A 60,948-nucleotide genomic window follows, 5' to 3' on the forward strand; every position below is an offset into this window, starting at 1 on the left:
TTATACTACTACCTATTAATGCTTAATGCAGGGGGCTTTTTTCAGCACAAGTCCTTGTTGCTGTTTGCAGTATAGGAGACCACAAACTGGAAACCCACATTTCCAAGGTTTGTATTTCCAAACACCAGATTTTTGCCTCATGGAATGCATTTTCACATAGTAATTTCTCTCTGTTTATGGAAATGGAAGTATGTATACAAAGAAAGTAACTTTTAGTGTAACATAACCTTTTCTTTTTTTTTCCCTTAAGTAGCAAAGATGCAAATGGTCTAAATATGCTGTTATAACTGTTTTGGCAAAGTTTCAGAGGAACTTACAGAGAAACCAAGCTCAAAATTATTAATTTCATGCATTTTCACTGTTTTGTGGAGTTTGTACTATTTCTATCAGTGGTCTCATTTAAATTGTGAAACTTTCTAAAATAATAGTTATTCATCATCTGTACCATCAGTGGAAATTGATCTTTGGTGTGGAAATCCTTCATTTTAGGCTTTTATAGAGACTACTGAATAAGCTGTCTGTAAATCAGTTTTTATTACAAAGAAATCTCAACAGGGAGAGATTTCTTTATAAATGAGGTTCTGTGTTCAGTCAGTTTAGTTTATGCACATTAGTTTACAGACAATTTTGAAAATAAATGGCACTTTTATACTTGATGAAGTAGACAGGTACTCTTTTCAGAAAATATAAATTAACTAAAAAGGAGTCTCTGCAGTGGCTCTGCCTCTAAGTATATGTAATAATTCAGAGTGCTATTTATTTAATAGATGTGTCTACCTAGTGATAGAGGCAATTGTTTTCAATTATTAAATCTTGAAGATGAAAAAATTGTAAAAGCGAATATGCGTGTACAGTCACCTTCATGAGCTGTAAGGGAAGCCTTTTCTTCCCTAAGGCAGGTGCAGAATTTAAACCTACTTTTGTCATTAAGTGTGGCATGACAGCTACACAAAAAAGCTCCTGCCAGTCTTTACATATATTTTGTTAATACTGTTTTACCATAAACACGTTCTCTACAGAAACATTAATTCTTCCTGTTAGTAAGTTCTGAGTGAAGTTCCAGGTTAGACTACTTGATAAAGAGACAAGATTTGTAGAAAGCAGTAGTAATGTTCCTAATTAGTTGTGTAGAATCAAGTGTTGGCAGAATCAAGCACAATCCTTCACCTAGTTGAAGAACAGCAGGCTCCAGACAAAGTGTTACAGTGATACCAACACACAAACAAGGAAAGTGTAGTCTGTGAGTGTGCTAAGCATGAGCAGTCATGCTTCATTACTTGCTGAGAGGTCATTGAAGACATAGCAAGCTCATCATCATAAACCATATATTCCTTGTTCATCTGCTACAGAATGCAGATGGCTGTAATAAAAAAACTCATGTATTGTCACTGTATGAATTGAATCTTGACAGAGAGACTGTCCTTTTTCCCCTTCCATTTGTTGTAGTGTGCTAAGTAGAACATATTAGCATACATTGGCTTATATAAATGATATCAGGAAAGTATAGATTTAATTTGGCTGTATTTTAATTAATCTCTTCACTTGACAAAAAAATAGCCTGTGTAAGATTTTAGAAGTCATTTTCTGTGACAGCATAGTGATTCACCAGTCCAAAAGCTGATTCTAATTGACTGTTTTGGTACTATATTTTGCCATGAGGGAGAATAAAATGTGTCATTATTTTGTGTGGCAAAAGTTCTGTAATAATCAAAATCCATTTGGCTCACTGCTCCTCTGCTATACAAAGAAACCTATCAAGTTCAATGTACATACATCAGTTTCACTGAGGGAGGTGTGTACTGATGCTTTAGGAAAAAGGAAATTGTGTATAAATCAATGGGAATTTTGCCATTATTTTTGCCATGCTTGGAGTTGAGCCCTGTGTTTTCCAACCCATAGATAAGTATACAGATACAAAGCCCTTTATTCTTATAGAACCTTCTTTAATTTATTACATGTAAGTATCCACTCCAATGACCACTGCATGATAATGTACCTGGTAACTTTTCAAGTATGTTAGGAAAAAAAAATTCTATTTTGTTAACTTCTCTATTTGCTCTTAAAAGATTTTTTTCTTCCTCTTGCCAATTTGCTCTGAAAGTGTTTCTTTAGGTGTATGCCAAAGCAAGAGATGTGGTTGAAGTACTGAACCTCAATTCTACTGTGTATCATCTTAGGCAGAACAACTTTTGCTTCTCTTATGTGATTATTTATTTCTAATTTGTTACTTGTATTTCAGTTTTCTATGTTTGGAAATATTTCTCAGATCTGAGACTAACAGCAAGTGTTGTCAGTTTGTACTGTGATCATTTGGGACCTTTGCATCTAACTATTTTGAGTAAGTCAAAATCTGATAGGCTGGAAATAAAGAAGCTAAATGTTTTAAAATCAGTGGAGGTCAGCTGTCAAAAAAATTCAAATAAGTGTTGTAAAATAGTCTTTAAATCTGCCAGGAACAGTTTTCTTGTCATTGTATGCAACTTCAAGAAGATTTGATTTCTTCAAGGAATTGATTCAAAAACATCCTTATTGTATGAAGAAATGCCAGGCCATCGCATATATACAGCAATGTGTGTACATTTTAAATGTATAAGCTGGGGGGTGTGACAACAGTAACGCAGTCAGAGTAAAATTCAGGTAAGAAATAACTATGAATCCTTTAGTACCAGTCCCCATTCTACCACAAAGAGAATGATTTGACCTCTTTATTTAGAGCCCCTCTTCAGTTCCCTCCAAACCGAGTGTGCTTGAAAAGCCTTTTTCATCCAGCCTGTCCTGATGCAGTGGGCCTTGAGTGTTCACCTCACCTTTGGAACACAGCTCGGTGTTGCTGCATAGGCAGACAGTACTGTATATGAAAAATTACATTTGGTATAGTTGGCATTACATGGCTGTTCAATTTAGCAGAGTGATACAGAAATCAGTTTAAATCACAGCACAAGCATAATATAGCAGTTGTGATACTTGGCTGTAGTTGAATCTCTGTTGTAGTGTGATTGTCATTACTGGTCCCTCTATGCTCACTGTCATTACATTGGGCATCCCCAGTGACCTGGAAAGAATAAATGGATGAAAGCCAGCTTAAGCCTGTTGATCTCTTCAAAATGTATCATTTGTCCAATTTTTCTGCTTTACGTTGTGCCAAGCTACCTATGCACTACCCCACCACCCCCATCCCCACCAGTGGGTCTGGCTGGCTCACAAAGGCATTGCTCTTTATTAATAATTTTGGAACGTGATGATTCACTGATGTAGTTGTCTGTAACTAAAAGCAAGGTTACCATCCAGTTTACCTGATATTGAAGTAAGTTCAGCTTCCTTTATATTACATTATTCCCTGACCTCACTGGGGTTTGCCCTTCTTTGACCTCTCCTCCACTGTAGGTGTGTCTGGGTTGGTTGCACAGCTGAACTGCCAAAACCCCTACTGAGTCCAGCATTTAGTGCACATTGGTATCATGTGTGGCTTTGCTTCCTTGAGCAACAAAAATAGACTTACAGAAGTCCTTGCTGAATCATGTCACTACACAGCTCAGGATGCTACCAGCAGCCTGATCTTCTTGTGAATAGCAAGGGATATCAGAAGCTATTGCTCTGTGAGCAGCAGCTCCTGCCTCACATTTCTGCTGAGCTTGTAACTTAAACTTTTAGCCTAAAGCTTGTAACCTAAGCTTTTTAACAATTTCAATTTAACTGCATAAACATTTCCCATTTATTTCAAACATGCATATAAATGGGGTTATAGCTGTCTATAAACAAATAGGCTCTAAATTGTTTTTTTTTTTCTCCTACTTGTGATATGCTTTTAACATTGTCATATAATCATTTGAGAAATTGCTGTAGTAATTAGTGGTCACTATAGAGGCATCTGGCATCTGGGTGATATGGTTTAGTGGTTTAGGGAGTACAATGATAGTGCTGGGTTTATAAATGTTGGTTTAGTGGTTTAGGGAGTACAATGATAGTGCTGGGTTTACAATTGAACTTCATTATCTTAAAGGTTTCTTCCAGCCTTGACAATTCTATGATTCTATAGTATATTAACATGTTGTCAACTACAAGGGGATTATTAGCGCTTCAAAATCTTTTATGAGTTCACAAGTCACTTCAATACCTCATTTTCCTTAGTGTTTATTCTGCTAATTCTTGGCTAATTGCTCCTTTTTCTCTGAGTTTTTGCTTATTCCTTTTACTTCACTTTCCCTGAGGCAACACTCCCCTTTCAGCCAATTTCTACTCTTCTGGCATAGCTTGCACTCCACTTTTCCCCACAACTTTGTTTGAGGCAGAGGCCCCTCAGATTTTGTCTCTTTCAGAAAGAAGCTCTTTTTAAATTGCACTTACTGACAGGTGATTTCCATACCTACCAGTACTACCAGTATCTAGTAAATTTGTAACATTCTTATCTTCTGTCAACTCACAGTCCTGATGATGTTTGAAAGAACCTTGTTGTAAACAACCTTTTCCAGCAAAGCAACAGTTCCTATTCCATGTGGACACAGTTACTGCCCCTAGTTCACTTACACAACTTCTTAAATAGCTGGTGCTTAGCAGATCACTGAATAGGTCAAATTAACAGAATGGAAGCAAAGTGAATGTAAGTAACAGAGATAGGTACATAAATAGAATCTTACTCTAAGAAAAAAAATGTATATGGTTTGATATTTATTGTGGAAAAAGTGGATTTTGGTGGGGTATGTCTTGTAAAGAAAGTTATTTCTATTGGTAAAAATTTGCACGATAAATTGCTTAGGAGGAGATTGTCTTAGTTACTAAGATAAACATCTCTCACCCAGACTAGAGAAGGATAATTTTGCAGTAATTGATTTTAACTAGTTAAAGTTGGAGTTTACCCTGACTGATCATTTGTTGAAAAGACACACACATGGTATTAGCAGTGTTCACATCACTAAGAAAACCAGTGTCTAGATACTAGGACTTAACATTCTAAATCGGGAGGAAAAAATACTTCAAAGACACATTTCCTAAAGATTACAGCATTTATGAATGCAGGTCCCTTTAGGAAATTTGCAAAATTTATGCACTTAGATCCCAAAGAACACATTTGAAAATTCCAGCTCTCAGAGGAGACAAAATCCTGTCCCATGCATCTGATGTGATGTGAGCTACACTTGACCCATTGGGGAGGCAGGAAGGAATTCAAGGGTTCTTGACACAGCAGTCCTTTATCCTATGCTGAGCAAGCACCCTGCTGAAGATCACAGTAACACCAGGATTTATAGCTGATCATGATGGGAGTAGGTGACCTATCAAGATATTTATATAGTATGCATACCCTTCAAGAATGCTAAAATCTTGATAGTCAGTTTATTAGTTTCAGACTCAGTTATTAGTTTCAGTAATACCTGTCTGACCTTTCTGCCTCTTAAAGGAAAAACAAGCAACTGTGCTGCTACCACTGATGCTTGTCTACTCCACAAATGTACTGATAGTCTTGCTTTGTTTGCTGTGGCTGGAATTCTGGCTGAAATTGTTCCCTCCCATCCATAGAGGATGAGTCCATCCTCTGTCCATGAGCCCTTCCTTCATTCTGGATTCTCACTCACTGCACAATGACTTTGCAGCCTAATCATTGAACTCTGGTCTTGAGACTATTGTTATTAGTCACTGGAGTAGGAAATCAAAACCAGTTCCAGCCATCAGCCACAAACTTAGGACACTCTTCCTGCTGCAGTGTTACAGGTTGAACCACCAAGCTTCCTCACACATGCTGTATTACTGGCTTCATTTCCCTGTGTAAATGCCTATGAGGAAATATTTTTGCACTAGGAAAAATGGAGACAGTGACATCCTCAGTTAGTTTTATAAGCTGACAGTCAGAATTGTCTGTTGAGAAAAGGGTTTGGACTTAGGCTGTGAAGGAAGTTGAACACAGAGCTTGAACTCTCTGGATGAGTGCTCTGACTAGTAGAGTTGTACTGCCAACAACCAGCACACCCAGCAACAGCTGGTTTTGGAAAACTAAAATAGTTGCACACACATTTTAAAACTGAAGAGGGGCACCTAGGATTCCTTTTACCTAACTCCATGTGCCAACAAAACAGATCTCCTTAGGAAATTGATGTGCCACTCCACTTACATTTGGATCCTTATTAACTTACATGGGAGCTGGGAGGTTCCTTGCATAAGCCACAGCAGCCTTGGTAATGCTCAGACAAAGGTTGAAAAAACACAATGGCAAAGGCAATGGTCACAAAAGGAAGCACAGGAAATTCCATCCAAACGTTAGAAAAAACTACTTCACTGGGAGGATGCTTAAATACCACTTGGGGACTCTCCAAGGTTAGGAGATATTCAAAACCTAACTGGACAAGATGCAGAGCAGCCCTTTCTAGTGGATTCTGTTTTGTGCAGGGGATTTAGACCAGACAGCCTCCAGAAGTCCCTTCCAACTTCAATTATTCTGTGTTTCTGTGAACACTGAGAATTTGAAGGCCAAACAGAAAGGCAAACTCTGACCCCAGACTCAGATTTTTGTTCTTGAAACTCAGATAAATCCTATTTTTAGTACTCAGATCCTCACTGACATCAAAGCAAAGAAAACCAGCTGTGAGAATTTCCTTTACACTTGCATGTATTTTCTTTCATGCATTAACATGGTTAAACTTAAAAAGAAATGTGTGTGGTGTGGGGGTGGATGGGTGTGTGGGTGGATGGGTGTGTGTGTGTGTGTGTGTGTGTGTATGTTAAAAAAGAAACAACAAAAAGAGGGAGGGAGCTGCCTTGTAAAAAGAATTAAACCCAAGGGCTGGAAAGCTCAGAACAGTTGAAGTCAGAAAGGAAACTTTCAAATCTACACTTTGGACAGATTTTAAAGCGTGAAATAAGTGGAGATGGAAGGGCTACAGATGAAAAAAAAATGTTAAATATCCTTCCACAGTTACTTTCATTTCCTTGGCTACAGTACAATAAAGGACTAGTTAGCCAGCCAGCCAAACTGGCAAAGAAGCAATAACTGGTGTTGTGGAGGGAGAAGGCACACTTATGATGAAGAAATTTTCCATATCCCATTCACATAGCTTTGAATAGAAGTGAGTTCTAAAGTTTGAATTCTTTTTTTTTTTCCTTTCCTTGGGATTTGCTTAAACTACGGAATACTAAATACATATCTTTGCTGTCTTGCTCAATTTCACAGCTTATTTAATGCTTCCAGTGTGTTTAAAAAACCTTGTTGTTGGCAATCAATCACGACTGGAAGTGAATGCAAAAGAGGACTGGGATTAAATGGATAGCTAGACACTGGAATTCTCTGTTTGCAGCAAAATCATTACATTTACAAAATGCATCCATTACAAGCCATTAAGGGAGAAAAAATTAATTCTGATCAATAGCTTTGCTTTCACATTTTTTTTATTCTGAATGGTTGTTCAAATACAAATTTTATTCTGAATAGTTTTGGGAAATGGGAGAGCTATGTTTAGACTGAGTCAAAAAAAGTAATTGTTTATTTTACGTAGTGTAAAAGATAGTTATATAAAATTTTACCAAAATTCCTTTTTCAGTAAGGAAATTCATCTTTTCTCAGTCCTTGGATAATATATTAATATATGTCAACAAAGCATTCCTCTACATAATGAAAACTGTTCCAAAAATGTTATTCTTTATGAAATTTCAGGTAAAGGAAATGTCCCTCTTCTGGTTTTGGTTCAATCCTGTTAATTTATTATTTCTTATACTCCTTCATATCATCCTCCAAATAGTCAGTTTCTTTCTGGTCTTTCTGTTTGATTCCATGGAAATGTGCATTTAATTACAAATATCTCATGAGATAGTTCAAAAGGATTGAAGGAAATCAAACTATAGACATTGAGTGAGATCAATCTTTGTAAGAATGCCTTTTGATGGAATGGAATGACTGATACAGAAGGGAAATCGTAGATGGGTAGTGAGACATTTCAAGAACTGAAAAATAATCTGAGAACTCTCTTATGCTGATTTGTCATAAGGAAAGGTTGTCAAATTAATCAGTTAAAGAAATAGTAAATTACTGCCAGGGCATGGAAAAGTCATTCAAGAATTTTAAACATTAAATTCCTCACTTGAAAACTGTGGTGTTTAACCCAACATTTCAATCAACCAGGAGAACAGAAGATGACAGACATGTCATCTTCTTCATTTTTTAAAACTACTAATCTCAGGGGTTATCTGAGAAACAACAATAGCCAAATCTGACTTTCGTGGGTGGCAAACTAATTGAAATTATTGTAAAATAGAACAAGTAGATATTTGAGTAAATTAAAATATGAAGGAGTAATCAATATGGTGTTTGAGAATGGAATTTGCTAGCAAATGTTGTAATCATGAGGTTAAGCTGGTGATTTTTATGCACTTGGATTTGTAAAATACTTCTTTGAGAAAGGCATCTCACTGAGAACTTTTAAAGAAATTAACTTCTCATGTAATGGGAGCAAAGATAATCCATGGGCAAACAACTGGATGGGACATCCAAAAAAATTATAATTTTCCTCAAATAACAAAGAAAATAGGGTTCCACTAGATCTACAGCTGTCCAGATCCTGCTGTACAAGCTATTCACAAATGACAACAGAAAGCTGAATACTGAAGCAGGGAAGATTGCAAAGATAACATGTTGTGCATCAAAGTCACAACTAAAGCAGACAGCAAGGAGTTGAAGAAAATTTTAACCAGTGCTGACCAGCCAGACAGTAAAACCTCTCATACAATGGATGCTTATCAAATTCAAACACAGGCACTTGAAAGAAAAATACAAAACAAAGAGCTCTTAGCTGTAACTACTCATGAAAGGGATTTGGGAGTTATTTGAATAGGCAACACCATGCCCTGTGGCAAGAAGAGACAAACTTACACTTATTTCCTTTTGAAAAGAATAGAGAACAAACCAGAAAAACATTGTGATGCTGTTGTACCAACCCTGAATCTCAAATATATGCACTTCTGGTTATTGATCTCCAAGACCAATGTAGTAACACTAGATAAGATACAGGTAAGTTAAGCAGTATGGATCAGAAATAATGAATAGGTTCTATTCAAGGGAAAACAAATAGCATATTTCTTCATGGAAAAGAGATGATTAAAGGTGGAGGGAGCATAAAATCAGTCCTATAACTGTAGTGATTCATTGTTTCTCAGAAGCACAAAAGCTGTATAGTGATTTGAAAGAAACAAAAAGGAACACTTTCTTTTAAACATCACCTAGTTGTACAGAATGCTGAAACAGATGGACCTTTGATCTGACCAGTGGGGCAGGCCTTACAGTCCTGTGACTGACACTTCTTCCCTGACTGTGTTCAGTGTCATGTTGAGGCAACATCAGTTGAGCAATATGAGAAGCTCCGTATAAAAATAACATCCTTTTCAAAGTATTCTTTCCATTTGTATCTACCACCCCTCTCTACTGTGACAGGCATTGCCAATAGCTAAAAATATGCAAGCACATAAATAACATCAGCACCTATCATGTGGCTGTGATCTGCTTGTACCATACTTGTCCACGTCATTTCTGTTACCACTTTTACCAATTCATAATTGGCAACTGCTCCTCCCAAGTACTCTGGTAAAAGCATGGCCTTGCCACATACACTGAAAACTAACAAAATCAGGCTTTTATTACATTAATTGTAGAACTATGAACTCTTCAAAGACAGAGGAATCAAAGAAATGGTCTTGAGATCATTAGTGTAGGAGCATTACAGAAGGAGAAAGCAAGTTTTGAAGTGAGTGGTTCCAAGATAAATTCAAGCAAGTCTCTTTATACCTTTGCACTAGATTAATGGGCAGGAGGAGCAAATTTTGCAATGCAGATGAATCTGTCAGTGCAAACATGGTATTTACTGCATTCTTTTAAATGGCTATCTTTTCTTTGGAAGTTACTAATTTATTTTAACAACACAGCTCTCTGTTGGGTAGATCTATACTAACTGTGATTATCCCAAAAACCTTGTGTATTTGGGATATGGTAGCGTGTATTATAACACAGAAGAGTGGCAGCATATGTAGGAAATCAATTAATTGCATTCCTCCAGTTCCAGTAACTGCTGAACTGTGGCTACAGAAAGATACAAAAGATGAAAATGGTTTTCCTCTCCTCAAAGAAATGCTGTTAAGAAAGCTAAGACAGCATTAGGTGGTGCCTAGGGATTGATGTAGAAAGAGAAGAACTTCCTCGTGCATTCATTTTTGCAAAAGAACCATAAGCCTGTCTATCCTTACGTGTATGTTTATCTGAAGAAATTGTCAACAACAGCCTACAAATTTCTTTAAGGAGAATGCACTGTGCAGAAATAAATCAACTGCAAAATCAGACACTAGACTGAAAATGTGCATAAAATGAATCTAGTTTTAATATATGGTAAAATATGCCTTTTGCTGTTTAGGATGAATAAATTAAACTACTATTTTCCATGTAACCCTATGACCTCCTTGGGGGTTATTTTCAGTACAGTGTTTTGGAGGGGGAAAAAAATCCCTCAGGATCTCTAAGTTCTTCTGCTATGAAAGATCTGAACTGAGATAGCTGGAGGCAAGAAAGAGCACAGTTCCCATTCTGATACCATTCAGTGTACTACTATTAGAAAAGTGCTATTTAATTGCCATTCCAAAAACATCTCCTCTTTAAATGGCTGAAGTCTTGTTTTGCTAACAAGTTTTTGTTTCATTTTGTGAAATGTGTGGATTTGAGTTTAAACTTCTATGAAATTGTGTAATTTGTCCTGTGCTTAAAATGCAATTGATTAACAAAACTTGTATCTCCTCTTAAACTAATATTTCTGATTTTTCCCCATACTGTTACTTTTTCCCATGTCCATGCCTTTATCATATTTTGTGGCTACAGTGGATTCCCTATACAGTTATTTTGCAATATTGTCAGGGATCTTCTTTCCCCCTTGCCACTCCTCAGGCCTATACTGAACTAAATGACAAGCTTGTGTGCTGGAATGACCAAAAAATCACTTCCTGGGAAAACTGAGAACAATATTTGAAATGTGAAGAAGAAGAGCATGGTATATAGGATAAACCAGAGGCTGATACATGCCAATTCATAGGGGAAGGCTTTCAAGGCAAGTATAAAACAGGAAAGAGAAGGATAGGAAAAAACATCTGAAAATGTATTTGGCTTGAGGGGGAGCCAAGTTGTGCAGGACCTTGCAAGCACAGAGAATATGTGTTCCATGTTCCTGTAGCAGGGAACATGGTACAGCAGAGATTTCAAACAAGTGATAGCTATCAGCAGGATGGCAGTTGAGAAGACAACCTAAGCACAAGTCATTTGGGTGTGCTGAAAAGAATTGGGAGGAACATAGTAGAGATATAAAGAGGGCAGCTATATGAGTAAAAGAGGGAGATGAGCTTGATTGGATCCATGGTTTCCTCAGTGAGAAGGTCAGGGAAGGGATTTAGGGCTGGTCCATGTCATACATAAAAGGTAACAGGAAAGTATAAATCATAATCTCAATGATTTGGGATTATGAGAAGTGAGAAGCACAGAGGAAAACAGGAAGGGATCAAGGTTTCAGCTTTACTGACTGGAATTAGTCTTGTTTTCCTGTATCTCTAGTTGCTTTGTCATGGCTGCAAAGCACTGTAAGATCTTTAGGTGATCAAGACTCTAGGGTGGCTGTTTCAGGGGACCTCAACAAATGCCAGCTGGCAATTCTGTTGTCCACATACAAGTACATTAAATTGAATGGCCATATTATACCACATATCTGAAATTGTAGGGAATGTCTTGACATCAGGGAACGTCAAACACCTATCTACCAGAGAATAGATGTTTACAAGATTTTTTTAATGCAGAAGATTTCAGAAAATTTAAAGAATTCTCACCATATTCTTTTAGTCAGTATTAAACACAAATAAACACATAGAACTGTGATATATTCTTACAGATTATATGTTCTCTCATTATTATTTTCTCAGGTTCTGTCACTAATGAAAGCCATAAACATCACAAATAAATCCTGCATGTTAATTAGTTTAGACAATTGTTAGTGAATATTTAATATCTACAATTCTAATAATATAACTAATTTCTATATAGTGACAAGCTGCAGTGATGATTAATGAAATGGTATGCGCTTACACTGTCTTTTGTAGTAATGTCCATTTGTGGTCCTAGTTGTATTTATTTCGGTCATTTATTTATGTATTTATGTATGTTATTTATTCATTCTCCCTGTGGATTTAGCCCCACTGTCCTGCACCAGCCAGTGCACAGCAGAGCCGTGTCACTGCCATCACCCCACACTTCAACACCCTGGGGCGTAAAAGCTGCCAGAGCCCCTTTGCACCTCAGTGCTCCAGCCCCTCCTGGCACACACACCATTCCCAACCTTCTTCCTCCTGCACATCCGCTGATAATCCCCACATGCCTCTAATGCCTTTGCCCATTAGTCACACGAGTGACTTGAGACCTCTGCTTCGGGCCACCCGTGCTCTGCAAGAGACACTCCTAGTAGATTAGTACATTGAACTACTAAGTTTGACTTCAGCATCAATGTTTCCTTGCAGCAGAGCCTTCCATCACTTTCTTCAATGAACTGTGAAAAAAGAGCAATTATTCTTGATTTGACCATCCCACCTACTTGCTGGACTTCTTGCTCCTCAGTTCTCATATTGGAAGGGACATTAAACAAACGACCCTTGAACTTTCTTCATGCTTTTCAAGATCTTGCAGATACTTGCCAAATCCTGTCTGGGGTGTGAGCCCAAATCCTATCTCTGGTGTCAACCAGAAGAGAGGTAACATATATGGGAAAAGGGAAGGCTAGGCTGACAATGTAGAATCAGGGAGTTTCTATGTTGCTACTGAGGCAAACCCATCCCATAGCAATTTAGGTTGTTTTTTTAGGTAACAACAATAACAAACCCCCTAGTTTTGCATTTGGTCTACTTAGCTTTGCTTTTAGCTAGAGCAGGGGTGGAGAGTGAGGACAGTGCACATTTCCCTCTCTAAATGCTTGGCCACTGCTACTGCAGAGCTCATCCACAGAGCCTGGTGTTAGGTTCACACCTCTGCTTTGTTGGCTTCATATGCAAAATGGAAGACACTAGAACGAGCTAAGATAATTAGTAATCTCTCAAGTAATTGGATGTGCTCCCAGTCTATTTATATTACTTAGTTGCAACTTGCACCACAATCATTCCTGTTCTGTGCAAGTCTTGAATTATTTGCATCTCTAAGGCTATCATTGTCACAAATACTGTAGTGACTCATATATTTTAAAATTGTAAAAACCAAACATATTTGAATTGCTGACAGTACAATGGCTGATTCTAAAATACTTTCTAAAAAAAACTTACCTGCCTCCTCTTTTTTTCACATTTATGACATATTTTTACATTTATTACACTTTATTACATACGGACATATTGTCACTTTCACTAGCTTTTGTCCAGGAACCTGATCCTAAATTTACACAGGTCTAGTCCAATTGTCCCAGATGATGGCTCCAATTGAAGTACCAAGCTGCTGAGACTCTGTGTGTGTGTAAGGATGAGTGTCCACCTACCTGTGTCCATGTGCTACTGTCTTGTTCTGGCTCTGACAATGTCTCTTCTCCATCCCTTTTGGCCTTTCTCCCTTTTTACTCTAAACCCACCTATGTACCTATGTAGTTCTTATTTACACAAACTGGAAACACCTTTAACAGTTCCCACACTCACCTCAGCATGTGCCTAAGGTAATGAGGAATTTATTTGAATGAGAGTATTGCAGCAGATAGTAATATTATAGGTGATTAGGTAGAGATTTAATAAAAAAATTCAGGTAGTTTTTACCCTTATGGGTTTCTGATGGACTTTCAAAACTTCCTGGAAACAAAGTTATAATGTGGATCTCATACTTCCTGCCTCTCTGTCCATCGCTTTCTCAAAAGACCATCAAATGTACGAGTCTAAGAGAAGCCCCTTGTAGTCTGGGCTATGGATGAAGTACTGGAAACCTTATTTAAAAAAAAATACATAGGAGCAAAAGTTAGGAAAAGGAAGTCTACCATAGCAAAAGGAAAAAAGGACTCAATAACTCTTACTAAAACTTTACAAACACAGTCAACAGGCAAAATAATACATGTGAAAACATAAATATGTACTGCATAGGGATAGCCAGCACATTCAGATATCTTGGAGTTTCCCTTGCAGAAGGAGGGGAATTTTCACCACTGGATGAATAAATGATGCAGGCACATTCTCTGCATCAGCAGTGCTTTGAAATTCTTCTGGCTGCTGATAATGAGGCCTACATATTTAGATAAAGAGTAGCATTTCCAGAGAGGCATACAGGAATTCAAAACAAATACAGACTTTGCATGACTGTGCAGTTGCAGAGAACTCTTAAAAGGAATCTCTGCTTGGAAGACTAGAGTCTGTTCAGTACTCTGAAAATTAAGATGACAATAGGGGTTGAAAGAAAAGAGATGACATTTCTGTTGAGGGGATTCATATGCACATTATGTAGGAGGAAGTGTCACAGAATCTTAACTGCTGACCTTCACAGGTTCATGTTTGTGATTCAGGTACAAGAACAGAGCTACTTCTTCTTGGGGATCTGTGGCAGGATGTGAAAGTTGAGTGGCAGCATCTGAAACATGATTCAGAGGGTGTGGCTGCAAAAAAGTGCATGCTGCAGGAATCTGAGATTTTGGAGTGTTACAAATGGATCTGCAAAAAACATAAAGCTCTTCAGAGCAGTCCTCTCAGATCTATTTCAATTTCTTAAAATTTGCTAACCATGAGGTCACCAGAATTATAGAATGTGGCATTAAAGCTACTTTTATTCCTGATGTTACATTCTTCCACAGTATGCTAGTTTACAATCTGTCCAAAAGTCATATTATTATAGGATCTTACAGACACAGAGCAGTATCAGAAGTTTGTGTTGGGTTGCTTGTTTACTATGCAGCCTTGCTTCTTTCAGAGCTGCCTTACTATTTATTCCCACAGGCTGTATATTTGGCTGTATCTGAAGGGTCCTGTTAGGAGGTGTAGGTCAGAGCACAACCAGGCCACAACCTGCCTGAGCTGCTGATCCATCAGGTCTTGAACAAACACTGTTTACAGCACAAAATTTTAAGTGAAAGTGTCATTGCTTGCCTTAAATTACTGGTAAGCACTAATGAGCTCACAGGCATTTGTAAAGCTGGAATAAGCCAGAAGCAGCTGCCAGTAACCTTCCCAGCTGCCCCAGGCTAAGCCATTCTTTCTACATCAGCACCTTCGGGAAGTGAACCTTTTTTCCAGGCTCTCTGAGTCATACACAGCTTTTATGCACGGGGATTTTACATTGACTTTCTAAACATTACAAGAAATCCTAAATGGCATCAGTCCTACTCTTGATTTCTTACAATCATCTAGGATCATCTCCACAGATCAATAATTCCTTTTGAGCTATACCAGTCACCTCAAATCTGACCCATGCAATGTGAGCTTTCTTCACAGAATAAAATTCGAACTTTCCAGAAAAATACCTGAGAACTATCCATGTATATTATATCTGCACCATTATCCTATGAGCAACTTTGTAATTTAACAATAAATTAAACATTTTTCTTCCTAAAGCCACATCAGCTGCTACTGCTATATGCCCATCTTGTAATTCTTTATTGCATTCTGTGTGAGCATTTATTGTCTGGCTAATGTCAGATAAATCAGTCTACTATTATCTGGGTTCTCACTTGTCCAGTTTGAATACTTATAGTCAGTCTTCATGTCTTCCAGAATTTCTGCAATAATTTAAGCTTTATTAAAAGTTAATAAGATTTCATGCTTCCTGAGATCACACATGCAAGCCTCTTTAGGACTCTCAAATTCAAGTTTTTTAGGACCTGCATTCTTGAATATGTTTCTCTCTAAGAAAAGTTGTTTAATATCCTTCTAAATAATGACCAGGAAAGCACTTAGCAATCATCATATGATACAAATATATCAAACATTCTTTCAAGTATAAAACAAATTTATTTATTAAACAATTCCTTTTTTTCTTTTGTATCAATATCAACATTTTTAAAATTTTTGATGTAATAGGCCTATAATAGTGTTAAGATTTAATGAAACAGGAGCTGTTCCTAAAGCTACCAACCATGCAGATTTCTTGGCATCCTTATCAATTTTTTCTGTGCTTCATAACTTGTAAGGATTACTAGGTTTGCTTTTCGTCTACTGTATGTATTTATTTCAAACTGCTGTGTTTGCTTCCCCACTAAACTAGAAACATAATTTTTCTGAACCTCCCCTCTTCTCGATCACAACATTCTGACTCCTTTACAGACATCTTCTTTATAGCCTCCCCCTATTATGATAACTTTTCTATTTAATTTTTTCTTTGCACTCAGTCATTCATTTTCCACAGTTTTTGGGGCACAAGTCAGAATACATGCCTTGTGAACAAGAAGACATAGAGAGTATCCATGTATGTGTAGTATGGATTGAAACCTTGTTTGCACATACTGAGTATAGCCATATCTGTATACTCAGGCAACCACAGACTTTCATTCTAGCAATAATCTTCACCACAAGAAAGTCAGAAGTTGTCAGTTTCCCTAACATTTTTTTTTTGTTGTTCAGAAAATAGTTAGCTAGGAGTTTTAGGAGCTCTAATAATGCCTTAAACATAGGACCAAATTTATGTGTGACCTGAAGTTCTTCAAAATAACAATGCAATTTTATTTCCCAAAATTGTTATTAGACACTGAAAGAAAAAGTTATCTTGTTCTTTAGTCTTGACTGCTGTGCAAGAAAGTAGCTCTCTATGGTAAACCCAGTTTAGGCTTTATTCCTATTGCATTGATCTATGCGTAGTTTACTAGGAATATGAAAGTTGAAAACAGTATCCAACACTCTGTGTCTCAATTACTCCATTACTCAATTCCTGGTGGGCAAAAGCTTCTGTCAGGGCTAGGTCCTTTATTATTTACAGGAACTAAAGGGGCCCAAACATTTTAACTCAGTTAATAACAGCCTCTCCTAATGCCTGAAGATATTTCCTTCCGGACACAAACTTTCAAACCAGCAGAAATGGAGAGAAGGAATTGAGGTGTGACCTGACAGACTTGCTTTCTAACTCATTACTCCAAGAAAAATAAACAGAATGTTTCTTTCTTTCCCAACTACTTTCCAGCATGGGACGTTGCTCTCAGTATCTGGCCTTTTTTTCCTGGAATGACTGGGGTAGAAATGTTTGAAAAAATAAAACCCCTTGCCAAACATAATGAGAATTGGGTTAAAACCTGACAAGTAGGCACTATTGTTGGACTGAGCATTGTTCAGACTGCTATCAAAATAACACAAGACCCATTAAAAGAAGCTAAGCCCAACATTTTCATAACGCAAACTATGCAAACTGAAATGTGATTAAGTTCTTGTTTTCAATTTAAGAAAATTAAAAAGACCAAAAAACTACCAACAAAAAACCAATTAAAAACTGCAGTGAGCAGTGTGGTCTCTACTTAATCTGATGGCCACAAGAGGGTACAATTTGTAAATGGTACATGAATATAACGGTTCTACAGAGTTTTCTCTAAGTGATATCAATCTTTTCTGAAGTCACAAAAATCCATCTCCAGGCTGGCCTGAGGGAAATTTTGGCAAGAGCACCTGCCCAGGAACAGCCCCCGGAGAGCTGCCCAGGCTGCCAAGTGGGGGCAATGGGCACCTTTCTCAGCAGTGCTGTGAGATGGCTCCCCTTCAGCCAGGCCCACAATCCACAGCTGCCGACATCCGAATCTCTTCAAACGTGTTGCTCCTTCAGCCAAGAACAGCGTGCTGAGAACAACAAGCACAACGTGCCTTCAGCTATGGCACAGGAACCCAAACAACACTACCAAAGGCTCTTGTACTCTTAGCCAGCCCTTGGGCATCGGAGCAAAGGCCAAATGGCTCTGTCTGGGCACATCAGGAAACACAGAATATTCTGATTTGGAAGGCACCCGTCAGGATCATGGAATCCAACTCCTGGCCCTGCACAGGACTCCCCAAGTCACAGCATGTGCCTGAGAGCAGTGTCCAAACACCTCTTGAGCTCTGTCAGGCTGCTGCTGTGGCCCTGGGAGCTTGTTCAGGAAGCTGTGTATCCATCCTGCAACAACTGTCTTTCCACAGGGCAAAATAGAAGATGGACAAAGGAAAACAGGGCTTGACTAGAGGCTTCCTTGTGGTACTAATTAATCCTGCTGCCTCACACCACCCTCAATACAACTCACTTTGATAAAGGAGTATCAAGACTTGTTCAAAAGCATAAAATAACAGAGTACTTATTGCAGTGAGCTCCCATGTACACTGTGTATCTAGAATGTACTGTGAAATGGACTCTTTTCTGCAGCGGTGCTGCTGGGGTCCCAAACGCACCAGTGCTTTCCCATATTTTAGGGAAATCGTCAAACATATGCTCAGATATTGGCAGCAGCGGCAGAAGCAGAGGCTCGGCAGCTTCTGATATTGGAATTCTTTGATCCCATCTCTGATTGCCGAGATGCAATTCAACCAAAAGCTGTTTAATTTTGGGATCACTCGGCAGGGTGTGACAGGAAGAGGGGGGGAAAGGACAAGAAAACCTCAAAGCCAGGCTCCGCCGGCGCCTGCCCCGGCCCGCGGTACCGGCGCGGCCACGGCCGCACGCGCGTTCCCCGCGCGGGGCCGCTGGCCCTTTAAATGCCGGCGGGCGGCCCGTGCCGCCTCTGGCTGGGAGACCCCGCGCCTCCAGTGAGAGGTGAAACCAAGATGGCGGCCGCGCAGTGACTGAGGCGGAGCCGGGGCCGGAGGGAGCCGGGCCGCACCAGCCGCTGCTGATCGCCCCCTCCCTCCGCAGGGCACAGCGTTTCTCTGCCGGTCGGGCCGCCGAACGCCTGGAAGCGTAGCCACGTCGCAAGGCGCGCTGGGGAGTCGGGACTGAGCCGCCGCAGCACCGGGAGGAGGAGGAGGAGGAGGAGGAAGAAGAACATGGCGGCGGAGTCAGGCTGGGAGTGAAGCCGCCGCCTGCGACCGGAGCCCATGGGGAAGACGGGGCGCTGAGCTCGGCTGGCCGTTCACCCTGTCCCTGGACGGGCAGTGTCCGAAGGCCCCAGGCAGCCGGGGCGGGAAGGAGGGCGGCTCCTTGGAGCCCCGCGCTGACGGACGGCGAGCGAGGGGCTTCGGGCCTGGGCAGCTGCTGCACAATAGAGCTGGGCTACAGGCCGGGGCGAGCGGCCCCTCTCCCGCCTGCCTCCCTTCCTCTGATTCCCTCCGGCCTCACCAGCTTCCCCCCTGTTTTCCTCGGCAGGGCTCCGGCTTCCAGGAACGCTTGCTCCTGTCACGCTGGGCCGGCTGCGGTCCGCCGCCGCTTCCACTACCGTGGATCCCCTTCTCGTCCGGGATCCCTTCTTCACCGCCTCTCCTGCCTGCCCTTCGCCCTGCAAAGAGCCTCTCTCCTCTCTGCGGCTCTCCCTGCCTAGGCTTACTCGCCTTTTGTGCAGCGTCTGACTGTACCTGAAGGAGCAGCTCCCCTTTTCACACCTTCACCTCTTGTTTCTCCCTCTTTCCCAATCCTCTGTTACCCTCGATAATGAGGATCCCGTTGGGGCACTGAAGAGGAGTGAGAAGAGCTTGCTTGGCGTGCCCGTGTGGGGCTGCTGCCTTCTTTCCCGCTCCCCTCCCCTGAGGGGGGCCTGGCCCCCGATCAGCCTTCTGCTCCCCCAGCGATTGCCGGCCAGAGTGGTGGCTGCGGTGTGGCAGGCGGCAGGATGACGGACACCCGGCGGAGGGTGAAGGTTTACACGCTAAATGAGGACCGCCAGTGGGATGATCGAGGCACAGGGCATGTGTCCTCTTGCTACGTGGAGAGGCTCAAGGGCATGTCCCTGCTAGTCAGGGCAGAGAGTGATGGTAAGTGTGCACGGCTGAAGGCACGGTCTTTTCTCGTCCTACCCAGAAAAGGAACTGGGTGTTGCTTTGTGTCTGTTGCGTTAATGTTTTGCTGCATAATTCAAATCATTCCTAAAAGCAAGCAGGCACTAACCAGGGTTCATTCGTGCTAGGCCAAGTGAAAGAAACAGAAGATTACCATCAAGTGCGAGCATAGTAGGCACTTACTGGATACACAGTGTTGCATGCAAAATGCATTCGAGTCTCGTAGATCTTGCATGGGTTTGGATATCTACTGGTCTGGTTTCAAAACTGATCACTGGATCTTTCTGGAAACGATCCCCTCATGAAAGTTGTTCAAAACTTAGATGTTAGTTTTTAGTATTTGTTTTTAGAATATCGTTGCATGGCTAACACCTTTCTATTTCCACCTGCCCTTTTCTTTGGTAGCTTTTAGAATTATGTAAGACGTTCTAACAGCTATCAACGGTTTTCAAAGTACAGTTATGGTAGTAAAGACAATACAATGGACGGAACAACATTTTCAGAGATGCGCTTTTTTTTTTTTAATGGAATGGGAGTACTCAGCCCTTCAGCAGTCTCAGCCCTTCAGCAGTCTAGGTCTTCTTGAAAATGAATTTAAAATGATGGATTATCAACTTCTATCATGGTTTCTGGCAGCATATGTCAGTAGTATATGTTAAGTAGTAATATCTAGCCCTGTAGCTACGTGTTTGGGCTAGTCTTGCTGTTGGTTGAGTTCATGACTGCTGTGATCAGAGATTTTAAAATGTGTACTTCACAATATTAGCCTTGTACCATTCTGCTTTTAAAATCTGTCAGTGCATGACTTACTACTTGGTTGGATATATAGCTGCTGTATTTAGTGACTTGTAGATCTAGTTGTAGCTTTTGACTGTCAACAGACCTTGTAATTTTATTTATTAAGCTTTTTTTATCATAGGAAATAGGATGAGAAGCAACTTGAGAATCATTAATCCTTACTTTTTGGGAGAATTCTGATAAACTGTACAATATGTAATTCCTACAGCAAAGATCATAAACTGATATGGAAGAATCAGTCATCTAAGGAGGATTTTGGTAATTGAGCTTCTGATAAGCCCCCGGAGAGATCTTGTAGTTCTTTGATTATACTTTGAAAGGCTAAGCTGACACCTGAAAATTTTTATTTATTTTACAGCGAGGAAGATGCATTTAAACCTTGAGCAGCTTCATATTGCAAGAGAAAATATTCAAAGTGAAATAGATTTACTTTAATTTCAACATGAGGAGGGAATTAAAAAAAATTATCACTAAATTTTTTGGCTAACTTTTTTACACTATGTTTTGTTGTAGATACTGTCCTGGCTGTTGGGGGCTGTTATGTCTCCTATATATTAAATTTTTATTAACTTTCAGTGGGATATGTGCTTCAGACTGATTAGAACCTGAGCTGGACTGTTGTTGCATAGCTAAGATACTCCAATCAAAGCAGGAACTGTCTCAAGCTTACTAATTGCACCTAATACACAGATATTTCTTTGGTAGGATGTACACTTTAGACCTCTCTCAAGCTGCATGCTTTCTATTTCAAAGTATTGAATAATACACAGTTAAAATTCTTAATATAGTAGGTAGTATCAGTCCTGTGTAAATGTGCACTCTATTAATAGGCTAGTTTTTCTAACTTGCTTGTGTAGACACCTAATAAAATTTGATTTATAATTTGTTTACTCCCACTGTCTGTTGTTTGTGGGCTAATTTTGAAGGCAAATAGTCATTTTTACATGTGAGCAAATGATTTGGAAAAAGGTAATGCCATACCTGTGTTTTATATACTGTGCAATTTGTGCTTCCTTGCTTGCTTTTTTAACTAAATGAAACAGTTGACTGCGATTTTTAACTTTTTCCCAGTTAGCAAAGACATACAAATAGTATGAAGTGAGTAGTAGAACTGACCTATACACCATTTGTCTCCATGTTTCCATTGCATTCTTGTATTGTCTTTCTTTGTCAGCTCCTCCTCTTTCCACAATGAAACTTCTTCCTTCCTGCATTTCTAAACCAGCCTAGCCTTTGAGCTGAGATTCCTAGCCTTTGAGCTGAGATTCATCCTGTGCACATTGGCATATTCTTAATGACTTACTCCAGGAAGCTGACAGAAAACCTCGGGATCTGCCTGAAGGTGAAGGCTCCATTTCCTGAGTAGGGGAGGTCCTGGGGATATGAGCAGTAGCTCCTTATGTGTGTGGGAAATTCCCACTCCTGTTAAAGGGCCGCTTTGGCTATGCACAGATCAACAGCAGAATTACCAGTGGTTTCTTTGGCTGACCATGTGGACTAGCACATGGTTCAGTCTTAGGATTTTGCAGCTGTAACTCGGTGTAGTAGGCTGCTTTACAAGTGGTTGAGATTTTATTGCACAGTCAGGGTGTGCAGATAAGGGAAATACAATCAGTATGCCATATCCAATGTAAGCTATCATTTGGAATTGGAGGAATAAGAACTGAGTAAGAGGGGGTTTTATCTGTAGGAGTGGTTTTTAACTTGTGCTGGTGTTTAACACCATCATAAAAGAAAATAATTTAGAATAGATGAGTTGTGTTGCTAGCTGCATGTCTAATGTTGCCAGGCACTAAACTGTTAAGAGTCATTGCAGACAATCTGGAATAATCAATTTTGGAACAGAAATACCATAAACTGCTTTCATATCAGGTATATTATGCTTTGAAGTATGAAATTGTAATTTTTTTTAATGCTATAATAGCTATCCACTTTTTATTTAAAACCCTGAAAAGTTTCTCTGTGTGATTCCTAGTTGCAATATATTGTACTTGAATTGCAGCAGAGCAAGAGTGAAATATTTTCTTACAAATTATCACCTACCATGTGAGTCTATGTGTAATTAGAAGTCTGATTTCTTACCCATTTCTGACATGGTATTTTAGGCTACTGTGGCCTACCTTATTCTTAAAATGTCTTTGTGCTTCTTGGGGTTTACTGCATGGTTTCAGATCACTTTGTTTTCATTCTGAGCCCAGATGACTGAAGTGATCTCTAAAGTGAACATTTCTGTTCAAGTACTCTGTGTTAATTTGAAAGCTTAAACTTTAATTAAAACTTACTGGTTCTGTATCTAAACTTTTTGACAAGTGAAAGTTAACCTTTCTATTGCAGGCCATATTTGTGAGCTCTCTTTTAGGAACTCTGATCATTTTCATTCAGCAGTTGTTTGCTGCTTCTGAAGTCTTTATGTTAATGACTTCTGCCGCAGGGCAAGCACCTATCCTTGCTGCTTCTGTAGTGCAGCTATCAGTAAACCTGTGCAACTGGAAGGCTTAGACAAAACTTGGCTTAAGTTTTCTTTACCTCGTTCAAACTCAAGGGACTGATTTTACTGGCTTGTTTTTAGGTAAGTAACACAGTATTTATCCTAGATCAAAATGAAAAAAAGCATGGGGGAAGATGACTTGGATTCTTTTTGTTCCTTTTCTTCTGGTTCTCCCCTTTCCGTAATATTTGGGTTTGGCCCTCCAGAAGTGTCTTGGACTCAGGAATATTCTCTTGGAATTGTAGAACACTTTCTTGGGCCTCAGTTTCAGCTGTTTCTTGAGTTTCTGAGGATTGAGTTTCTGTGATTGGGTTGCAGCAGAGCTGATTGCAGAACTTAAACCTCTGTGTGCATCTTGCAAGAAATGGCTCTTGAATTGAAACTTTCATTTAAATGTAAACATGTTTAAACTGGTGAGGGGTAATGAGCAGCGCTTTTTCTTCTATTTTTGAGGAAGACTCCATGTAACAGTTTGGTGGGAGAGCAGCAGTGTGCCAGATTAACTGGTCTCTTCCATATTTGTATTTGTAAACAAAGCTGCAGATTTGCTGTTTGAGACTGTTGAATTGGGATAGTTGATGCCTCTAAATATAATTGAAAGTAGCATTGAATATCTGTATGTAATAATCTCTTTTGAACAAGTCTTTCCCTATACACACATTCCTTCTGCAGCACAGAATGGTATTTTCTCCTAATAAAACCCCTAGCTGTGCTGTATTGCATTACAGTGACAGGTAATAGAATTCTGCAAGTCAGTTTTCGTCTTTATAGGTGGTTTCAGATATTTTTTGGCTCCAGTGTTTTGCAGTTACCTTTATAAATTCATTCACGGCTGTAATTTAAGAAATAGCTAGATGTGCATAATTTTGGAGCATTTACTAAAAACCTAGCTTGCGTTAAGGTGAGTTTTCAGCTCTTACCTAACTTTGAATAGAGTCTTTGGGTCAATGAAGATGAAATTTTGTGGGTGTGTTTTTATTTTTATGTTGGTGTATTTAGACTGGATAGTCTTAACATTTTCTAGGATAGTACAAATGGAAAAATACCTACATAGAAAGTAATGCTTATGATGAAAGCATCTCAAACAAGTGATAATGAATTTGAATGGAAGTTTATTTGTGGTGTTATATTCCTGTAACCTTTTTCTAAAGAATATATCTGTGTTTCAGACATCTGTTATTCCTCTCTGCTTTCCACATGCAAGTAACAAAGACTTAACATTGCCTCATACCGGGAAGAGGCCTGATCCTGTAAAATTTAGTATATGAAATAAACTCACTGAACTAACTAGTAGCTTAGTCACTGATCTTTGACTTGTTGAACCCTTGCTGGGAACTTATTGCACAAATGGAGCCTCATATTCTCCAGAAGGATAGATTTGGGGCAGTTATTAGTTATAGAGCACAATTTAACTTTCAGTATGTTTCTATCACCACATCAGTATTTTTCTAGTTATTGTCCAAAATGGTGAGGAATAAGTTGAATCATGTGGTCGTGAGAGCAGTTCAGTCCTTAAAAAAACTTGATTTCCTACTAGCATCAGGTTTAGTAGAGAAGAAGAAATGTTCATTTTTGAGAAGTCTAGTGAAGAAGTCATTCTCTTCTGGCTTAGAAAATGAAGTGTCTGCATTCAATTGTTTTCAATTTTTAAAAATAGTATTTTGTCAAACATGACATAGAAGTTAATGTATGATATTCTTCTAATTTTGGGACTTACATGTCTGTTGGTCTGTGTTGGTCAATATGATATTTTGATTCCTAGAAGATTCTAGGTTGTACTTGCTGGTATTAAATATTTCTAGAAAGTAAAGACTTTCCAGAAGTTTGTCTGCCAATTTAATAGCACAAATAATATTCTAAGTCTTGATGTAGTGGAAGGTGGGACTTTTGAAAGCACAACTGACTCTGTGTATCTGATGGTTGTAAAAAGGAAATGCTGGGTTTAGATGTTCTTTAGGCAAACCCTAAATTCAAAGCTCGAGACTATGGCCAAAGTATGAGCAGTTTATTGGATTCATCTGTAAACCTCACCTTAGATGTTTTTCTTCTCTGTCCTGCTCTATGGTTTGTGATTGTTTTTTTCTTTAGTTATGCACTTACACTTAAGCAAATAAGCTGCTTTGGTAACAGACCTGATGTGTGTCAGAAAACTGGAAAAACTCAAAAAAACTCCTGAATAGTATATTTGGGCTTGAGGCAAAAGAGCTTTACCTGTGTGTCTTGTTTTCCCTTGAGGGGTATTTGTTTCAATTTTGTTATTGAATTGTGTTGAGTTTGTAAACAGCTTTTACTCCAAGAGCAGTTGAGACAGGGTGATAGCTTCTCAAGCCAAATTCATTAGTGAAGGCTGCCTCTTGTAGAGCAACAGACTTAGAAATTGGAAACAAGCAGCCCTTGTGGGTACATTAATTTGAAAAAAATACTTAATTGTATCTGATGATCACATACATAGTAAGCTGGGTGGTATAAAAATCATTGGTAAAGCTTCTAAATTCATCAAATAGTAACCTTGCTTATCAGACAACAGAATGTTCTGGTGTTTCTGTCATTCTTTAATGATACACCACTCTTAGAGCAAGTGAAGTTCTGTGATCTGGTTCCCTCACATCCCCCAGCTTAACATCTTCATGAGTGTCAGACAGAGGGATGGAGTGCAGCCTCAGCAGTTTTGCAGGTGGCACCAAGCTGCAGTGGTGTGGTTGACATGCCTAAAGGATAGGATACCATCCACGTGGACCTGCACTAGCCCAAGAAGTGGGCCCTTGTGAGCCTCAGGAGCTGCAAGGTGCTGCATCTGGGTCAGGGCAGCCCCCTGGTATCAGTCCAGGCTAGGGAATGAACAGATGGAGAGCAGCCCATATTTTAGCAATTCATTTGCCTTAGAACTATAGTGATGAAACTGAGAAGTTAACACTTTCTTAAAGTTTGGACATTTCTTAAAGCCTCAATTTAACCAGGTAAGTAAATGGAGAAATGCCACTTTAAAGGGGTGCTTGTGCCCTTAAATTTTAATTATATGATTGACAGTGCAAGTTAATTTATCAGTATTTCTTCGTGTAAGCTGAGTTAAGCTCTGCAGAATTTAAGTCATGCACTGGCATTAGTGCAGCTGAGAGCAAGATGGATGACGGAAGTGATTGGTCCAATAATAAAATCAGTTTTTAAAGTTGTTTTTACATAGATCAACACTTCAGATTGTTTAAATGTGACACGAGAATGCTAACATGCAAGAGGAAGGGAAAGAAGACACAGACGTGAGAATGGAATTGCTATTCTGTGTCTTACATCAGTAAAACCTGTGTGAAACCATTGTTCTGAGTTTGTGTGAAGTTTTCTGGTATTAACAGTCACAGTGGTTACTGCCTTAAGCATTAGTTTCTAGATATCTTCCCAGGAAAATAAGTGTTTTAGCTAACCTTTAGGAAAAAATACCACACAATTAGAATTTTCACACAAAACAGCCATAAGTAATGTCTGGAATGCAGTTGTGATGCTTTTGGTGTGCTGACTTGCGGACTTTATCATGTCTAAAAAATTTTCTGTAGAAAAGTTGTTATTCAGAATAAGAAAGATATAAAATTTAGTCCTCAGAGCATTATTCTGTACTGTGTGAACAGTATCTCTTCGGGGTTAAGAGACTTATTGTTGCTCAAGGAAAGAGTGATCAGAAAATTTTTGTGGCGGGTAAAATTTTAGCGCACATATAAATAAGTGAAACTTTTTTTTTCTAGGCTCTCTTCTTTTGGAGTCCAAAATTAATCCGAACACTGCGTACCAGAAACAACAGGTAACTTCCTTTTCTTTTCCTCATGTTTAAAGGCAGGGTCTTTAACAGTATAGTGTTACACAACCAATAGTGTAGCAATATATTAATTTTTTTTTTTTGCCTCTATTGCAAATTTTATTTTATGTTCTTGTGCCAGAAATAGGCAAAGTAGTTTGCATCATTTTTGTGCATTACATTATCATGTGTTACTTCTCTACATTTTTGGTGAAGTTATACAGATAAATTGCGCTCTGTTTTGCACCAGAAATTGGTTTGGGAGAGACAGTCAAAATATAGTTGGGAAAATCACAAAGTAGCTGAGGTTCCTGAGCGGTATAGTATCTGAAACTTAGTATCATCTTGCTTTTTTCTTCTTTATATTTCAGATGCTTTAACTTTAAATGTATTTTTATTCAGGGAAAGACTAGAAGGCTTTAAAGCTATTTACATGTTAATCTTTGTTGTCTTTGACTTGGAAGGTGGGCATGGGTTCCTACTTCTCCAAAGCATTGTGTTCATAAAAGCAGCTTCTCATCTTTATTTTGCACATTGCTTCAATTATTTAAACCATACATTGTGAGCCCCTAAAGAATGCTCCTGACATGGGTGAGATGTGAACTGTGTAGGCTTTGTACTTTATTTGCTGTGCTTGTTTCATGGATGCTGGGAATGGCCTTTACAGGTTTAGAAATGCTGAACTAGGTTATATTTTGTTGCCTGTTTGGTCAGCTCCGACTTGTTAAAATCTTGTCAGGTACAGTTAATGTATTAAAACACTCTTCAGTCTTTCACCTTTAATAGTTAATCACAAGCATGGACATACTGTTGTTTTGTTCACAGGCAGTCCCAGTAGTTGTGTCACTGCAGCTGTTTGTAGAATTGTACTTTAAACTGAATGGGGAGAACCAGCATGGGCTAGAAATACCTTCCTTGAAAAATTTAGCCTGTATCTGTCACTTGATACATTCATAGTGCACTGTATAAGCAGCTGATAGTGAGCAACTGATAAGGGCAGTGTGGGTCTGGAGGGTCAACTCCAGGGAGTAAGGATAAGACCAGCAAAAATGCTAAGCAGACTAAGTTTTAGCTGTAATCCCGACTAGCTTGAGGTCATGGTTCTATGATAAACTTGAGCTTTAAAACTCCTGAAGTGAAACTGAATATTTCACAGATCTATGGCATAAAGCGCTGATCTGGTGTAAGCTTGCTTTACTGGCTTAAATCAGTTAAAAGAGCACTGAGGGGTGAGCTTTGTATCAGTAGGCTTTGTGCCACATCAAACATGAAACCTACTTCAAGGAGGCATAAAATTGCAAGATGGGTGCAAACTGCCACACGTGCCAGTCAGTGGAACAGCATTTTCTGCTCTGTATCAGACACATTGTAATCTAGTGCTGCATAAATTGCACTGGTCATTGTGAAAACATGGTTAGAGAAATAAAAATAATTAATATGAATCTGTCCCATTAGAGCAGCACTCTGTACATTCTCTATGGTGGAAAAGGAAAAGCGCTGGTTTTAGAGCTTTCAAATGCTGCATAGACATAAATTTATATTTGCAAATGAATTGTTCATGTTTAACCAAAGCAGTTCCTAATATAAATTGAATATGGGCCTCCACTCTGAGGTTTAGAAATACCAAATGTGTCTTGATGTGTATTAGATCTGCTCTGTAGCCTGTTTTCTTTCATGTGAGGCCTACTTATCCTTTCCCTTCATAAAAGGCAAGTTCAGAGTTTAAACCTGATACCATATGAGCTAAGCTTGGAGCTTAGCAGCTGAAAGAAAGAGTAGGTTTTTTTCCAGCCCTGCTCCTAGAATTTTGAACGGCTTAAACTTCTAAACTACAAGAAAATCAGCTTGGTACTTCAAATCCTTTTTCGAAAACTGGTAACTGTCTACACTGGCAGAACTTTCAAAGCACCTTACACAAGATCCATTTGTGGAACTGAGATGGAAGAGTGAGTGAGATCTATCTTTTTGACTGCAGAAGGTCACTTAGGTCGCCTCACTACTAGTGAAATTGCAGCCCAAAATAAAAGATTTGCTTTTGAGTTTGCCTGTTGTTAGTTGCACATAGAAATGTCAAGAAAAATCTGCCAAGAATCTAAAACTTTAAACTTCAAAGTAGCTGTGTAGTGTTATGATCTTACCAGGCTTTTATCTCAGAATTATGTTGTGAGGATGAACCTATTTTAAGGGATACATAGCAGCATCCATTTCTACTGTGACACAGCATGCAGCTTATGGACACTTTGAATATCTGATGGAACAAATGGATGGCTTCTGACTTTTGTCTGGGCTGACATGAGGTTTGTAAGAAGAAGCAGTCTTCTTGGACTGACTGAAACAGTCTGTGGTTGGAAGCAAGGAAATGTGTACTAAGCTCTTGGGGATCTTTGCTATGCCGGTTGCTTTGGAACCTTCAACAAAAGAAGCCTGTAAATACCTTTGTGATAAACAGTGAAGTCGTTCCACTGGTGAAAGAGCCTTCTGCCTATGCTGATCTGTTAGTGCTAGTGAAGTAGATGGTCTTGTTAATTGTTGATATCACAAATTATGCAATCTCATGGTTTACAAATGTGTGTTTTAATAACTGCATAGCTTAGATAATTATTTATCAAAATACAAGTGTGAAGACCTGAGGACAATTTGCCTTCCTGCCTCTGTTCCCTTGGAAACTAAGGCCAACAAAACCAACCAAACCAAAAAAAAAAACCCAGCAAAACAAAAAACCAAACCAAACAAAAACTGTACCTGTGAAGCTGAGCTTGTTAGTATGATTTTGTCCCAGCTGTCTGCTTTATATTTCTTGGCGTTGAGTGTTGAAAGCAGTGACTGCCCTTTGTGGTGATAAATACAACTTTCTGGCTTTGGAGAGGAAGATTACTTGGGAAATCTTGAGTCCTGCTTAGGGACTCATTTTTCATACGTCAACCTGAGATACTTCAGTTTGCACAGTCTACTTCTCAGTCTTCCCAGACTTACCTGCCATCTGGAGGTTTGAAATAATTCATTAAGGCATGAAATTCATAGACAGTCTTTTGACTACCTTTTCAGTAGTCAAATTAATTATTCTGTCACAATGAAGAGCTGCTTTCTGCTATATTCAAAAAGAAAGATAGGTCTGTGTATCTGATTCTGCACCATAGAATTGCTACCAGTGGAAGTTCATTGATGCTCTGAACCATGCACTTCCTGGCACACTCATCACTGTTTATACTAGAACTAGAAGAAAGTAAGTCATATGAGGAAAAAAGCTAGAAAGAAGACAACTTGAGAAACTGGTGTCCTGTGGCTCAAAAAAAGGACTTAATATTTCTTATGTTAAAGTACTATTTGTAGGCAGAAACTTCTTCAGAAAAAGCAAAATTTGCACAGTACAGCCACATGAGCGCCTGATTTGTATTCTTGCTTACAGCTCTGTGTTAAGTTTTTTGGCATTTTTATTTTAAAATGTTACAGTAATGATCTTATAACTTTGCCGTGGAATATTACTGGATTTAATTACTGGGTAAGTAGTAGCATTCACCTTAAAAGCAAATTTTGTTTAGTAAGTGGAATTTAATTATACAAAGCATTGCTGGGTCACACATGGAACACTGAGTTTTTTCTTCTGTTGTTGGTTGTTTTCATAATATACTAGTAAAGGTAGAAGATATTTAATTGTGGGTTGGGGGGGGTTTAAGGCATTGAAATTTCAGAATGTTAATGACAGAGATGCTGTTCTTAAACAAGTGATCCTTATTCAGAAAATGAATAATTGCGCTAGTATATTAGGACAGCGTCTTTTCCTATAGCAGCCCTAAATGATTAAAAACCTCTGTACACACATAACATTTACCTAGGGAGAAACCTGATATGGCTGTGGATGAGGTAGAGCTTTTCAGTATACTTTGGCAATGCTTTAAAAATAGAACAGTAAAGACTTGTATCCTCAGCTTTTTTAGATGCATCCACGTGCATCCTGTAGCACAGTGAGGAAGTATGCATCCCTTTCTGTGCCTAATACGAAGAAGAATTGAGTTATTTACAGCTTCCACCTACAGCGTCTTGCCTCTGTCCTAGAGTTGTCTTGTGTCCTTCACTTTTGCAGTCTCTTTTCCAGTTCCTCACAAGAATAAAAAGCTAAAATTCATCCAGAATACTGTCTACTAGCTTGTAACTTGAAGGTGGCCATCCTTGAATAATGGAGAGCAGACTTATTAATAAAAAAGCCAAGTTTTGAAACTATCCAAAAGGGCACTGACTGAATGCTCAGAGAAGATGAACTTCATACCCTTGCTGTCATGACAAGCAAGCCAACAGTAAAACTATTTAAATAAAATTTGTGCATATTGTAGCTAAGATAGTAAGGAAGAGTGTGTGGCTTTTTGGGGTGAGGGAATAAACAAGGGGAAGGGTGGGTTGCTCTTGGGTTGGGGTGTGGTTCATCTATCTTAAATTAACGTAGGTTTCTTTTCCGTCATTTCTGTTTTCTTGTGTATTCTGATTTTTCTGCTTTTGCTGAGTATCCTGGTTTAGGGACAAATTTGGGAAGAAACTTGCAAAGGGGTCCCTTTAGAAAGCAGATTCAAGTGGCCCCTCCCCCAGCTGATTTGGGGAAAGATTTCCTTGGTGAAAAGTGGAGGAAAAAACATTTATTTAACAAGCAAAGTATTCACATGCATAAAAAAGGAATAATATTAAACAATAAAATCTCTCACTGTTCTGAAGAGATGGCAAATTCAGAAAGTCCATGTCGTGGGGTGTAGCTCAGCTCGCTCAGTCTCTTACCCGTCCTTCCTGTGCGGGAAAATGCTGCGGCCTGGGCCCCTGTGGGTCACAGGTGTGAGCTCCTGGTGTTCTGCTGGGTTTGCAGTCCAGAGCAGGGCTGATCATTTCCAGGAAAAAGAAAAGCCACAGTCTGGGGAACATCTCTGCCTCAGCTAACTAAAAACTAACTAAAAAGCAAAGGCGAGCTCTCTCCTACTCCTCTGTGCTGCAGACAACACAGTCCATGAGAGAGAAAAGCTGAAGCTCTTATCTCTATGTTTTGAATATAACCGCCTCAGACATTCTGCTGCTTCTCCTTCTTTCCCCCCTTCACTCTCAGATCTAGTTTTAAGGATGCAAAACTTATTTCTGGGTTAAACAGACAAATCAGGATGCAATTCAGCATCATAAAGTCACCCCAGGACACTGAGTATGGCCAGTAAGTCAAGTTTCTGCTGCAGAACTAATAAACTGATTTTATTCCTTGTGATTCATGGGAATACGGCTATGAAATTACTAACTGAAAAGTTGTGTATGACTGTTGAGCTTTCACAGAAGCTAGTGGAATACAATCTGTTTGACATGTTAATTAGTTTTTTGAGTAAATTGTTAGCATGTCCAGATAACCAGGTTCTAGGTGGAAAAGTGCATGAAACGAAATGCAGAATTGAAACTTTATATTACATTACTTGGGTGGGCTTTTTTAGCTTGAAGATTCTGCCACGACCTACCACACTAACTCTTTATTTAACTTTAAAAGTCTGGGTAGTGCAAATAGTTTATTTTGTAAAGAGAAACCTGAAATTATGATGCTGTACTTTTGATTTGAAGTATTTAGATAGCAGGATGCTGAAAGATGGGTTGTCATCTCCAGAGAAGTGTCTGTGACTGTAAACAATCTAAGGAGTTAGATGAGGAACTAGCAATCAGGCAGTCCAAGAGGGAAGAAATAGCCTAGCTGTGTTGAACCTTGTGTGGCCCGGAAAGTGTCATAAGCCTTAACCATGTGAGGGCTAATAGGAAGAGATTCCTTTGCTTTTTAAGGCTAAAAGCAAGAATTTATGAAATACTTACCAAATTTAGGGCATCCCTACTTCTTGAGTGTAGATTAAATCTCATGGAGCTGCCAAGAGAATATTTTGGAGATATGGAGAAAAACTTGTCCCTGGAGACGTACAGTAGTGAGAGTCCATTGTCAAACAGTAACAGTTTTGTTAATTTAATCATAGCAGAGTCAAATCCTGAATACTAGTTGCTCTGAAATTCTTCATTATGAAATCCCAGAGCTTGCTTTGGAGATTTGTGTGAGGGCTGTACAAGACACCTACTAATCAGCTTTATAATAGTTAAATAAAATTGATTTAATGTCTAGTAAAAGTTGACCTTTAGTGAGTGCTGTGGCAAGAACTTCAGACTGATAGTATGTATTAAGAACTTTTTACTCTTGAGGTAAGTCAAAAGCATTTTGGCAATAGTTTCAAAAAAATGAAGTGTCATAGGGTAGATAATAAGCCCTATCTTTCTTCAGTGCAGTTGCCACTGTTTCCTGGGTTGAATTATTGCAGGTTAGCTTTTGAGGCATGATGACTCACACAAAACTATAGCACACAGCAGTGCCTCTGTAGAACCTCTAACTAACCAGGACTTGTGGGCTTGATGCAGCCAGCAGAGAGAGAAGCAGAACAGGAATCACTGATTGTATTCTGAATTTTTGCCTCAGGCTATGCCCTTATAAGAAGTGGAGTGTACAAAGCTATCCTCCACCCATGGAAATGATCAATACCTCCCTATAGGAATGTTAAGTACGTAGGTCTCATAATAGGAGGCCATACTCAGAAATTTTGGTTAAATTTTTAGATTTCTCATTTTATATGCACAGTCATAATGAGCACTATTGTAACAGAAAACAAATTCATGTAAATGGTCCTAAGGAGACAGCAAATTTTTTATGGGCTAAGATAGGGATGACACCTCCAGCTGGCACTACTGCCAAGATATTTTTTCTGCAAAGCAGCAAATGATTTTTCTGAGTAAGATCATGAACTCTACATAAATAGCTCCTGATTATCACCCTATTTAAAAAAGATCTTGCCAAGAACTGTGATGCATCTTGAAAATATGAGGAGCTACAATGCTGAGGTTGTCACAGAGAGCTCAGTATAAGATCCTTCAATAATAAAACCTTTGGCCCAGGTTTGTGACGGTGTAGCTATGATTTAATAGTGCTGTTTCACATTTTAATTATTTACAAAGAACAAGATAAGAGCAATTTTTAGATGTTTTAATTATTCTATCCAGTTCCTTGCGTGTAGATGCTAATATTTTATATGAAATGCAACAACAAAGGACGTCTTTGCTCCATCTGAGCCAGAACTGCTATTGTGAATCAAATTAAATTGAAGATTTTATGCCCACCAGGATGTAATGTGCAAGACTTACCTCCTTACCTCTCTAACCAAGAGCCACTATTAATAAGCATATTTATCCTTATTCCTGTTTTCTCTTTGACTGGAGGAGGCAGTCTTAAGAAATTTCAGTTGCTTTCTGTAAGTTTCAAGAAGTAATATTTGACACTGGGAAGCAACAGAAACTCCAATTCCATAGCTGAGAGATGCAGAGTAGTTAATGGACTCAACTTACACTGAGGAAGTGTCAGATCAAGCATGTACAAAGATTTCTTTCAATAAAATAATCAGAAAGTAGACTGTTATTGATGTGGTTCGTCTATCTTTAACTCCATCTGGAATATCTGTTCAGTCATTTCTTCATACATGTATAAGTCTTGTACTGTTCTTTTTGATGATTATAAGCTTTGTAGGATTGAAATGAAATTATAGTCACAACTGTCTGCATTTAACAGTGAATTTAAAGTTAGACAAAACTGTATATTGTGCAAGAGTGAAGTGCTTTTTGTTTCATGTTCTCTTTTTAAAAGGCCTTTCATTCAAGAAAGGTTGTACAAGCAAATACAGTTTACTAAAGATCCAGAGAGCAGCAGTTGGTAGATTTCTGTTGGGGAACCATAATATATGAAACGCTTCTGTGCTGAGACAATAGATACTAATAATTTCAAATTTTACTATTGGCAATTGGGAAACACTTCTCTAATACTGATAAAACAAACTGGAAGATGATTGTTCTGCTGCTCAAATGATTTCTTTAAGCAATTTTTTGTTTTGATTTTCAAAGAAGAAATAACTAAAAAAATCAGACTGTATGGAGGTGTGAGCTTCCATGTTTAGTAGTACATGATCTTGTTAAAGAGAAAAATTGCTATGCTACAGCCAAATACGCTTTTCTACATCTGTGACTGTAATTTTCAGAAGCAGGTTTAAATTTCTGTCTTCTCTTTCATTTTTCTCTGCCTGCCTTTTTCTGTCTTGATCTGTTGCTGGATTTTATTGTGACTTAGAGCTTTTGTTTATTAAACTTTAGCAGTTAATGTAAATAGCACTGCCCTTAATTGTGTTCTTTTAGTCATTTCCCCATTTGTTTTTTGTGCTCTTTATCAAGAAGAAAATACATTTTGGTCTTTTGGAAATTACTTACTTAGAAATCTAACTACTTTCACCTGGATGGAAGTGTAATTAGATGGGAATGTTGCAAGTTATGCAAGGGTCTACTTAAAATTTGATGTTAGGGTTGCTTGGGTTTTTTAAATTAAATTAGCACTACTCAGTGTGAAGCTAAGGAGAGAGTGCCCCTGAAAATTACTGCCATAGAAATACAGTTGGAGAGATAAATGTATTAGAATTTGAATGTGATACCTACACTTAACATGCAGTAAGGTACATACTGTTTTTTAAAGATGGTAAAGGGAAAAACTTTTTGTTTGAGATCTTCAGTTTCAGATTTTTGCAAACTAATTTTTTTTTTTTTTTGCTCTGTTGGAGTCAGCAGTACCAGGTGCTGTCAATCTGTTATTACCAGAGAATTTGCTCCATGACCTGTCTTGTAGAGAATAAACTATTAATTATTATTTTTTTTTCTTCCTTTTGTATTTTGGAGGTGGTCTTCCTAAATCCCTTTCTTCTGTGTACCACCTCTTCCTCAACCCTTTGGAAAAGGAAAAGGTAAACTATTTGCCATTTACAAGGTAAAGCCATTAGTGCCTCTGAAGCAGTATAGCTGCTCTGGTAATGGCAAATTGATTATATTGTATTGCTTGACAATCCCATTGGAGCTGGCTGATTGTGCTGTTTAGATTACAGTTTAGTTTAAGGTGTTCTCTAGTATGTGCATATCAAAATCTAAAGGTAAGGTGTTTTTTAATTGTCAGTAGTCATTTTAATATACCTCTAAGCAAAATCTGTACTTAATGAAGTAGAAATTCTGCATTTTATGTATAAGAAAAATTCTCATGTCTCTTGTCCTAGTGAGTGAGTGCATGGTTTAGCACTTGGCTGAAAGAATGCCAGTTTCATGGAGCTGTGTGTATTTACTGTATATTAACAGCTATATTTCAGCTGTTACAGGAAGACAAAAGACTAACAATAAAACTCGATTCAATACATAAAAACAATGCTGATTTTATTTTCTTCTTTGATTAATTGAGTTTTATTTTCTATTTAGTTATTCTTAGAGTTATTTAGTAGACTGTCTGTAACCTACTTCATCAAATACCTTGTCAGTGTGTGTGACATTGCTGCTTGCAGCAGAGCTTCCACTTTTATATATTGGTTTTGCATGCAATATGAGGGCTCAGATAAACTCTTGAACTATCCTAGTAAGTTGATGAGAGCTTCAGTGTCTAGGAAGGGAACATAGCTAAGCATTGTTTCAAGTAGTTTCTAGAAGTTTTTCTAGAAGTAGTTTCAAGTATTTTTCTAGAGCAAAACTTCCTTCCAGAATTGTAGTTTGGGATAAGTAAAACTCTCACGCGTGGTTCAGTGTAGTGGGTGCCTGTAGTTCTAGGCAGTGAACTGTGGTGTTTCTCCTCTTTAAAGTTTAGCCATCTTGAGACTAGCTTTTAAACAGCTGTTCTGTGCATTAGCAGAGTGTCTTCTGGGGCCTACAAAAATGAAAAAAAAATACTGTAACTTTCATCCTACAGTAAAAGTACAGTTTTATGTGGTCCAAATGAAACATTAAAGAAACCCCTAACATAAACCCCACAAAGCCTGTTGCTTTTGTTACTGTATTTTATTAGAGAATACATTGAGGTAGAACTGCATTTTCTAGGTCAAACTTTTTGAGATTTACAATATTATGGTCACATAAAATAAGAACAAAGACTTTTGATATCTTTCTGGAACAACTTCTGATTTGTGCAGGAATCTTTTTCATCATATAAACATATAAAAATTTTATGAAGTGTGATGGTTGTATTGTAATACTGTCCTGTCATAATTAGGTGTCAGGCTGTTTTTATTTTAAAATTTTACTCTTTAAACACTATTTAGGTTAATGAAATCTGAAATATATTGCCTGAAAATACTCTTCTTCTCTTTAAAGGATACCTTGATTGTGTGGTCTGAAGCTGAAAATTATGATTTGGCACTTAGCTTTCAAGAAAAAGCAGGTTGTGATGAAATATGGGAAAAAATATGTCAGGTAAGTTTGATAAAGATTGAGACAACCTAATTCATCTAAGTGTTTGTGTTCAAAACTTATAGGCTGTTCTGAGAGTTTGAACAATAGTAGATAGAAAGTAAAAACTACCATTATAGCCAACTCTCCCAAAGTTTGCATTTTTCAATTTTAAAACTTACTCCTTCCTCCAGAAATTCAATACAGACCTAATAAGTTTTGGGTACTTTTTTAGAGCATTTTCAGGTCTTTCTACTCAACATAACTTCTTTGATTAATCTGATAGTAGGAGATAGCTCCATCCCTGTATCATCGCCATAATGTTTTAAGAAATCAAACAACATATATGTAGCATGTATATATTTTAACATATGTTTTGCCACTACAGCCACTACAGTGACTGTATAGTCATTGAATCAGTGTTGTTTGTGAATAATATTTGTTCAGGTATTAACTATTGACACAAAAGAGTTTAATTAATATATTCACTGGTATTAGTTCACTTTCTCAGTTCTTGTTTTGGCTTTTTCTTCCCTTCCAAGCATTACAACTTCTCTTAATTCTGTGCTACAGTATGTGGGATTTCTCTGCACTCTCTTTCTGTTCTTAGCAAACATCTAGCTCTCCCCACTCTGTCTTTTGAAGTTTGTTCTTTGTAATTTCAGAAACAAAGCAAAAGAAATCTGGTTTCACAATTACATGTGTATAGATTATTCCTTTTTTTTAAGAATGAGTCTTTTCAGCAGTTTACCACTTATGTAAATAAGTTCAAAAACATTTCCAAGAGCCCTAGCAGTCAATGGCCCAAAAGCTGGGGACAGAAACAAAGTAGGGAAAGGGGGAAGTTTTGTTCTTAGGAAACACCCAGATAAGAAGCCCAGTTTCCTCACCCTCATGTAAAGATCTAATATTTTTGTAGGAAACCAGTGTCTTTATATCCTGTTTTGAGGCCATGCTTTGTAATTGTGTCTAGTGTATTTTATAGATCTTAAGCTTCCTCAGTCATTAAAACTTCTTCTAAATGGAAAGCTTTGATACCAATTATAGAGAAAGTGGTTGCTGCTCTATAAGCAGAACAATATGTGGGGTTTAGCACCATTCTGAGTATAGGCTTGCTGTTCTAAATGAAGCATTATTTCTCCCAGGGTTTTTTTGCTGAATTTCAAGATTAAAAATAACAGCACCTTCTACTGTTCTGCTCAGCAGTGCTTCTCTGAATTTAACATCAGATTCCAAGCAGATGCTAAAATTAAGATGTCATTAAAGCTGATACACTTCAGTGCCCAGGCATCTGTGCATTTTTTTACTAATTCATACTTTCCACAGTTTCCTCATATGTCTGGAGAGATTTTTGCAAGTCCTGTGCATTATTTTTCTGACAGTCAGTTTTCCTCTATTATTTTGTCAATGTTGGTTTGAGCTTTTTTGTTCTTTAGAGAAGATTCTGTGTCTCTGTTGAGTATTTAGAAAGTGCACAGTAACAGATTTTGACTTGCAGCTCTCCAGAACTGAAAACAACAGATAAATTAGCAAGACTGGCCTCTCTCCTCTGAGGTAGTGGAAGCTTTGAAAAGCATCAAGAGCAGTTAATAGCATATAGATAAATGTTTAAAGCTATCACTAGAATAATGTAATACTGATTTGCATTTGAAAATCTGTCTACAGAGAATAAAGACTGGAAAGAAACAGCTTAGTTGAGTAGTCTATTAAGAAGTTGCCGTGCATATTAATAATTGCAAATTTCTGGTTTTATTTGAAGTACTCAGAAAATGTAGGGTTTTTCCTTATTCTTCCTCCCATTTTTAAAAAATAAATAAAGTTAAATGTCTTATGTAGAGACAGTTCTATAAAGCTTTGTATTTGAAGAAATCTTCTCATTATCTCTTTTATTTTCCAAACCAGCTATACTCAATGTCAGACTAGATTTGCATTTCTGTTTTGCCCATACAAATTAAAAATGTGTGATACTTAAATGGTATTTTTTAAAAAGCATTCGAATACCAGCAAAATTAAACTCCACTTTTTGACACATGTTATTTTGCAGGTTCAAGGCAAAGACCCTTCTGTTGATATTACTCAGGATCTTGTTGATGAGTCTGAGGAGGAGCGCTTTGATGATATGTCATCACCAGGTCTAGAATTGCCATCCTGTGAACTCAGCCGACTGGAAGAAATCGCAGAACTCGTGGCATCTTCCCTGCCTTCACCCTTACGCCGTGAAAAACTCGCGCTAGCACTGGAAAATGAGGGTTATATTAAGAAGCTCTTAGAAATTTTTCACGTGTGCGAAGACTTGGAGAACATTGAAGGACTACACCACTTATATGAAATTATTAAGGGAATTTTCCTTTTGAACAGAACTGCACTTTTTGAAGTCATGTTTTCCGAGGAATGTATAATGGATGTAATTGGATGCCTAGAATATGATCCGTCTTTATCACAGTCACGGAAACACAGGGAATTTCTGACTAAAACAGCAAAATTTAAAGAGGTGATACCTATATCTGATCCAGAGCTGAAGCAAAAAATACATCAGACGTACAGAGTACAGTATATTCAAGATATGGTCCTACCCACTCCCTCAGTTTTTGAGGAAAATATGCTATCAACACTTCATTCTTTCATCTTTTTTAATAAAGTGGAAATAGTTGGCATGTTACAGGTAAGTTTCAAAAATTCATAGTCTCTTACTTGTGCTTGGGCAAAGAAAGTCAGGTGATTATTCCTGGAAATACTGAGGTGCTTTGGTGGAACCTTCACTTCTGTGATTCTGTAAGTGATTGTGGGCTGTGACAGAAAAGGCATGGATTTGAGTATTGAGTTGTCAAATACACATCCTTTAATTTCTGGATTTGGACTAGATGTTGTGTAACTGATTTAAATGGAGCAAACCTATAGAATATTGAATGAGCTTCTTTGGAATGAACAATACTGTTTCCACTTTGAATATTTAATTTTAGTAGGAGTATTGAGGGTTGTTGGGTTTTTATTTTGGGAATTTTTAGTCACTAGACTTAGGGATATCTTTTGTCATGTTACCATGAAAAAATCACTTTGCCTGAATTTCACAATATAATCTCCTACCACGATGTAGCTGTTGCTAATTTTGAAGTAAATTAAATTAGCTGTTTGGAAAGTACAGATTCAGAACATGAGACCACTTCAGATGCTTGAGTGTTTTCTTAGTTTGTCTTAATAGATCCTTAAATAATGGTGCTTGGAATGACCAGTTTTTCATGAAATACGTGTTACTGCAAATGTGAAGAGATTATTTGGTGCTTTACATAGCTTACCAGTGTCTTAGGTGTTCTGTACCAACCCCTGAACTTTCTGAATGATGTTAGAAGTTGGCGGCACATCTCTGTAAGGGGAGCTTTCAGCTAACTCAGCAAAGTGTTACAGCACAGTATTTTGGTTTGTCAAAGTTAATTATCATTATCTTATTTCTCCCAGAGTTTAATAAATGAATAGTCACTGTCTTAGTAGGGACTGTCTGATCTGGAGAAATGGACTAAGTGTTAGATGTTACTGATTACTTTAATTATGATTTTTTTCAGTTTGACTCTCAGGATGTACCCTGTATAATTTCATGGAAAATACATAGCAAAGGAGAGTGAAAATTCCTTTTGCAAGCTCATAGAGCAAATAATTGTCAGAACTAGGCCTCGCAACTTTTCCTCCATCACACCTGGTTATCAGAATACTGATATTACTTAATCCACTCTCTTGGAGCTTTAATCTGTCAGGTGAAACACCTCAGGCATCTTCAGTAGTGCCAGGCCCCAGCTTGTGCCCAGGTGAACCAAACTGTTCATGTCGGGGTGTGTGTCTTTGATAAACAAAGTCACAGTTGCTTATCTAAAACAGTCAGAAGACCTTCAGCATTTTGGAGTTGCCCCTTTGAAGAAGTTTACAAGTCTTTGAGAGAATGTTGAAAAAGACTCAGTTAAGGAGTCTCACCTGGAGCATCCACTATGACTGTTGTCTCAAAAATGTCTTGCTCTCTTTGCAAGCGTTGCTAAAAGCAAATTTCTGAGGATTATTTATTTTGACTTGAGCAGGAGGAGGGGAAGAATTTTTCAGGAGTCTTGGTGACAGTGGCTGATTCTGAGAGAGATCTTGAGCTTCAAAAAAGAAAACTGGGCAAGGAAAAAGAGGGCCTGATCCTGCAAAATCATTACGGGTGTGTTTTACATCCTGAGATGACTTTATTGAGGACTAAAGACTGATCAGTTTCCTGTTTTTCTGTCTCTTACAACTTGTGTTGGGTTAATAGTTGTTGGGTAGGTTTGAGTTACAATATCAAGGTTTTGTGTTGTTGCCAGACTTGTTAGTTGCAGTTTACAGTTGAAATAAAGACTCAGATCTGATTTTGATTTGTTGTGTGGCAGCAAATTTTTCAACGTTACCTTCAGTGCTGTTCTCTATGGTTGAGAATAAAGTAGACTTCGTGTATGTTGGAGCAAGAAGAATTAACATTGCATTTCAAAGTTAGATAAACATTTGGAATTGTTGAAGTGCTTTCCACAGCTTTGAGGAGCCCAGAATGAGAGCACACAAGAAAGATACACCCTGTGCTATACTGCATTTCATAGTACTTTCACAGTACAGCTCTCTAGCAAGGAGGGAGAACTCCCTAAGTTTTAAGTAAGAATCTGTCAGAAGTAATTTGATGTTGTTGATCAATTTTTGGGTTTGAGGGAATTAAAAAAGACTCACAAATTACGTGTCCATTGCATTTCTAAGAGTTTAAAAGGCTTGATTGATTGATTGATTGACTTTTCAATCAATGTAGCTCTAACCCAAGGTTCAGCCTACTTCCCTGGCATTTATTTATTCATAAAGCTATAGGCCAGGTTGCACTTTTCTGTAATCTCTGCACTAGTTTCATTTCATCCCCCATTCCTACAGCCTGTGTATAAAACATATGATGCTATTTGTTCCTATTCCTTTACACAGAATAAATAATGCTCTAAGAACTGAATTAAAAGACTGATTTTGTTGATTTCACTTCTGTAACTAATTCCTAAGGGCTTTCTTCCATTTGTGTGTGGTTTAACATCGTGTTCCTGTAGTTGGTATTACAATACTTGTGTGAGTGAGGGGGCTTTACTGCATGAAGGACATCTAGTTCTCTGTAGTTCCTGGCATTTGTTATTTTGGATCTTCTGAGATCTTGGTGCTCACCAACCTTACATGTGTACTTAAGAAGTGGTTTCTTTTAGAAGTCATTATTAATTGAAAAGACTCTGGGTTGCCTCATGGTAGTTTATTGGAAGCCATGGATGATTCTCAAGTTCCTAGCAGATGAATAAAAAAGGCTTTAATGCCTCTGCTGTTGATTTGAGGTTGTTTCTCTTGGACCATTGAGGATGTGACCAAAGAGATGTCTTTTTGGGAAGTTTCACTTGCCAGGATAAAAGTAAACTCCCTGAGTAGCTGATATCACATGGCATCCTGCAACTCTCATGTGTACAGCTGAGTTGTTTAGTATTCTGTTCTTTTCTCTCTCTCTGGCTGTGAAGGAACAGAAAAGAAAAACTCTTACCTACATCATGGAAAAGAAGTGAGCTGTAATGAGACCTTTCCATGTCAGGCTGTGTATTAACCAAAACGGCACCGTACAGTACTCTCATCTCAGTTAACTCAGCCAGACTCTAGTTTCAGAGAAGTGAATAGAAGTTTGTACAAGACTGTACAGATTGTATCTTATGCTTCTTGACAAGCTGAGTGATTCACTCAGAACTACCACTATGTTTTATTTAAGGCATTTACTGTCAAGATAGGCCATTTACGGTCATTAAAGGGCACTGGCATTTAAAGTCAGTTTTTCAGTTATAATTAATATTGAAGATGAGAATATGCTGATTCTTCAGAGTTCTTGCTTTATTAGAGAGACTTTGTATGTATTTAAAAAAAATTAATTCTGAAGTCATGGAAGATACTTGCTTCAATCACTTTGCTTTTTTTGATAGGTAAAATAACTATTGCCCTTTTGTACTAAAACCAAAACCAGAAAATAGGTAACCTTTGGCATTAGGGTTATGAACCAATTTCTTCCTTCCTTCTTCATGAAGGTAGCTTTCTGATAAGTTTTTTAAAAGTATCCTTATATTGATGGGCTTTTCTGAGAACTGGAGGTAAGTTTGTTTGTGGTTTAATTTTATAAGATAGGTTATTTTAAGTGAGCATGTTGTCATCTCACTGAACTAGATATCATTGTTGCATGATGAATAGTAATGCCATGAAAACAGTATTCCCGCTGCAGAATTGACTGCTGTGAAAATTACTCAATTACAGATTTTCTCATTCACAATGTGTAAGATACATGTAAGATATGAATTGCATTTTTTTGCAATTTCAGCCCCTCCTGATATACTCTTACTGCTTAGGGTCCAGCCTGTTCTAGTCTTGAGATGTCATAGCCACCAAGAAACTTGCTGAAACATGGAGTTGGCCAAGTTTTGAGAGTGGGGGTGGGACAGGTAAATAGTGTTTCTTGCTTTATATTACGCTCTTTTGCAATTTAAAAAAAGAAATACTAATGAGCACACTGGAGGCCACCAGTTCTTTCCCTTTGTGTTATTAACTAGTTAATTAAAAAAAAAAATCTTGCAAAACTGCACCATAGAGTGAGCAAACACTATTTCCTTCTGTTCTCTCCCCCTTTTCTCTGGTGTGTTCTTTTTGCCAGCACGATCATGCAATATCTTTATCTTCCATTTAGGATTACTTTTGGGTATGTGCATTTAGACTTCAATGTATTTAATTTTCAGGAGAGTGGAGAGCAGAAGGGGAAAATTGGACATATGTTAAAATAGTTTTTGTGCCTGGTAGAGCAGTGATCAGATGGTATTATTGTACTGGTAAATCAGAATTTTTAAATACAGAAGTCATATTATTGATAGTCCCTATATCCCTTTTCAAGAGCTAAAAGATGGCAGGTATTTAGCTATATCTGTATATTTTACTGTATTAATGTGTAATGATAGGCAGGTTTTAATTTTGAAAGTGGTTTTACAGATAGTTGCTAATTCTTAGGAGTCCTGTGGATGATTATCTGTAGTTGTTTTGGAGGAAGAGTTGTGTAAGTGCATACTGGTAGTTTTGCCCAAACCCAGTCTGCTTTCTTATAGTAGTTCAATCAGGAATAACTGGAGATTTACTTTCAGCAAAATTCACCTTGCAATCAAGTATAAAAGGATACCACTTTCTGGGGGAAATGACTTGGTGGAAGACATTTGCAAGTGGTGCATGCTTGTGATATTTGGGGTTAGCTTCTTCATTTGTAGAAAATTATTTTTCACGTGTTCAGAAACTACAAAAGTCATTTGGTGGGTCTCGTTACTTTTTCCAGCGTGTTGATTCAAGTGAAGGTAGTGCATGATGAAGGCATGTGTGGAAAGGCAGTCTGATACAAAGGGGATTTTAAACTAAGCAATCTTTTGTGTGGTAGCAGGAAGGAATGTGTGTTTGAAGTGGTAATTATCTGTTTGCTAGTAATATTTTATGAAAATTTCACTTTATGGGCTAAAATATTGTTTCTGCCCAAAATTAATATGGAGGTGGAATATAGGGTGGAATGTGTGATCTCTTTCTGGTTTGGGTGGTGTTGAGTTTCTTTGATTTTTTTTTTTTTGAGAAAAGTATGTTTTATGTCATTTATCTGTAATAACAGACACAAAAATACCTGATAACTGAATGTTAATTATATTTAAGAGGGACCTGGTTTTGAAGAATCCTTTTTTTAAGTGCCTTTTAGGAGGAGGAGGGCTACTTTGGAAGTTGAATCACAAATGTAAATAGTGTCCTTTTTTGTGACCCTAGCTTATCTGTGGGTTTTCTGGTTTTTAAAGTCATAAATAATTGAGTGAGTAGTTGGCCTGGCTTGTTTTTATCTTCGTGAGCTTTGAAATGTGTTAAATCCAGAAGCATCGACTTAGATCTTGTCTGGTATACACATAGTTTAAGTATTGCACTTCTGCTAATTTCTGTGCCTGGGGAAAGTACCTAGAATCCACAATTACATCATAAACTGCTGGTTGCAGTTTGGTTTTCTTGGAAAACAGTTGTGACCTTCACAGCTTCTAAGGTAGAGCTAAATGTGTTTTGATACTTGTCTGTGTGAAAAGACCACATACTGCAGAGAATTATTCATTTTCACTGTGTTCACAGACATACATTGAGGAATTTTTACAAGTTGAAGAAAAAAAAGAAAACATTCAAATTCGTGTAATTCTATCATTCTGTGTTGGTGCTTTGTGACTTCTAAAATATGTGAACTCTGCTCTCAGACTGTGCATTTCCACGGGTCTTGGCAGGATTGTTCAGGAATGTTTTGTTAGATATATTGCCCTTGTCAGTAATTTTACAGCTTGATTACAGCTTGAGAGAGAGAATCTTATACTTACAATGTTCTTTGCAATGACACTTCTTCTATATATGTGAGAGGATTGGGTCTTTTCTCATGAACAGCAACCTGTCTGCCTTTCATTAAGCATCTGGAATGAGATAAATGCTGAATGCTTTTCAGGGCTAAGCCAAAGTGTGAAGCTAGTAGGAAGTTGTTTTTATTTTCTTGGAGTAAGTGCCATTTACTGCATATTATCCATGCAAGGGTGGGATGTTTCAATCATTCAGATCCATTTTAATTTGTCTGATTTTAAATAGGTCATGGTTGTTCTGGAGCCTAGAGATTTCAGGTAATCTTGTTAATTTAAAAGTGCAAGGTATTTAATGGAATTTGGGAGAGGACATGACATGGAGATATGTTTCAGTATTATATTTAATGCAGAATTGTAAAATACTGTATTATAGTCTATATTTGGAATGCTGGAAAATAGTTATGTACTGAACTACTGCAAATTTGTCCTGAAATATTAAGTGCCAGCTTTGAAGTCTTTCACTTGCCAGTTTTAGGTTCCCTTTACAAGTCCCGTAGGTTTGCAAGCCCAGTAACAGGGTGAGTGGGTTGCCCTCTGCTGGAGACAGCCACATGTTGGACAAGTCAGGGATGTGGCAGGATCTGGTCAGAGCTGAGCTGGGGTCCTGCCCAGCCAGTTCCTGCCTGTGCTGCTCTGGCACATAGATCCAGATGTGCAACTTCTTCAGCTGTCTCTGTCTCTGGGACACTTAAGAGACCCATAAATGAGACCCTCAAAGCACTCAGAGTACAGGGGCTCTCCTTCCATAACATAAAACCCCCAGTTTGATACTTTGGGTAATGTTGTATACCTTTTTTTTTTTTTCCCCAGAGGTACACTACTCTTACATATGTATGAGCCATGATTGTCTGCTGCTGAAGTTTCCATTATTTTTTCACAGTGATTACTCTAAGATAGGTGACTTGCGCTTACTCTCAAATACCATGGAAGAGGTGAAAAGTTGCTTTCACAGTGAGAATGGAAATAGGGGTTATGCTTTCCAACTGGGGATAAGCATGCATCTTCTCAGTAGTTTTCATAGATAAGATTAGTTCTACATCTTGATCAAAAGAGCAAAAAGAGAAATGAACTATGTGGCCTTCTCTTAAATAGACTGCTAATCATGGAAAAGAACCTGCATATTCTTCAAAAGAACTGGGTTTTATGGGGTTTTGTTTTGTTTGTTTGATTTTTGATTTCAGTGACTAAATATGTCAGTATGTCTACTGGGGTTACTTAGGTTGCCTGTGATGTCTAATGAGTTAAATATTAGAACAGAAAACTTACAAAGCCATATAACAGCTGGATAGCAGGTAGTCAAACACCCTTGCATTCTCCCATCAAAGCTTAAGGTATATTTCTGGAAGTCAAAATTTACATCTGTGCTTGATCCTCCAATGTGAATTTTGGTATACTTCAAGTGAGGCCTCTCTTGCATCCATTTGTTTTGATTTTGCAGTCACTGAAACAGCACCTGAACTTGTGTACAGAAATCACTCTTTTTCATTGTCTGTTGGGTCAGGTTAGGAGCACAGGTCAGCATCAGACAAGAGAAAATGTGGCATCTTCTAAATATAAGGTTTACCTTATTGTGCAGTGAGATATAGTAGTTCATGCCAACCTGTTGTGGGTTTATCTGTGTTGTGCAGTGCCATGTAGAGATTGTGTTGTGGCAGTGTTGTAGCAGCCTAGCACGGTATGCTATCAAAACTGAGGTACTCACTTCCTCAGCAGGGCTCCATGGTGAGCCTGAATGAGGTACTGAGGTAATTCACAACACAAGAAAGTTTTTGTGTGTGTATCTGAAGTACTTTCATGGGTTTGCTTTATGCAGTGCAAACGTGGGCAAAGCAGCTTGGATTTCTGGCACTGTGGTTTTGGGATGGAGGGATGTTGCACATCCATGTGTTACTGACTTCACAAGAAACAACAGTGGCAGCTTTCTGAAAAAATGTATTAGTGCCTGATGTACTGGAACCATTCTCAAGCAACTGCTGCCTTACTGCTGCATAACACTGGGAAAAGGATGGGAGAAGGTTTATTTCTGCCTTAATAATCTCCTAGTTGTTAGGACTGTAAAGGTTATGGAAAGCTAAATATTGCTCCTTCTTTCAACCTAAATACACATTTGTAATGTGTTTGGAGCTGTTTATAGTTTTGCTAAGGTACCGCTGTGTGAAAATAATGGAATGGGTTTTGATTGCTGTCAGCCAGAATATCCAATAAATTCTGTATGCGATAGGAACAGTTGTTTTGATTTGGTCTCTAAATTCATCCTTTTCACAACATTGAGGAGGAAGGAAGCTCACCTCATTCCTGCTGTTAGGCAGCTTTCCCTTCATTGTGTCCTTGCTTTTGTTCTGCTTCAGAGATCTAATAACATTCCAAAGATATGCATGTATGTGTGTGTCCTGTAGGGCTGTGTGGGGGACGTTGTTTATAAATGTGTGTAAACAGCTGACCGAGGGTAGTGTGATTTAGGGGGACTGGCATATGACAAGGGGGAAGGAAGTTGAAGAAGTCAAAGACAAAACAATGAGAGTTGCAGTAGAAGGTAGAAAAAGGGCAACTAGAAGGCAGTGCAGCAAACATCGTAATTGAATTGTTCTGTGGGTAGAGGAATGCTGAAGCTGATTAAAGCTCAAAAACAAGATGCATATTAATTTACTTGGAAATTGAATTAGAAAGTTGATACTGATGTGATTAATTACAGTGTACAAACATATGTTCTCATCATTCCGGGAAGCATGATCTAGAAGAATTTGATATTATACTTGGATGCCTTTTGATATTGTCAAATAAACAAATGGTATTGTTTTGCTTTTGTAGGAAGATGAAAAATTTCTGACAGACTTGTTTGCACAACTAACAGATGAAGCCACAGACGAGGAGAAAAGACAGGAATTGGTAAGAGATCTGTAAAATATGTGACAGCTACGACAAAGTGACATGTGAATCTTTTTTTTTTTTTTTTTTTTTTAATTACTAAACTAGTATATTCCTGGTTTTCAGGTAAATTTTCTGAAAGAGTTTTGTGCATTCTCACAAACACTGCAACCTCAAAACAGAGATGCATTTTTCAAAACTTTGTCAAATATGGGCATACTGCCTGCACTTGAAGTCATATTGGTAAGTCATTTGAATTCTATTTGTCATAACAATTTTGTTTATCTTCAGAGAGGCTTTTTAAAAAGTAACTTCAGTACAAACTTCAACAAGTGGTTTTCTTTTTGTTTGCTTCCTTTGGTTTGTCCTAGCTTAAGATTCAGAATGTTCAAAATATTTTTGTAAAACTTTCAAAGCTTTTACAGTATGACATTGGTAAGTATCCTGGCATTCTTCAGTTTTTGTTTTCCTATTTGCTTTTCTAGCTTTGCTTGCTTTTTGGTATCCAGATAAGTTAGTAAATAGGGAAATAGATCAAAGGACAGGGAAACCATAAAATTTATTTTGTCCAACTGTTGTCAAATTTACAGAGAAGTACAAGTTGACTTAGTTTTAGAATATGGTTTTAGTAATAGTTAGGTGTGATTTGTGAGAAGGAATTAAAGCTGTATGTTTTCTGGTTCATTTAACCCTTTCAAGAAAACAGCACGATTTTATTTGACTTTTCCAGGGTATGGATGATGCACAAGTACGAAGTGCAGCCACTGATATATTCTCATATTTGGTTGAATACAACCCATCCATGGTACGAGAATTTGTCATGCAGGAAGCACAGCAGAATGATGATGTAAGTAAAGAATCCTCAGAAATGGGGGTATTGTTTTGGAAATTACTGGGGTTTGAAGTTACTGGTGTATATTTATGATTATGAGCCCTAGTTTCAAAGAAGTAATTTGGAATTTGGTAACAGGACACTGAACTGCTGTGTTTTAAAGAGTTCTGCTAGGTGAGATGAGTTCACCTGTTCACAGATACTTGTTGCATTGTATAATTTCAGATTTGGTGCAAGGGAGTAGCATTTGAATTGATTTTTTTTTCCCCTCTTAGGATATATTACTCATTAACCTCATTATAGAACACATGATTTGTGACACAGATCCTGAACTTGGAGGAGCAGTGCTACTCATGGGTTTGCTTCGTACTTTAGTTGATCCAGAAAACATGCTTGCCACTGCCAATGTAAGTAAATACCTTCAAATGAAATTGTGTTTGATTTTTTTTAGAGTATTTGATGATATATGTTGCATATATTTTTTTCATTCCTTAGAAAACAGAAAAGACAGAGTTCTTGGGTTTCTTCTACAAACACTGTATGCATGTTCTGACAGCCCCTTTATTGGCCAATACTACAGAGGACAAGCCTAGCAAAGGTAATGACACTGGATTTTGGGCACATCAAGGCTGTTGAATGTCAATGTTTAGAATAATTGTCAAAGAACATTTTCCATCTAAATAAATTGAGTCTGAGATTATGAAACATAGTTCAAAGTAAAATGCTGATTCGATATTTAATCATTTGAATAATGCATAAGTACAAAACTCTGCAGAGAGACCTGATTTAAGAAATTAACAACATTTGCTGCAAATTTGGCTTTAGCAAAAAATAAAATACTTGTACAATTTTTAGGAACTCATGGGGCAGTTCATTGACATAGACTTCAAAACATTTCTAAATGGTTTAAGGTCAGGGTTTACTAGAAATGTTGCAACATTTCCCCTGGGAAGGTGTGCTGAATTTGAGAGTTGTTTCTTCAGCAGACTAAGAAAGCAGAGATCAGTGATGAAGTAATTGTTCATGCTGGATGCTACCAGCAGTTCTTACAAGTGTTAAAAGACACTGAGGTATTTCTTGCATAGTACTTTAGTTAAAAGGCATTACAGATCACGGTTTTGGTGTAAACTTAGTCAAGACACTGCATATGGGGCAATAGTTTATGATCTAGATTTATGGACATCATAATGTGATTTGGTTAAATAAGCCTGACAACTCGTATTAGGGTTAAGTTCTGTACTCTGAACTTTAAAACACCTATTTAAGAAAAATGTAAGTGGTTCTGTATTTTAAGGGTTTCCTTCCATATCTATATTCATAGAAAATACTCAATCCATAAGAAATTTGTTCAGTTTCTGTCTTAAAGACTAAACATTCTGCAGCATGTTCCATAAAATGTCTGTGGGAAAATAAAAAAGCTTGTAAACAGTAAAAATGTTTACTGGAGTGCAGTTGGATAGTTGAAGTTAGCTTCTGAAAGGCAGTATTCCAGATACATTTAATTATTTTGATTTTTTTTTATTACAGATGATTTTCAGACAGCTCAACTCTTGGCATTAATACTGGAATTGCTAACTTTCTGTGTAGAACATCATACCTATCACATAAAAAACTACATTATTAACAAAGATATCCTGCGAAGGGTACTCGTTCTTATGGCCTCAAAGCACGCTTTCTTGGCATTGTGTAAGTTTGAAAGCTAAGGAATAAACTAGAATTTTGTGGATGTGAACTGATACATATCTTCACTCTGCTGGAAAAAAACTGTCCATGGATCATGACAATTTTTTACTGAATACAGAAGTTCTACCATTATAGTCTATGTTTCTCATACTAGATTATAGTTATATCAGCTACTATTAGTAAATAATTTTGCATTTATAGGTAAGTTTTTCCCCTTAAAAAAGAAGGATTTTGCTTTTTGTCAGTGGAGAGGGGAATTGAAGAGATGGTATGTCAGTTTTGAATGTATTGAGAGAACATTGTAAGTTTTGATGGCTTTTTAGTAGAAATTATCAGAGGTACTTAATTAGAGCTATGACTACCTGAAGGCATTAAACTGTACAGAAGTTCAGTGTGCTGCTCTTCAGGCTGGTAGTTTCTTGACCACACTCAGCTCAGTAGTGTCAAAGCAGACAATTCCAGAGGCAAGTAGGAGATTTTCTCTGTAATTCTGTTGTGCACATAGAGTTAAAAAAACAAAGCTTTAAGTTGCCTGAGCAGTACCATACAATAAGTACATTTTACTTTTTGTAGCCAAATAACCTGTACACATGGTTGCGAAGCAAAATGTGCTGCCATGTGATACTGTACTTTATGCATGGACATTTTCTCACTTGTGTACACTTTGGAGTTTCAGAAAGAGCTTTAAAGTGGTTGTAAATCAAACCTTTGTCTTACTATGTGTGTGAATAAAAAGTCATTTACCAATTTTAAAATGAGATCATTTATATTCTAATCTGATAGAACTAATTAAATCTAACCAAATATTTTAATAATAAGGATGATAAGCAAATTCTGAGCTCCTTTACTGAGAAAATGTTTTACCTTTACCATAAGTAATTCAAAAAATTGGAAATATATTTTTATATCAGTAGTATTATAGTTGAACAATACTATATGAATTCTTCAGTGAGCAGAGGTGTTTCCATTTGTACAGTTTTGATGGAGGATTTCTTTTGATAGAACTGGTAAGTAATATTCAGCAGTGTAGTCAAGACTATTGAGAAGCAGAGAAGGACTGAATGTATTGCTGTATATGAACTGAGGCTGTAAACTGTTGTAGTAATGCTGATTACTACAATTTCTGCAATTTTGCTTTTAAATGTAAAAACTCTTGACAACATGTGTGTTCCAGGTGCCCTTCGTTTCAAGAGAAAGATAATTGGGCTAAAGGATGAATTCTACAACCGTTACATAATGAAAAGTTTTTTGTTTGAACCCGTGGTCAAAGCATTTCTAAATAATGGTTCCCGTTATAATCTGATGAACTCTGCCATAATAGAGATGTTTGAATTTATCAGAGTGGTGAGTGCTATTATATGCTAATTACTGCATTGTTTAGTCATGTAATTCAAGATTACTTTTCATTTTGCTTTTCCCCTAAATTATGCTATCATAATGGGACCATATGATACTGCATTTTTATGAACCTTGTTTTGTATCACTATTACATATTTGTTACATGTTCTTTCTTACATTCAAACAGTACCATTACTTGAAGATTAAATTCATTTGATACTGTACTCACAGTACCCAGATTTGCAAAGGCAACACTAATCAAATTTCATCATGCAGATTGGATCGGCTTGTTATGACAGGAATGTAATTAGAAACTACTGCTGCAAACCCATCAAATTTAGCTGTGCTCTGTAATGTCAATTCAATGGAATATGGAATTATACAGAAGAGATACCAATCTCTTTTTATTATTTTAATGGAGTGCTACCAAGTTCCGTCCATGGAGAGTCTCTTAAATATTCATGCCAGTTTGGCTGTGTGCACAGTACTATTTCCTTGCTGTTGTTTGCATCCAGATTCTAACAAGATGCTGTACAGACTGTAAATGTGGTAAATGGGGCCAAGATAGGGTGCAGACAGTTGTCAAGGAGTAAGTCACCATGTACTGTGTCACCTTTTGAAATCTGTAGTGTTGATCACCTCATTCTTCTTTGAGTTGGGACTCAAGGTAATTCAAGAATAAGATGACCTGATCATCATGGAAGAGTTGATTGAAAACTGTTTTTGAAGCTGTGGAAAAAGTTCACCTGTATAGGTGGTCGTGACTTGTACAGTGGTGTATTGGGTTTGCACGGGCAGTGGTGGGCAGTGGCTAAAGGGGTGGTTTCTGTAGAAGCTGCTGGAGGCTTCCCCTGTGTTCAGGAGAGCCAGTGCCAGCTGGCTCCAGATGAATGTGCCACTGGCTGAGGTCGGAGCAGAGATTCCTCTGCAGCCCATGGTGATGTCCATGGTGATGTCCATGGTGAGGCAGCCGTCTCCCTGTAGCCCACTGGAGGGCTGTGGTGGAGCAGAAATCCCTCTGCAGCCTTTGGAGGACCCCAGAGCAGGTGGAGGCCTGCAGAAGGAGGCTCTGACCCCTGGGGAGGCCTGTGCTGGAACCGGATCCTAGCAGGACCTGTGGCCCTGTGCAGAGAGGAGCCCACACTGGAGCAGGTTCACTGACAGGACTTGTGACCCACAGGGAACCCTTGCTGGAGCAGCCTGTTCCTGAAGGACTGCATGCCATGCTCTCCATCAATGTAAAAATATCTCTCAGTTACAGTGGAAAGACATTTTAGGATTGCATTTAGTACGGTTTTTATCAGGCTTTAGGTTCTGTAATGTTTTGAAGGAGATACTGCTAGAAAATTTGTGTTGTTTGCTAATCAAATACTTGAGGCTCTAGATTTTTAATTACGCTTACATACTTATATACTCATTTTTGCATAAGTTAATTACTACAGTGCTTGCTATGGCATTCTCATTTCAGATACTTTTTATATTGTATTAAATAAATTAATTTGAATGAAAATAAGTCACTTTATGTTTGTTTCTTCCTGTAGGAAGATATAAAATCGTTAACAGCTCATGTAATTGAAAATTACTGGAAGGCACTGGAAGATGTAGATTATGTGCAGACATTCAAAGGACTGAAACTACGATTTGAGCAACAAAGGGAAAGACAAGATAATCCAAAACTTGACAGGTAAAATACACTAAATGCTCTTGATGCTTTAATTCTCTTATAAGACTACTGGTGGGTTGTTCTCTTGTTCTGGGAAATACAGATAATTTAGACTTCTGCTTGCATCTCAAACCTTGCTGAGTTTACTTGATTAAAAGTGTGATTTTTCAAATGTGTTGCTATAGACTTTTCATCAACTTTCAGCAAACATCAGTTGCTGGACCCCCAGTCATAATGCTAATTTATCATATCTTGAACTTATCTGTAATACTTTAATGAGGCTGGAAGCGTACCAAGTATCTCTACCAAGTGGATTTCTCTAAACAACGTATTTCCACTGCTAATTTGAAAGACTGTCAGTTGTGAATTACCATTCTGTGGATTTTTCCTTCAAAAATTTACACGTTAGATTTTCTTTCATTTTAGTTGTGGGAGTAGATGTTTAGATAAGCTTTATCAAAATGCCTGAGGAATAGAACGTAAAAAGAAATTTTCAGAGAATGCTTTTTTGTCCCTGTTAGATCTGCTGATGGAGTAAAAAGCAATCTGATGCAAAGCCTGAATTGCTCTTTCTGTTTGCCAGAGCAAAAGTTCCCTTCCTTAGTACACAGTTGCTCAAGTTTAAAAGGCTGAGATGTATAAAAATAGGAAGTTTAGGCCTTTTTGCTCCATTTATTTTTGCTTTATGTCAAGTTTCATTAAAACAAAATGACTGCTTGTGTGAACAGATGAGTTACTCTTAAGGATTGTTAGCAAGATATGTTCTTGTTTTGCTGTCTTGAATTAGTTTGAAAACGCATTTAAATTAATTCTGATTAGTCCTACTAGGATATCTTGACATTTCAGACTTTTATTTCCTGCCACAAGATTTCTTAGTACTTAAATGTGAGAGTTGTGCAATTAAAATGAGACTGTAAATATAGATTTATTTTAAAACATTGAAGCACTTTCAAGATCATGTGCAGGATCTGCACTTTTGAGTACTAAGGTGTAAAAAGTGAGATGTTATTATTTTGGTTTATGTCAGCTAAGCACATCACTCAAACAGCTGTGAAATCCAAGGCTGTGATTCTTGCTTACATTCATTCATACGCAGGAAAGAACACCCAGCTGCTTTCTTCAGTAATTTCCGTCCAGTATAGCAAGTAAAGGTGTAGTTTTTTTCTTGGCTTAAGTTGAGCTAAGTGGTTGTGCTGCCTGAGTTTATCCAACAGAAAATAGAGCTTCAGTAGGTCTGTAGCTCAGCCTTCTTCCTACATCTGATGTTGTGGCTGCACAAGTCTTTTCACAGTGCATGTAATTTTTAAAGTGAAAACCCAGAAATAATAAAACACACAAATAACAAGAATCTATTTACATATTTTAGCAAAGAATAGTTCAGTAAAGAAGGAGCCCAACATATTGTTGACACAGGCCATGAAATTATTCATTAGAGTTCCACTTAAGTTATAGTTTTGTGTTCTTAGCAGAACTTGAGTTTAAATAAAATGTAAAATGATGCAGTATGTATAGATGTATGATAATGCTGGCAAGCAACTTACTTACAACTAAATTTATTATTAAAAGTGCATTTAGCATTTTTACTCAACAGCTTGTAATGTTTTAATTTTTCCTTTCTGGCTTTATCCTGCACTCCATAATGCAGATGTCTAGGTTGTATTATTAACATTTTGATCCCAGTAACCAAAACCACTACAGACACTTTCTGAAAAACATGAAATCTCATCCAGTAAACTGTGAAGTGCTTCATCAAGAGTTTCATGCTGCTGTTGGAAACTGACTGTTAACATCTAGCAATGAAAATGTTTTCAATGTCTCTTCCACTTCTCCTCCCAATTTTTCCAAGGGCCACATCCCTGTCCCTCTGCTCCAAGACCATAATACTGCTTCTTTGAGAAAAGAGAAAAGGAAGGTGGAGCTGAGATAAACCAACATTGATAATAGATCAAACAGGGAGAGAGAGGTAGCAGTTCATAACCAAGGCTCTAAAAAATGGGAAATACTGATAAGTGACCAAAAATTGTAACAGGTGGATGTGTCGGAGAGAGAGAGAGCTTTCTCTTCAATGTATCTGCTTAAAATTGGAGTCATGTTTAAGTTAGATTTTTATTACGTTTTTTTAACTTATTGGACCCTGAATACTATCAGGTTACAAAGTATTTTCAGATAATACGTCTATGTTTCTAAGCTCTTTGTTTTACAACTTTTTATTTACCAGTGCAAATTGGTAAACCAAGCCTGAATGCAACACTTCAGTGAGACTTACTAAAATTACTTTTAATAGTGCTGTTTATATGCTACAGAATTTTGTACTGATCAAGTAGTCTGCATCTGCTGTTAGCAGATTTGTACTTTGATTCTTTATACAGAGACGTTTTTAATGATATTTTATTGAAAATACAAAGGTTCACAATAGGGAACTTTGTGTGTGTTTTTATTTTGTTGGTGTGCTTTGCTGGTGTTTTTATTGCTCTGCAATGTATGGATCTGTAAGCTGTCACTGAGTGTCAAGTAGAAGTTTTATTATTAATATAAATTGATTTTTGAATCTAAGCTTTTAAAACCTCCTGTTCTGCAGCATGCGCTCCATTTTGAGAAACCACAGGTACAGAAGGGATGCAAGAACCCTGGAGGATGAGGAGGAAATGTGGTTTAATACTGATGAAGATGATATGGAAGATGGAGAGGCAGTGGTGCCCCCTTCTGACAAGCCTAAAAATGATGAGGATATTATGGACCCTATCAGCAAATTCATGGAAAGAAAAAAATGTAAGTAATGAGAAGAGAATGCCATAACTTGGCATTATTCAGTCCCGCTGCAATGAAGGATTTGCATTTATTTATTTTGAAATTGCAACATCAGTTTTGTTGTCTTTAGAGGCAGAATGACACAAAATGTGTTGTAGACTTCTTAAAGCATTTGAATTAAAATCTTATCTGATTGTCAAGCTTTTCAGTGTTTTATTTGAGTTATAATTAAATGTTATGTGTTAACTCAAAATTTTCTATATAAATGATCAGGTGATACCATTGGTAGAACAAAAGTGTTCATTCCTGGTCAGTGACAACCACTGGTATGTGGTATAGTAGTAAGGAAAAAGTCTATGACGACTCACTTAACTGAGTTATACATAAAGTATTAAGCCTTTTCCCAAATAGTGAAGTGATTCGTATTTAAACATTTCACTCAATAATACTGCTTTATTTTTTGCCTTTTTTCTTTCCAGTGAAAGAGAGTGAAGAAAAGGAAGTTCTTCTGAAAACTAACCTTTCAGGTCGCCAGAGCCCGAGTTTCAAGCTTTCTTTTTCCAGTGGTACAAAATCTAACCTTACCAGCCAGTCATCTGCAAGTAATCTGCCTGGATCTCCTGGGTCCCCTGGGTCTCCAGGGTCCCCTGGCTCACCTGGATCAGTTTCTAAAAGCACATCTCAGATGGCAGCTATTACAACTAAGGTAATTTTGAATGGTTGTAGGTTGGCTTTATTGTTACAGTGTAGGAGTTTGCTTTTGCATCTCTCTGAAGTTCCTGTGAGTCCCAACAAGTTAAGCAGTAATGGACTGTCTGGTTTGTGTGTACTTCTTGTCTGACCTTCATCATTTTTAATGAGATCTGCTCTATATGAAAGAAATAAAAGCTCTTTTAATGCCCAGACTGGTCAAGTAGGAAGCATGCCATTAGTTGCTTTTAGCAGTGATATTTACAGTCAAATACAGACAACACTGTGCTCATGTTAAATTGCACAGGGGTATTTGACAGGTAAAAATACATATTTTGGAATCATAGCCAAATTCTGGTAGACACCACAATGCCCTGCACATCCATTGAGGATTTCTACTATCACCATTTTAATATTGTTCAGAATTCTATAACTGACCTATGTGGAAGAAATAAATTGCATTGGATGGTGATTGCTGTAAGCCAGAACAATTTTTAATACCTGAGTGTGACATTTTTACCTTTGAACTAACTTACAGTTTTGATTTGGAACATTCTGAAGTAGAAGAAGAAGGACACTTTAAAAGAGCATTGTAACTTGCAGTGAATATTCAAAACTGGCATTATAAAATACGTTTTAGGACACTGTTGGATTTTATCAGATTTTTGAATAAAAATGTTCGAACTGAGTCAGGAAAGTAGAGTGACTGCTATTTTCTCAGCACAGGGGGCAGATAAGGTAATGTTGATAGAGTGCGGTTCAGATAATGAGAATTTATTTTCATAACAAGTGTATCCATTTCTAAAAGATGGGGTAAGTATGTCAGTTGTCAGATAGTCTTGGAATAACACTGATAACAACAGTCTTGGAATAACACCTTGTTTTGTAATGCTACCATACTGCTTGTTCACCTGATATCTAGTGAAGGTAAATGGGGGTTTAGGGTTTGAGGGTTTTTTTCTACTCCGCATGACTTAAGAGTTTGCATTTGGACTGCATTCTCTTGAAAACACCTAGATCAGAAGTGTTTGGCTGATGGAAGAACCTAAGGACACTTTCTCTAAAGCCTTCGGTGGAGGAAACTCCTTGCATAACCCAAGAGTTAGTCAAGTGCTTTTTAAAAGGGATGGAATTGGCTTGCAAATCCATTCAGTCTATTAGAGGTTTTTCTCTCCCAGACAATGTAATTCCTTGAGTCTGAAATGGAGTCTTAACATATGGAATATATTGGATGCAGTATTGACTCCACAAATTCAAGTAGTGGTGACAGAAGAAAAATGGTCAGGTTACAAAAAGGAGCATGCAGTGGACTGCAAAAGAGTCCTGGATTCAGGCAGAAGGTATCTTACCTTTTTTCAGAGTAAAACATGCCAGTCACAAACTAGAAACAGTGTTGAAATTGGGTTTTTCATTAATTAGCTTATGTTGTTGCTTTAGGTGTAGTGTACTCAGTGTTATGTGGATGTGACTGTACAGAATATGTGTAATTGCTTTTCAAGTTGTATTTTGGTTTACAGTTGACTGAACTCTTCTTGTTTGGGTGTCCATTATTAGGCACCTGAATAAATAATAGGACCTTTGAGTAAAGTATTTGATGCTTTAGAATTGTAACATAGTATACTTCGGGGAATTTTCAGAAGTTCATGCTGCTTCTTCAAGGGTCCAGAGCTGCCTAATCTTAAATTTTTAGGTATTTGCAATACAAGAGAGTTTTTAGTGATATTAGATACATTTTCATTTTCAGCTGACAAGTTATTTAAACTACGTAACCAGTACACATAATTCAATTATGTTAGTAAAAAAATTCTTTGTCACTATACACTTTAACTTTTGCCAGACAGACTGTGTTCTAAAAGTATCATAATTCAAAAATTTAAATTGAAGATATTCTGCATTTGTTTCTAAAGTGCTTCCAGATTGCTCAATACAGTCAGCCGTGCTCAGTAAAAATAAACTATGTCTTTACACATGGAGCTGCAGTGACACTTAGCCAAAATCATGTTAATTTTTGGCTTTACTTAAATTTCAGCTGGCAATATTTCCAGTTGGATAGGTAGAACCCCATTTTGGATTTATTCATTTAAACATTTCTCAGATAATGTCATTTTCATTCATACTGAAGGATTTATTTTTGTTCCACATTATTTTATTCAAAACTTTCTGAACCAGTGTACTAATGGCAATATTCTGTGCAAACACATGCAATCATGAATTATCAATGTACAAACATTCTCTTGATTGTAATAATTCGGTCTGTCTTTGTAGGGAGGCCTCGTTGGGCTTGTAGATTATCCTGATGATGATGAAGAGGATGATGAAGATGAAGATAAAGAGGAAACTTTACCTTTGTCAAAGAAAGCAAAGCTTGAGTCATCATAATGGCAACTGCTGAAGAATATTACCAGTTGGGGAAGGATTTTTTTCCAAAAACAAAACAAACCCACAGCAAAGCAGCAATCTTTTGTGAATTACTGTGTATGACACAGATCAACCTATACAAATGGATTTCTGCCAATCAAGTGCCAATTCAAAGGAGCAGAAGAAGGAGAAATACTTCATTTAGGGGAAAGACTTATGCCTTTGAGCTCTCCAGCTTGGACCACATGTTGCCCTTTTCTCAGGGAAGGAAATGGAAAACAAAACAAAACAAAAAAAAAAGAAAAAAAAAAGAAAAAAAAAAGCCAACAGGGCAGGAGTTTTGTTAGTGGAACTCTGGATTGGCTGGTCAGTTGCTACAATCAGAATATGCTTTCTTGGACCATGTATGAGACTTCTGAAGAAAAGGCGGGTTTTGCCATAATTCTTCACTAGTTAAGAATGCCAGCAGTTTCTTTGTATAAAAGAGACCTGCCTTTGAAATCGTACATTCTGAACATTTTACTCGAGCTACAACAGGTTTTAAAAACCTCTGCGGGGGAGGGCCGAATATAAAGTTTCCTCTTTTTTTTTAAATCTGTTCCCTTTGCCCTTTAAACTGCAGAAATTTTTTTTTTTGAGGTGGGGGATTTGTTTGTCCCTTCTTGATTAAAGATTGAGTGGAATTCTAGATGTGGTCACTTTTGTGTCATAATTTTTTTTGCCCCCCTGAGTGTATGCTTAGTTGTTGAGTATATATTTGGGACCATTAAAATTTTTTGATGTAATATAATCTCACTGTTGTGCTGGTACCTGTTTCACACTGTGTAATTTTGTTCTGCATCACCGTTCTTAAAATGTTGAGGATTTTATGGAAGATGGTAACGTTTTTATTGAAGAAAAAATCTTGCAACAATGTGCATAAAAGCAATACTATTTTGTGACTAAATATTTTGTATTAAAAGTTACAGCAGCACCTGTTGAGAGAAAAATCAGGATGAAATAAAAAAATGAATCCTATAGATAGGAAATTAGTATTCCAAAGAGACTGAAATTTCGTAATGCAGAACAGTGATGGTAACTAACTCACCAAAATGCAAGATGGATGAATTAAGAATA

The 60,948-nt window shown here is 37.7% G+C and overlaps 1 protein-coding gene across 1 annotated transcript; it reads left to right on the forward strand.

The window, feature by feature from the left end:
* Positions 1–18,712: 18,712 nt before the first annotated feature.
* Positions 18,713–60,520, forward strand: PPP4R3A (protein phosphatase 4 regulatory subunit 3A). Its single transcript, XM_084207266.1, has 15 exons — positions 18,713–19,851; positions 26,893–26,948; positions 37,137–37,235; positions 39,256–39,873; positions 48,464–48,541; positions 48,647–48,763; positions 49,251–49,367; positions 49,628–49,759; positions 49,848–49,950; positions 50,880–51,038; positions 52,210–52,379; positions 53,915–54,057; positions 56,615–56,805; positions 57,264–57,490; positions 59,740–60,520. The coding sequence occupies exons 1-15, from the start codon at positions 19,710–19,712 to the stop codon at positions 59,851–59,853; spliced, it is 2,466 nt and encodes an 821-aa protein (XP_084063392.1). The 5' UTR covers positions 18,713–19,709; the 3' UTR covers positions 59,854–60,520.
* The last annotated feature ends 428 nt before the right edge of the window (positions 60,521–60,948 follow it).

This window comes from Fringilla coelebs, assembly GCF_963513975.1.
Source record: "Fringilla coelebs genome assembly, chromosome: 6".
Taxonomy (NCBI): Eukaryota; Metazoa; Chordata; class Aves; order Passeriformes; family Fringillidae; genus Fringilla; species Fringilla coelebs.

What these genes read in the sequence shown, in the direction of transcription:
- PPP4R3A (XM_084207266.1), top strand. Translation starts at nt 19,710, where the DNA reads ATGACGGACACCCGGCGGAGGGTGAAGGTTTACACGCTAAATGAGGAC. An exon ending in GCACGCTTTCTTGGCATTGT is followed by an intron (nt 51,039 to 52,209) that starts GTAAGTTTGAAA and finishes TGTGTGTTCCAG; the next exon opens with GTGCCCTTCGTTTCAAGAGA. An exon ending in ATTCATGGAAAGAAAAAAAT is followed by an intron (nt 56,806 to 57,263) that starts GTAAGTAATGAG and finishes TTTTCTTTCCAG; the next exon opens with TGAAAGAGAGTGAAGAAAAG.